Source organism: Sitophilus oryzae, unplaced genomic scaffold, assembly GCF_002938485.1.
Source record: "Sitophilus oryzae breed Bouriz unplaced genomic scaffold, Soryzae_2.0 scaffold_1801_pilon_pilon, whole genome shotgun sequence".
NCBI lineage: Eukaryota > Metazoa > Arthropoda > Insecta > Coleoptera > Curculionidae > Sitophilus > Sitophilus oryzae.
The window spans coordinates 1846974-1919062 of NW_022146504.1; the positions used below are offsets into that span (position 1 = coordinate 1846974).

General features: G+C 34.0%; 1 protein-coding gene across 1 annotated transcript; it reads right to left on the bottom strand.

Moving 5' to 3' along the window:
- Positions 1–287: 287 nt before the first annotated feature.
- LOC115882962 (gustatory receptor 5a for trehalose-like) lies at positions 288–51095 on the bottom strand. Its single transcript, XM_030901231.1, has 6 exons — positions 51060–51095; positions 50692–50817; positions 49346–49453; positions 41133–41450; positions 20067–20156; positions 288–399 (listed from the first exon to the last, which is right to left on the bottom strand). Exons 1-6 carry the CDS (start codon positions 51093–51095, stop codon positions 328–330), a joined length of 750 nt encoding a protein of 249 aa, XP_030757091.1. The 3' UTR covers positions 288–327.
- Between the last annotated feature and the right edge of the window lie 20994 nt (positions 51096–72089).

Genomic DNA, 72089 nt, shown 5'->3' on the forward strand with positions numbered 1-72089 from the left:
AGGTAATAATAATACAAAACTAAATACCTAATATCTATTTATAGACACAAAAATCTAATTTATTATATATTATAGGTTTTTTTTCAATATAGAAATTAATAATCTACGGACTGTATTTATAATTCATTTCACTAAACATGACTAGTTTGCTAACAAATATATCTACATATAAATATATTATATATTTTACATGTAAATATATCTCAAATAACTCGAGTATTGCTGGTTAAATTATAAAAATAAACATATTTAAATAATGTAGAGATAATAATTATGTTTGACCCTATTCTGAATTAGAAATTTAATAACTGTAAATTTCTGGAATCGTTATATTGAGCTATACCTTTGCTGATACATCTGTATAATTACGAGTTCGTAAGCCATAATTGCTGTTGCCATCTGAAACATAAATTAAATGTTATTAAAAATATGTCATATATTTGATATTTTTTGTAAAATTAATTATGAACACACAAAATTTTAATAAAAATATTTAACGTTGATAGGTATATTTCTAAGCCTGCGGTTACAGTGGACGCGGGTCCGTGCGTTTTTTATACGTGCGAGCTCTGACGAAATTTACTCGCACGACTATTTTATTATAGTGGTTACATTAGATGCGCGTTCATGGTGTCCTGTGTGTCGAGTTTGTCAAATCAAGCGCCACTACTTTGATGCTTTGTGACGACATAATGTTAAAATATCTACTCATGAAAAGAAGAAAATGTTGGGTAAATGATTTATATGCAAGAAGAGGAGAAGAAAATAAATATATAAAACATTTAGCGAATTAAGACAGCACCCGGTCAAATTTTTTGAATATTTTAAAATGTCTCCATCAACATTAATATATCCCAAATAAAATTAAACCTGGTATTCAAAAATATTCAAATATTTCTAGAATGTATTGGGATCAAAGAAACAAAATTTGAACCGCTCGGACGTGCACGTATTAAAAAAACAAACCAGTTTGTTTTCATCCGACCAACGGAAATTGACGTACGTGCACAGACGCGCAAACTCCGATGCAATGTAATCGCCTGCGTAGATACCATTTGATTGATTTTTGCTGCGTGCACGCCCGAGAACGCACGACCAAAAAAACGCACGGACACGCATCCAATGTAACCACGGGCTAAGAAGTTATGGTCTCTCCAACCAAGGTATATATGACAATGAGAGTTGTATCTGTCATTATAAGGCACACATAAAGAATATTTTTTGTCAATTTTTCAATGTCGAAACCTTTAAAGACTTGTTGGACCAACTTTATATCTACATGCCGGGTGCGTCTCAAAAGTGGCTCACAACTATAACTTTTTTTTAAAAAACGAGAATCTAGTTATTTTTATCTGGAAAAAATAAAAAAGTTATAGGAGTGAAGTAGTCATTGAGGTAGACAGCCACTTCCGGTCCAGATACTGATGGAGTGTGACGTAAATCAGGTAAGAACGGTTAAAATATGCTAATAAACAATAATAAACAGGTTTAAACAAGAAAAAACAGGTTTAAAATAGAAATAAACAGGTTGAACAAAAAACGAACAAGTCTGTTGTTTCAAAGCGGTTAAAACCTTGCGGTTCTATTTATTCTTGTTTATTAGCGTATTTTAACCGTTCTTACCTGATTTACGTCACACTCCATCTGTATCTGGACCGGAAGTGGCTGTCTAACTCAAGTGCCGCAATGACTACTGATTGAGCCGCCTTTGAGACGCACCCGGTATATTCCCATTTAAAACCACACAATGACAAATAAAATAGTTCTGAAAAAATTACATTTGCAATTTTTTCAAGGCAATAAAATACTTTTAACAAATACTTTTTCAATCACGCCAACCAATTTTGCCCTTTTATTTACAACTTTTCTGGCATTAGACCAAGACTTCAAGTTTGAAGTTTTTAGCTCCCTGTTAGTGTGATATACTCGAAAGATTTTAGATAGTGTCCCAATATTCCGTGCACATAGAAAACGGGAAATGTTGACCGTATTCGTGGAAATTCTATTTCAGAAAGTTGGCAACACTGTATAGCTCCATCTCAAAAATTTAGCTTCAATTTCTGTGCCTGACTAGACTAGTCATATAGTCTTTAAATATATTTGTAATATAATATAAAAATACCATACTTAACATGGAATAAATGAACCCCGGCGTCCAATATAAAAATCTACATGTTGCCAGTCTTAAACCAGCTTTTCTTTTACTTTTTTTTATGTAAATGTCAGCTACCGCAGTCAATTTAATTTCCCGAAAAGTAAATAATGGGACTGAGCCTATGCACTTGCTTTATTTATTCAGTGTTCGCAAACTTTCTTGTGTAAACAAAATGAAAGTAATGTTTTACCTGCATAATTCGATCGTAAAATGCCCAATTTACAGTTAGCGTCATTTTTCTTACGTTTATGGTTAAGTCCCATTACACTTCGGATGGGAGCGTGAATTTATTATTCGCTCTATATTTACTTTTTTTTCGATGTGTTTATTATACTAAATTAAAAAGTCTATAATATGTACCTTGAAGCTATAAAATTTAATTGAAATATATTTTTTTAACCGAATGAAATTGTCCGAGAAAAAATAAATTAAAAGCTCCAAATTTATAGGTGCTTGATAAGGCCAACATTTTTGGATACAGCATTATTTTTATATTAAATATGTTCTGATGAGTTGTTCATATTATGTTTAAAAATATTTCGGGGCTACATAACTAACAATAAAAAAATATAAATATTATTGTAACGTAATTGATTTTGTAGCTGTATTTTATTATATTAACAACAGTTATCAATGAAAGAAACTATATTAAGAATAAAACATAAATCAAAATTTATTCTTAACATTTAGTAGTCTGTATTAAGGGGTGTTTAGACTCAGATAATTTGCGCAATTATAGATACTAATAAATTATAAAGTGTAAACAGAAAAACTCTCGTTCTCCTTGCATCACCGTGTATATAATATGTTTTTTTTATTAGGAAATTACCCAGTAGGAAATTTACTATATTTACAATCTGATCTAATATAGATCAAAAAGCAATTTTTTTCCTAACCTAAATTACTAATATTTGAATAACTTATACTATGGACTTACTCACTAGGGTTCCTTATTTTCTACTATTAACTTAATTACACTAATATTATCGCGTATACAAGCACTATTTGCCTTTTCACTAACACATATTAACTAGTTCCAAGGGTTTGATCCCTTCTGATGTGGGTTGTGTAATGTGTTGTCGAGTAGCTGGATGGCCTCAACGTTAACGTAGTGGTGAATTCGATCTTCGTGTCTCTTGACGAATGAGGTAATAGTTTGGGTAACTGTGTCCACTTCCGAGTCCCTGTGGAGGTCACTGTTTCGGATATACCAGGGGGCGTTGACCACGCTCCTTAATACTAGTTCTGAAAGTAGATGATCTAGTTTGATGCCAAATTCTTCTGAATCTTCTTTTTTTTTTGAACGAATCTTCTTTGACTTTCTCCACAATGAACACATGTTGATATAGCATTTTTTGGTTTTTCACATTTTATTGTTAGATGCTTTCCAGTACATCTTACGCATCGTGATTCTATAGCACAATATTTTTGCGTGTGTCCATATGCTTGGCATTTTTTGCAATGTAGCACAAGCCTGCATTTTCTTAGTTGCAAAATTTACACTCTTACTACTAATATAGCCCTCATATTATAAATTTCAATACTCTCGTCATGCCTGAAGGAAATCATAAACATGTTTATAGGTTCTTTATTTTTATGTTTTAATTTAGGAGTACCATCTATGATTTTGTAGCCACGTTGCTTCATTTCCTGAACTATTCTTTGTGGTTCGATATCATGGTGCAGTTTGGTAACCATAACTCTAATTGGTCTATTCTGCTTATTTTCATAAGAGTGCCAAGTGTACCCTTTTTCATTTAAGGTTGCTGTGAGCATTTTATAATTTGACTCATCCTGTAAATTAATTTTAATATTTTTATCATGAATTACTTTAATCAGGACCCCAGGACGCTGGCTCACGAGAGCATGTAATTCATTAAAATGATCAATGTTGTCTACTCTGATAGGCGGAGGTGCAGGAATTTTTTGGGCTTATCTATGTTAGGGTTGCTAGTTTGTTGCTGTGGGGATATCATAATTATATGGTATAGTGATGTAGTATGAATAAAGGTTGATTCTCACTATACCTTCCGTTTCCATACGCTCCATTAGTGGTGACGTCGTGTTGCGGAAGGTCACTGTCGCAAAATCTAAACAAAGCGTTAATTAACCCACTATTAACAGAGCTATTAATCCGTTTTTTTTCTCGGGTAATTGTATTTTTCCAAGTATTCCATTTAATTTTGAACCGTACCAGCGCACTTTATAGTTAATAAATTCTATAATACTATGGAAATTCGTGTTCTTTATTGTTTTGACATAACCTCATACTACTTATCCCTATATGTATCCTTTTATGTAATTATACGTATAGTAAACGCGCTTATATACTTACTCAGAAAGACACAAATATTCTTTGAACAGAGTAATATAATAAAAAATTAAGAAAAATTAGATTATCCCATTATATTCTTGCTTTGTTTAGATTTTGCGACACTGACCTTCCGCTACATGACGTCACACTAATGGAGCGTATTCCATATCTGTTCCATATCCCTTCCGTATTTTTGATTGTATTCACGCTATACTTATGCTTCCGTTCCGTATCATTATTGTACAATTTATATTTTATATCATAACGAAAGTTTTATTTTAAAAATTTGTATCTTTTGAAAAAGGTAATAGATTTAATGAAGAGGCGAAAAAATAAATAAATATCAGCAAAATGTTCACAGAGCTGATACAAAAATAAGAACTTGACATCCCTGTTTCCAATACGCTTCAGTCCTTCCGCCACAAAATGTATGGTAGGAAAGGATATGAATGGAAGGGAAACAGAACAGATAGTGTGCATTGTTTATATACATAGTTTATATTTACATGATATAATATTTTATGTAAACGGAAGGGAAACGGAATGTGGCTGATACGGAAGGTATAGTGAGAATCAACCTTTACTCATTATTTTACTAAAAAATTAAATAGCATATATATGTCAGTGACGAATTATATATTATTATACATATTCCACTACTTGTACGACGTAAAATAATTTATTTTTTTGGTTAAGTCAGAACATTATAAGCAACTTCTGATAACTACAAATAAGAGCCCGACATATTCCAGAATTATGTAATATTTTTGTCTCTGATAGATTTTTTTATTTTTCATTATTTGAGTGTAATATTTCAAATGTCCAGAACACCTACAGAGAATAACATTCATTAATTAGTATCATTGATTGAAATAAAAAACTCTCTGTGCCTTCAATAACCGCTAGTATATTATTTCAGTTTAATATTAGCGCAATTCATAGGTAATAATTAATATACTTTTTGTTGTTTTTGTTTAAGAATCGATGAAAAACAACTGGGATTATTTCTCGACTTCTTATTTTTAAGAGAAATTGTTGTAGGATGGAGGATGTAGAATGAATGGGGGGGAGGTCATTACGGCGACCTTAAAGACCTAATGTGTCCCCCTTTTTTGAGTTATAACTCACCATACAGTCTATAAACTCATCATGCATGGTGATTTTCTTGTTGTACGGGGGACAGGGTATTTCCCATCCTCCTCTGACAACAGATGTTCTTTCTCTGAGGAGTGGACAACAACCTCCTCCGAGAGTACAGACACACCGTGCCCTTTACAGTCGAGGAGCTTGCCTTTGGCTGAGGTACCCGTGAGGTGGAGGCTGAAGGATCTGTCTCCATTTTCTCCACCTCTTCAACTTGTTCTCTCCTTAGACCTGATACCGGTGTTGTCTCTTTTGCTCTATTGTCTCCTTGAATTTGAGGTCAATTCCTACTGTGAGGACTCGCCAACTCGACATCCTTACATTGGACGTCTTTCTATCCTGCTTTTTTCTCTCCTTGCCGGAGCAGAGATGAGAGGTTCTCGCTCCCTTTGGTAAAAATGCTCCAGGTTGTTTCTTGGTTCCTTTACTCTCCCCTTTTTCGAGGAGCGTTTTCGCTTTTGCTTCCTCTAACAAATCCTTCGTGGAGCAGTCGGAGGTATCTCCAAAATCCTGCTCCGCTAAGATCTATTCTCAGCGGGTCGTCTGGCCCTCCTGGTTCACCCAGGCCGAGTAGAGGAAACGGTAGCTTGTCTAGCTTTTTGGGACTAGAGGTAGGCTTCCGACCCTTTCTAGAAGAGGTAGTAGCTGGTGTGCCACTTGTGGAGGATGGAACTTGCACTATTAATGGTCCCACTATTGCTAAGGTGTTTTCCTCCAGCTCACCACAAGGGTTAATCAATTAATAAGATAGTCTTCTAGCTAGCCACGCATCCCCTTGACTGAATCGTTTTTGGTGAGGTTGTCTCCTCTTGCTCCGGGCGATTAAGCCCCACACCCTCTACCCGTGAGACACAACAACAGACAGTAGAGGGTGCCTGGTATGATGGACAGTGTAGTCCCATCCAGCATCGTTATGCGTCTTGGAGGAATTCCCTAGCTGCGGCACTACAGCCAGAAACAAGACGAGATGATCCTTTGACCCAGCCAAAGTTGGGAGATTCCCCGCCAACGGCAAGGTCTCGCATCTCCTACGGGAAGTTTAGAAGTCATAGGTAGCGGATAATGTAATATTTCGTCTCACAGGGTACTGATTTGTTTGTTATTTGCTATGGGAGAAACTACTAGTCTACATAAATTGTGGGACTTTCTTGTGTGTAGTGTGTGACTTATTGTTGTGGCTTTCACCATACATTATAACGGCAAAGCATCTTGGCCCCCCGTTAATTACTTTATCAACTGTCACTCTATATTCTAATTAACTATTTACTATAAGAATTATTAATCTATAAATATTCACACACAGCTCATCTTATCATACAATTAATTAATCATGTTATTATAGATATCTGCAGAAATAGAAATGGACACTGTGCCCAAAAAGATTTGTGTTTAACATTTAGTTTTAATTTGAATTTGAATATTTTTAGCGTTAAGTCAAAGATAGAGATATACCGGGTGCGTCTCAAAAATGGTTCACTCCTGTAACTTTTTTATTTTTCCAAACAAAAAAACGAGATTTGGTATGTTATTATATGACATTAATTAGGATTGATTGACGTATTCAATTATTTTCGGTCACTTCCTGGTTCACCGGAAATGACTACAACTTTTGATTTTTAAACGACACCCGTAGTATTTTTTTTATTCATTTGATCGAAAATGACATTCTGAATAGAATGGTATAGCCTCGGATATAGCATATTATGTCAACTTTTGACATTTTCAATTAAAAACATAGCATTTTAAATTTTAATTTAGACTGCCATGACCATAAATGTAACAATAATTTGACTCGAAATACCAAGTGTGTGGTACCAAATGATTCGTAAAATAATTATTTTTCTAAATATGCTAATGGGCCACCCTCCTTCCATTTGAATAAATTGAGATATGAATAAAAGTACGATTTGGGCATCTTTTAACCGGCCAGGATAAGACACGAAAAACATTAGACGATCAAATCTATTTTTCCAAGGTTCGTTTATTAAAAATTAGTGTTTTTAAAACAGCCATATGGCACTCTAGATTAAAATTTAAAATACGATTGTTTTTTAAGCTAGAATGTCAAAAGTTGACATATGATATATCATGTCATTCTATTCAGAGTGTAATTTTCTATCGAATAAAATAAAAAACGAAGGGTGTTATATAAAAATCAAAAGTTGTAGTAATTTTTGGTGAAATAGGAAGTGACCGAAAACAATTTAATACGTCAATCAATCCTTATTTATGTGATATACTAACATACCAAATATCGTTTTTTTTTATCTGAAAAAATATAAAAAAGTTATAGGGGTGAGCCACTTTTGAGACGCACCCGGTATTTTAGTATAGAACGAGTTTAAATAAGTGCAAATATTTCAGGGCTAGTGCCTAGATCTTGATAAAAAAATATATGTTCTATTTACCGCTTTTGAAATAAGTCCAAAATAACAGAGTTATTTTACTTTAAAAAATTTAAAAAATGATTTTTTGCTTAAAATTTGAGAACCACTGGATTATTTTTGAGGTTTCGTTCTTCTAAATTTAATCTAATATTTAGGTATGTTTCCATATTATCAAGATATTATGTTTTTAAACTAAATATTAAAAAAAAACGAAAAAATATAAAACGTTCAATTTTTTTCGAAAAAAACATCATATACGTCTTTTGAGGGTCAAAATATACTACCACTAAAAATATTTGCACTTACTTAAGACTCATCCTATACATTATCTTTTTTTCATTATGAGGTACCTAGTTAATTTCATTGGGTAAACAGTGCCTCTGATAAAGGCGGCATCATATTAAATTTTTGTTTAATTAATTAATTTAAGTAAAACTTAAATTAATTACTTACTTAAATTCTGTTGAGAAACTTAATTTAATTAAATATGATAAATTTAAAATGGTGACAAAAGAAAGTTCAAATTACTAGCACATTAAAATAAATTGTCAAAGTCTAATTCTTTCTAAGTTATATTCAAATTCAAATGTTACCTAAATCAATTAATAAGTTTCATCTACTGTGGAATTTCTCTGGAGCATTGTGTTTGAGCTACAAAGACACTAGATAATAATATGACATATTACAATTACCACATATACTTAGATAATCATCTTATAATTAGATAGAGATTATCATCTTATAAGTAAGAAAATATTAAAAGAGAATTAGATATATTCGTTTTGCCTTTTTTAATCAAGGGTAACAAATTCTTCTGTAACAAGTCCTAAAAAATAAGCATAATTATAACAAAATCACGACTCGAAGATAAATATTTTTTTCTGATACTTATACAGTAGTTTGTGACAAAAAATATAGAACATTTTCTCCAACAAGATTGCATCACGTCCCTGTAATTTTATTCTTTTATGGTGCATCTGTCGGAATTTTTCTACAGTAAAAACTATTTCAGTGGAATTTGATCCTCTTATAGATCGAGAATCGATTTTACCTTTTTATATTTGAACTGCATAGGCAAGTTCCTGCCATGCTAATTGCCCGATGTCTTTCTTATGGGATGAAGTTATACTGCCATAAAATTTTATTCGGAAATAAAAAAAGATTGTGCTGCATTATAACCAAAGATAAACAATAATATACTATCAAAATCAATGGAATCTTATTTTTTATGATTTTCGCAATGTAAACCAGGTTATTAATACACAAACACATTAAAATTTATATTAAATACAGGGTGGTCCGAACTGTATTCCGGAAACTTCGGCACCATATTCTACAGATAAAAATAAGTAAAAAAGTTCGTATAAATGTATGCCCTGAAATGCTTAGTTTCGGAGATACAGGATGTAGAAGTTTTATATCTATTTCAATTTTTTCCCCAAATAATTTCTGAAGTAACGCCAATGAAGAAAATTGGTTTATACGAGTTTTTTGACATGAGAAATTTGATTTTGATGTTAATATGACTCCTGCTTGCAAAGAGCGCCACATATATATTTTTTAACTGGTTTGAAAAGTAATAACTCTTCGTTCGTACCTGTATAAAACTACTGAGTAAAAAATATACAATATACATTTACGATGTTTTTTATGTAAAAAAGGTCTTTTGGTAAAAATCGGTACAACCGAGCTCAAGATATTTAATATTGGCAAAAAATAAACATGTTGAGTAGATAATTATTTGACTGGAATGAACTAAATTTTTCTTGGAACAAATCATGATAAACAGATTCTGTTGAACTTTTGGTACAAAAACATTTCAAATTCATAATATACAGGGTGTCCCACTAAGATGGATACAAGCCAATATCTTGGTTGTTTGTTGAGCAATCTTTTTCATTTTTGGCAGGAGGCTGTATGGCTATAAGACGTACATTTTGTCCAGGGTAAGAAATGCGATACCTCATAGACGTACGTTTTAATGGGGTTTGATATTTTTCGAGTCAAGAGTAAACTACCCTTAGGACAGTATTTATTTTAAATCTGATAAATTATATTGAATCCTCCTTACCCAAGATACTTAAGTTCTAATTTTTATAAATATTGATACAGGGTGTGTTATTAAAATAAGATATTTTTATTTTTATTATTATTTTATTAAGTACTTACGACACCACTGGATTAACAATTGGTTTATTATCTATATCCAATTATCAATTAATAATCGATTTAAGTTTTCAGATAGCTGCCATAATAATTAAGATACGATACAAAAAAAATATTTTCAATTTATTTTGTTTACTTTTCGTTACTACAACCATTACACGAAGATGGCTTAATGAAAATTTTCAAGATAAATGGATTGGTCGCAATAGTCCTTTTGTAGCAAGGCCCCCTAGGTCTCCAGACCTCACACGTCTGGATTTTTTTCTGTGGGGTGCTATCAAAAATAAAGTTTATAAAACCCGTCCACGAACATTAGAAGAATTGAAAACTCGAATAAGAAAAGAATGTAAACAAATTTCTAGACAAGAATTACGAAAAGTTTGCTTAAGAAATAGGAAAATTTATGAAAAATGCATTAGAAATTTATGGTGGTTTGGTCGAAGATGTTGACTTTTAGTTCGTTATAGTTTTATAAATCTTTGTTTAGAGCATATTTTTCAAAGTTAATAGTGATTGTTTTAAATATCTAACTATTTGGATTTTTTTAAATATCCCTCAATAAAAGGAATAAAAACCATATTTCAGATTCCATTGAAAACTGGGGTTTTAAATTATTTTGTAACTCATTTTATTCATTTGTATTAGCAAACTTAAAAAACAATTTTTTAAAGTGAACAAATTAAATTGAAAATATTTAGTTTTTTGTATCGTATCTTAACTATTATGGAAGCTATCTGAAAACTTAAATCGATTATTAATTAATAATTGCATACAATTGGTTATCGATAATAAACCAGTTGTTTATCCAGTGGCGTCGTAAGTACTTAAAAGAATAATAATAATAAAAATAAAAATGTCTTATTTTAATGACACACCCTGTATCAATATTTATAAAAATTAGAAGTTAAGTATCTTAGGTAAGGAGTATTCAATATAATTTATCAGATTTGAAATAAATACTGTCCTAAGGGTAGTTTACTCTTGACTAAAAATATCAAACCTAATTAAAACGTACGTCTATGAGGTATCGCATTTCTTACCCTGGGCAAAATGTACGTCTTAAATCAGTCATATAGACTCCTGCCAAAAATTAAAAAGATCGCTCAACAAACAACCAAGATATTGACTTGTATCCATCTTAGGTGGGACACCCTATATATATAAAGTATAATAACTATTTAGTCAAAATGCTTAAATTATGTCAATGATGACAGGTATTGATAATTTCGATTCCATATCTCAAGAACCATTACACGTAGCGATTATCTGCAGAAGTTTCCGGAATACAGTTAGGACCCACCCTGTATATTAAAGAATAATGAAAAACGTACAAATTTTTACTTTAAATGGGAAACACCACTACATGGTTTTATAAACTACCCGTTTATTAAAAGTTTTTAGGATCTAATAAGTACCATATGATCGAAAAAAAAACGGCGTCCAGTTGGCTGGGAAATGAACATCGATGACATTTCCCATATAAATTTACATATGAAATGACAGCGATCTTCATTCCATAGCCATCGCTGACGCCGTTTTTTCTCGATCATACGGTATTAGATTAGATTTTTTGAGATGAGTAATGGCCCGTTCTACTGCGACCTTTAGAGATCTATTTTTTTAATTAGAATACAAATATGAATCATGAGAGAAAATGTGTTTTTGATTTTGTGTAACAAATTTCATTTACAGAGTAATTCTTCTTCTTAAGCCGCGTCCAAGCTACTCGAACAAAACGTTCGCGAACATATATAATTCACACTATATACTCGTAGCAGCAGGTCGTAAACGACGGCACAGCCCATCGCATCGGTCCCGAGGACTGAGGTGCGGGGAAGAATGCGATAACCAGTTTGCTCTATAGATCTAGGATGCATTTAGGTAGTCGCTGTTTTTTCGAGTGCCCGGATTTTGAGTGCAAGCATTTTATTAAATAAATTAACCGGTAAACAGTTTAAGAACTTTTGTCGTTGAAGAATCAATATTTAGCAGGCGGAGGGTTACAGGGGTCTTTTGGTAGATTATTCGTTATAGTGTATTTTTAAGACCTGTATTTATTTTCAGCCGATTCTACCAGATGTTTCTCAAAAGGGGCTCACTTTTTTACTATTTTATTTTTATTTTATTTTTTCAGATAATACAACGGAAATGACTACAACTTTGTATTTTTAGATTGTATCCTAAATACTTTTTTACTTTATTTGATAGAAAATGACATTCTGAATAGAATGACATACCATACGTCAATTTTAGACAATTCCAATTAAATAAAAATAGCATTTTAAATTTCAATCTAAAGTGCCAAGACTGAGTTAAAACTATTAATTTGTAATCAAAGAACTTTGGAAACATATATTTTATCGTGTAATTTTTTTTCGTAAATCATGGCCTTTCATGGCCGCTTAAAAGATGCCCAAATCGTATTTTAAATGATAACTCAAATTTTTCATATGGTACGAGGCTGGCTCAGCATATTTGGAAAAAGCATTTTTACGAATAATTTGGTACCACATATTTGGTATTTGGAGTAAAATTGTCGTTACGTTTATTTATGGCCATTTTTAAATTGAAAATGTCAAAAGTTGACATATAATATATCATTCTATTTAGACTGTCATTTTCTATCATATACGGAAGAAAATACCGAGGGTACCATTTAAATCAAAAGCTGTTGTCATTTCCGGTGAAATAGGTAGTGACCGAAAATAAATGAAAACGTCGATCAATCCTGATTTATGTCCCATACTAACATACCAAATCTCGTTTTTTTATCTAAAAAATTAAAAAAGTTATAGAAGTGAACCACTTTTCAGAAACACCCGGTATATTTATTTCTAAAAATGTAATGGTAAAATTTCATTTTCGGGGTCAAACTTCCTATTAAGTAGTAATGTTTAATTTCAGAATCCCATAATAATTCCGGTTTTTAATAAAAATGATCATAAAGGTCTTTATTAACAAAAATGAAATTATATGGACGAAGTCTAGCTACATAGCTATTCACACTCAACCCACAATAAAATTAAAATTATAAAATCTTTTCTTTGTGTAAACAAATTAGTTGTAAACGTTTTTCACGATCCCAGCCAATAACTGCGTCTCCCATTGTCGAATACTCGGTAAAAAATAAAAATCACAGATGGACGCCCGAAATTAAATGAGACCCTTCCAAGTGTCCGGTACAATGTCCGCCAAAATGCACACCGTTCGCTCCTTTTGATTTACCGACACCCTTCGGAAAAAGAAGGCGCGCGCTCTAGCATAGGCAGACGCACGCTCTAGCGCACAAGCTAGCCGTTCGGCGCTCCGCGCTCCGCGCTCTTTAGTAGGCCTAGGCTAGCTGTACTTGTTGGCTTTATTCTTTATAAATCTACCTATCTCACAATTTTCACTTAGTATCTGTTCAATTATATATGTTCGCGAACATTTTGTTCGAGTAGATTGGACGCGGCTTTACAGTGCCATACTCTATATAGTGTGACCAACGGATCTGTAGCTACGGGGTATCGGCAGGGGAACGCAGTTGTAAACAAAACACGCCCAATTTCATTCATAAAATAGTCATGGGCGTACGGTGTTTTATGAAAATAATGTGTATCATAAATATAATATTCAGATTAATAATTTTTTTCAAAAAACTTTATCCTATTTGAATCGTTACTGTTGAGTTAGCAGATAAACACTAAAAGTTTTTATTAAAGCTCCCTTAAATATTTTGAATAATTTTATTATTATGTGTTGTTAATATAATTGAAGAAATAATTACAGCTGGGGGTTGGAACCTTTCGTGTTACACATCAAAATAAAACACTAAATCAGCACAATACACCAAAACACTTTTACTTTTACGCTGGACGCACGTTTCGCTAACCATGTTAACATCATCAGCAGATGATCAAGACTGAGTCTTGAGGTATATTTATTTATATATCTGTACTAACTATATTTTTTTCTATAATACATTATTTTAGATATAACTATTTCCAGCAAAAAAAATCTTGAAAATAGTTAACTTTGGAAGCGCAAACAAAACATAATTTTACACACCAGTAGATCCAATATTGCCTATTACACCAAATATGGTATCGCTCCGCCAGCACTTTTTAAAGGTTAGGTCATTGTCTACCCATGTTTTATCCAAATAGATAATACCTACTTGGCGATATATTCGAATTTTGCGTATATATTTATATCTCTCTCTGCCAGATAATGGGCCGCTCCATTAATATTTATCTATTATTTTGACATTTACGCCAAAAAATCCATTTGATTTTAATAACCCCCCTAAGCGTTTCCCTGCCAAAGGAAAATTCAATTCTTCCTGCAATTTTTGGAAAAGCTTTCTAATTGTGGGGACGACTTTGAATTCGAGATAAAATCTATTTATCAAATTCTTGACCACTTGGAAATCAAAGTCGAGCTTTTCAACAGCAGTCTCACGTGGCCGTTTCTTTCCAGGGCTGGATATCATTTTATCGGGGTTAGTTTCCAGTCTTTTTTTTATCTTCTGTGTGAATTTTTTTACAGCCGATACGCTGACTCCGGTATAAAGAGATATCCGCTTAAGTTTACGTTTACGCGGCAACTTAAGCGAAGTCTCTGTAGCTTCTTCGTCGCAAACCCTATTATGAACACAACGAAATAAATCAAATGAGTTTTCATCCACGTTTATTTACATTTATTTTAGTTTAGCTAAAATATTTAGGTAAAATGTGGTGCTTTTCATTTTAGCCAAATTTAATTTTAATATTCTAATAATTATATTATTATTATTCTACTTACCTATATAAATTAGCTATTATTTCTCTTATCCTGGCTATGTAGCGTCTTACCCTTAACAAATTTATTCATTTTAAAACACAAATATACGATCAAACTTATAATTAAAAACTACGAACGAAAAACATTATAACAAGATAACAAAACAATAAAACACAACTTAACTATTAAATATACGAAAAATATAGGAATAAAATTTAGGATAACCGGTATAAAATAACGAAAGAAAGTAATAATGATCAAAAGAATGCCACCGCCACTGGATATTTCAATAGTATTCAATATTTCCACTCTTTTCAGAAGTGACCGTGAAGTTGGGGATAAGGCTAGCGAATAGGAAAGGCGTAAAAGCCATGGCAACCGCGTGGTAACAAATCCTGTGACGTACTCTCGCCAATCATGTTCGATGAATAGGCGGCCATGCGCGGCGATGCCGGTTTGTCAATGATGTCCTTGATACATCTTCACCTTTCGTAGTAAGCAGATTATACAGAATGAAAGAAATAAGTTATTAAATAAAACATATCCAACAATATGAACTACGTTAAAATTCCTTAGTAATATACGTCAGAATATATGTTAAACACATTATATATAATAAAAATATATTAAATTTATAGTTCATGTCTGGCAATTTTGTAATTTTATAGATAAACGTGGCAATATCGATTTTTTTTTCTCGCATTCCTTCCATAGCTTCAGATCCGCTGGTCAAACAGTACATATACAGCGTCGGCTACCTCTCGCATGTACTTGTGATGTGTGTCATCAGTGTTTCACAAGTACACAGGACCTACAGTTTATCACCGAATCCGAACGGCACTATTTGAGAGGCTGTACAAGGCAAATATACTCAAGGTGGTTTGCCATTGCCTTCCTTGAGATGGCGTTTTTGGTCACTTCCTGTTTCACCGGAAATTACTACAACTTTTGATTTTTAAATAGCATCCTTGGTATATTTAAAATGACGCTTTGAATAGAGTGACAACTTTTGACATATAATTTATTTGAAATTGTAACATGCAGTTCATAACGGCGAACAATTTGTAACAATTTGACTCGAAATACCAAGTCTGATAGTCACCAATTAAACATATATATTATTCGTTTCCTGCCTGTGTACTTAATTTTAGTTTTTAGTTTTATTTACTTTATTTATTGTTTTTTTTAATTTTAGTTTTATTTTATTTATAATAATAGATTACTATACAGATATTTTTTCTAGTAATAGATTACTATAGTCTGTCCAAACAAACAGAGAAGGCTTCGAGAGATGACTGACAGAAACTACCGTATGATCGAATAAAAACGGCGTCAGCGATGGCTATGAAATGAAAATCGATGACATTTCCCATATAAATTTACATATAAAATGACAGCGATCTTCATTTCATAGCCATCGCTGACGCCGTTTTTATTCGATCATACGGTACAATTTACCTGTAAATGAAAATGACAGACACAACTGTTACTCTCGGAGATCCTACCAAATTTAATCTTTTATAAAATATTTTCGCGATTTTATGTAAACACAATTATACGATTTTATTGTCAAACATTTATACAGAGCAGAAGTAAATTAAACCTTTTTCAGCATAAATTTATTCTTTTACATTCTGTTAGAAAAGGTAGAAATCTAAGCTTTCAAAAGATGCTACTTTGATAGAAACTATATAGGTAACAAGAAATAGCCATCTTATCTGATAGACAGTCATCATTCGATGTTGGTCATCGATTCGATGTTGGTCAAAGAATCCCCAGAGAAGCTGAACAAATTATGTAAAAGATAGAACCGGAGAGAGACCAAGAGATAGAAGGTAATAAGAAAGCAAACCATCTAGCTAGAAAAAGAATGAACACTCCACTATCTGAACCAGACCGTTCTCCTTCCCAAGTGGAAACCAACTCAAAGCGGAGCACAAGAACCTGGAAGATTCCATCCCTAATCTGGATTGAAAATCCTCCAACGGACTAAGACGAAGAATCATCTTGGTTCTTGTCATCGGATTGTTACGGTGCCGGCGCGGCGCGATGATTTAATAGGACACTGTCTGCCCAATGAACACATCTGTAGATTGAAGCTAAGAAACAACGGCGAATGCGGATTCTGTGGGGAAAATGGGGAAACACCATAACACCTCATCACTGAGTGCACCGAGATGACACCCATTCGTTCCATGAACTTTAGTACGATTGATATCGGAGATAGAGAACTACCCTCTGTAAAACCGTCTCAGATATTGGCTCTTGTCAAAACCCTGAGGCTGTATGATGAATTATAACTCAAAAATGGGGGACACTATTGATCTACCACATTGATCGAAAAAAACGACGTCCTTGAAATGACAAACGATGACATTCCCCATATAATTTTATAGAGGGTGGTCCGAACTGTATTCCGGAAACTTCGGCAGCATATTCTGCATATAAAAAATAAGTAAAAAAGTTCGTGTAAATGTATGCCTTAAAATGCTTAGTTTCAGAGGTACAGGGTGTAGAAGTTTCATTTTTATTTCGATTTTTTCTAAATAATTTCTGAAGTAACCTCAATATTTGAATGAAAATTGGTGTCTGAGAGTTTTTTGACATGAGAAATTTGATTTTGATGTCAATATCACTCCTACTAGTAGAGGGCGCCACCTACATATGTTTTAACTGGTTTGAAGAGTAATAACTTTTCGTTCGTACCTGCATAAAACTAATGAGTAAAAAAATATACATTTTCGACGTGTTTTACGTGAGAAAGGTGTCTTGGTAAAAATCGCTACGAGTAATGGTTTTCGAGATATTTGGAATCGAAATTATCAATACCTGTCATCATTTTTGACCGTACCTGTATAAAACTACCGAGCGAAAAAATATACATCTCAGTGACTTTCTACGTAAAAAATATCTCTTTGTAAAAATCGCTACGAGCAACCGTTCTCAAGATATTTAGAACGGAAATAGTCAATACATGTCATTATTGACGAAAAATAAACAAAAGTTGAGTTGATAGTTATTTCATTGAAATAATAAATTTGGGAAATTTTTATTTTTTTTTTAATTAATTATAATTTTTTCTGCAAAAAAAGATAAAACAGTTTCTGTTGAACTTTTGGCACATAAACATTTCAAATTTATGATTTCGGTCTAATAACTATTTAGTCAACATGTTTAATTTATGTAATAATGACAGGTATTGATAATTTCGATTCCAAATATCTCGAAAACCAATACCCGTAGCGATTTTTAACAAGAGACCTTTTTCACGTAGAAAATGTCGTAAATGTATATTTTTTTACACAGTAGTTTTATACAGGTACGGACGAAAAGTTATTACTCTTCAAACCAATTAAAAAATATGTAGGTGGCGCCCTCTACTAGTAGTAGTCATATTGACATCAAAATCAAATTTCTCATATCAAAAAACTCCCAGACACCAATTTACGTCTAAATATTGACGTTACTTCAGAAATTATTTGGAAAAAATTGAAATAAAAATGAAATTTCTACACCCTGTATCTCCGAAACTAAGCATTTTAGGACATACATTTATACGAACTTTTTTACTTATTTTTATCTGCACAATATGCTGCCGAAGTTTCCGGATACAGGGTGGCGCACCTCATTCGCCTCGGTTGATTATACGAAAACGGAAAAATGTAGAAACAAAATATTTTATCGGTATATGTGGGGAGGCAATGTGCACAGTTTAAAATTATTTTGAAGTGTACAGGGTGTTTCAGAACTAAGATCCATACCAAAGTTATATTTTTTCTTATGGAACACCCGGTATTTTATTTCATTTTTGGATTCTTGGGCTCAAAAAAAGGTATTTATTATAAGGGTTAAATATGTTTAAAATCTTTGGTTTTTGAGTGGCAGAAATGGTATGGAATCGAGAAAAAACCTGAAGACTGGGACTGGAAACTGGGCAGCAATGGGCTTTTTCCACTGACCATGACAAAACAAGCACCACCACAACTTATTGAAATTCATTTCATGCACTTGTAGAATAGGATGCGGCGCAGCATGTGGTTGCAGGAAAGCTGGGTTGAAGTGTTCCGTTGTATGTGGCTTCTGCAGTGGTCGGTCAGTCATGCAAAAATGTCCCGGAGGTTCACATCGACATTGAGGACGAAGATGACCAAGACTTAACAATGGAAGAGCAATATATTCCCATGAGCACCGATTACGATGACTCCGAAGACAATACTCAAAACGTTATTAATAACCGACCCGGACCATCGAAGTAAAGAAAACGCTAATAAATCGCCACAATACCTTATTTTCAGCTTTTTTTATGTTGTGCGTTATATTTCAGTGAGACATATGAAGGTTATTTTTATTAATATTTATAGTTATTAATATTTTTTTCGCTCCGTGGCACTGTGGTACTACCTCACCAGCCGCTGCTCTTTATACCTATGTAAAAAATAGCGAGAATTTCGGAAAAATTACAAAATTAGCGAGTTTTTCTATTTTTTTGGAAAATATATTCAACTTTTCGTCACTGTACCTTCTATCCAAGATGGCGGCTCGAGCGGTCCCACCCCAAGGTCGAAAACTTTTTTCCAAACCTTAACAACATATAAAAAATTTACTACTACACCACCTTTTGTATGGCAAAAAACACCACACTGACTGGACTATAAAGACTATTTCTAAAAGTCGTCTATTTCAAAACCATAGAGTTAAAATAAAATAATTAATTTTAAGTCTTTGTTCAAAACAGAAACCTACCTACATCGTGGTAAGAAATTATTATCGATCGTTATTTCAAAAGCCACTATAACACCTTTTCTCGATAATATTGTATTTTATAAAACGATATTCAAAAGTATCAGAAACTGTAAGTACATAAAACAGAAGAACATAATTGTTGAACAATAATTGTGTCAAAAGATTCATATTCATAATAACCGAGTCAACAAATATGCCAGACTGAAATCACAAAGTTAAATCAATTTTCGTGTCTTTTAGTACTATTTAAGTCCTACTAGGTGTAATAATTTTCTAGAAACAGATTTAATTTGTTTAAAGTTGTACAAAAACTCACTAAATAAATTATTTTCAAGCGTCTACTTTCCTCCATTTCAGCGTTTCAACAAGACAAATTAAATATTGATTTAGCTCTTACCTTCAACATCAGACTCTGGGTTATAGCGAAAAAATTCATGCCTGTTAACACCATCTGATGTTTTGACGCGTGTGTTATAAATCTCTCTATCTGAAACACGAAAAAAAAAAGCAGTTACAGGTTTAGAACTGACTGGAAGGGAAAAGTTAAATATATTACTATTCGCTTCGTCGACACTATCGTTATCGATGAATCTTTAAAATAAATTGAGTCGATTTGTAACGAGAATAAATCATTTCATATATCGCTAAGAAAATTGAACGCGTAGGTATAATTGACATATAAGGAAAATAGGTAGGCAGTTTGATATCCAAGATGTAATAAATCTATATACTTCGCTTAGTGACATTTAAGAATTGGAAATAAATAATCTAAATACAAAACAGTTTAATTTATTAAGATGTCAATGGACTTTTGAAGATAAATTTCAAATAGAAATTCAATGGAGCGACAAATCAGACTAACAAGCAATTAATTTCAGCCGAAAAAATATTTATATATCTGTATAGCGGATATAAATGGTTTGCTAACATTTAGGTATTAAAAGAAAATTAATTTTATTAATTTTTGTTAAATATACATTCATCAAGTTGAGTTTTTTTATTCTGTCTCTTCCAAAAAGACTTTTGGGTATTTCGCCACTAGAAGAAAAATCCACAAAATAAAATAATTATTTTTTTGCGCTGATATTTTTAATACCGTAAGAAGACCGCTGTTATTTTGTATGTAAAATTATATGGGGAACGTAAACGATGTTCATTTCCAAGCCAACGATAAGGTAGAATAATTAAAATTATTTTATTAATACTACATAACATTTTGTCTATGTTGTGGAATTTGCGTTGATGAAACAAATTTATCAGCGGTATTTTACTAATAAAACTAAATTTACTAAAAAAACAGAAAGAACAAGAAAAAAACTGTTCAAAATAAAAAAAATTAAATACAACTATGCGAGAACATTTTAGTATTATTTAGATGATACGTCTATATAAACTGTTGGACGTTCAAGCATTATTAAAATAGGGGTGTGTGAAGTTCAACCTCAAAATTAACAATTATTAATACCTGATAACCATTTTTTACTTAATGAGGTAACACTAAAAAGCTTCAAACTTTTCTATATAGTTATTTTGTTTGTTTTTAAATTGGTTTATAGAAATGAAAGAAGCGATGGCTTTACATTACTAACCTCTACAGATACCTGCGCAATACATTGATTTATATTTAGAATGGATTAAAAAAGCCCCTTTTGTTTTTCGTTTAGAGGCTATCGGTTCTTTCAGCATATTTTTTGCGTTGTTAAAACCTACTCTGTGCCCTGTGACCCATGAGTGCTGACAAATCTTAGATTTTCAAAATTCGCCCTCTTTAAATAATATTTATATTTCTTCAAAAAAATCTTCCGGGTATTAAAAAAAGTATTGGTTTCCGTTAGATCAACGCAGCGGTGTTTACAAAAAAAAAATATTTTATTTTGTAGATTTTCTTACAGCGGCGTAATACCCAGAAGAATTTTTTTGAAAAAATAAATCCGCCACAAATATATAAACATTATGTTTAATCCTTTTTTTTTGTAATTTGAAGATTACCATATTTATATAGCAAATTAGGTAGAGACCTCATATAGGATATACCTAGCATAGTTTTGATTTCTGAACTTATCTTATATTTTTAAGATTTTTTTAAAAGCCGAAAAATGCATATCCTTTTATTTATTTAATAGTACCTACGAAACTAACAAAATATATTTAACAATACCGGGTGCCTTTCAAAAGTGGCTTACCCCTATAACTTCTTTTATTTTCTCAGAAAAAAACAAGACTTGGTATGTGTACAGCAGATGACACAAATTAAGACTAATTGACGTTTCAATTGTTTTTGGTCAGTTCCTGCTTCACCGAAAATGACTTCAAGTTTTGATTTTTAAACGGCACCCTCGGTATATTTTTACTTTATTTGATAGAAAATGACACTGTGAATAGAATGCTATAGGTATCATGTCAACTTTTGACATTTTCGCTTTAAAACACATGGTATTTAAAATTTCAATCTAGAGTGCCATGGCCTCTTAAAAATACTAATTTTTAATCAAGAAGCATTGGAAAAATTGGTTTGATCATCTAATGTTTTTCGTGTCTTGTCCTGGTCGGTTAAAATATGCCCAAATCGTATTTTTTATCATATCTCAATTTTTACAAATGGAACAAGTGTGGCTCAGTAGCATATTTGGAAAAAGCATTTTTATACAAATAATTTGGTACCACACACTTGGTATTTCGAGCCAAATTGTCGTTATAAACCGCATGTTACAATTTCAAATAAACCATATGCAAAAATGTCAAAAGTTGACATATAATATGTCATTCCATTCAGAGTGTCATTTTCTATCGAATAAAGTAAACATTTAAAAATCAAAAGTTGTAGTTATTTCCGGTGAAACATGACCAAAAGGTGACCAAAAACAATTGAATATACGTCAATTAATCCTAATTTATGTGATGCATTCACATACGAAATCTCGTGTTTTTGTATGTCTGTATCTAAAACAGTTATAGGAGCGAGCCACTTTTCAGACGCACCCGGTATATTTCTTAATATACCGGGTGCGTCTGAAAATTATTATAAATTACATTATCTTTAATGTAAAATGATCAGAAATTAAGCCAAAAATGCAATTAATTATATACAGGGTATTCCATTTGAAAAATCATTCCGATCCACTCACACTTCTTTGTGTCACCTTGTAGAAGTCAAAATAATTTTTGTGAAATACATTCTAGAAAACATATACTTTAGATTTGCACTTAAACGAAATTCTTAAGTTTTTATTATACTCGTAGAAGCTACACATGCCTAACGCAGTATTGCAGTATATGTGAATTTAAGAATTTCAGTTAGCTAAGAATGTCTGTCAAATTTTGCTGGTATAAGTTTTATGTGTTATATATAGTACGAGAGCTAGCAACGTCGGAAAAAAAAGTATTTTAAGACGTCTGGCTCTTTGATATATCTTTTACTATGCTTTCTAGAACAGCATGCGGCCCGTCTGGCTGCCGGTAAACGTTGCGTTCCCTACTGCGCATTGAAAGATCCTATATTTTTATTAGTCCTTTAAATTCTAGTATTGAATATAAATCGAACATGTCTCCATAGCGCAGTGCGTAGAGTTTCCGACCACGAACCGATGATTCAGAGTTCGAATCCGGGTCAGGGCAAACACTTTTTTATTTTATTTTCGTTTATATTCTGATAGTAAAGTATTAAATATTTGTTTTTTTTTATTACCAGAATTATTTAATATTTTTTTTATTTGTATCAGAATATAAACGAAATTAAAATAAAAAAGTCTTTGCCCTAACCCGGATTCGAACTCTGAATCATCGGTTCGTGGTCGAAAACTCTACGCACTGCGCTATGGAGACATGTTCGATTTATATTATAATACTAGAATTTATAGGACTAAATTAATAAAAAAAATATAGGATCTTCCTATGAGCAGTAGTGAACGTAACGGGTATCAGCAGCCAGACGGGCCGCATGCTCTTCCAGAGAGCATAGTAAAAGATATATCAAAGAGCCAGACGTCTTAAAATACTTTCTCGAAAACGTTGCTAGCTCTTAGACTAATATGTTACTAATTTAATCTATAATCTATTCTTAACATTTAATAATGTGATAATGTCACCCAACTTGTTTAAAAACCTAACATTATGATATCAATCAACGTCCACAAGCGCAAGAAAATCCTTGATATAGATTTCAGATGCTTGAAGCTATTTTCTCGATTTAGCACAAACGTTTATTTTTGTAATTCATAGCAAAATGATAAATAAATTAAATAATATTACTGCAGTAAATGTCGTATTATGTTAATTACGCTAACTAGTAGGTATATTTTTTCAATCTTGTTGAAATTTAATTGACGTTTAAGTTTTACTCCTCATGGGGTATTAATTTTGAAAAAAACTATGGGTTAAAAACAAAAAATAAAGACTTTAATTCTACAATCCGTCCCGTAAGACGAGTGTACATTTCGACTGACGTCATCCAAAAATGGCAAAAAATAGTTTACTCTATTACTTTTTCGAATTAAAATTATAGACAAAAAAATTGTAGATTATATGGGAGGGGGGTCACAGGTGCCATGAGAACATGTCCAACAGCAGCAATGGAGGTCATTCTAGACCTAACACCACTGCACATTGTCGTCGGTAGTTATGCCAATGCGACAATGATTAGAATGGTTACTGACGGAAACAGTACTGGGAGAATTTTCAGGTCAGGGGCTTGGGACACCATCAAAAAGAAAATTCCATTTCTCCAATTCCCAGTGGATGACATACCAAGAATTTACAACTTTGAGAAAGACCTCACTGTAGTATTGAGTAATAAAAAGGATTGGAAGAAAGAAACGCTTACTCAGCATATAAAAGACCATACCATCACGTGGTATACTGATGCTTCCAAAACCAAAGCAGGGACAGGGATAGGAGTATTTGGGCCGAAAACTGAATACTCCGAACCAATGGGCACCTACCCCAGTATCCTTCAAGTAGAAATTTGCGCTATCGAAAGATGCGTACAATTTATCTTAGATAGGAACTATCGAAAACAGGAAATTGCCATCCTATCCGATAGTCAAGCAGCACTTAACGCGATCAACTCAGTAACCATCAATTCGAAGTTGGTCAAAGAATGCCTAGAGAAGCTCAACAAATTAGGCAAAGAAAATAAAGTCCTCCTACTCTGGGTGCCTGCTCACCAAGGGATAGAAGGCAATGAAAAAGCAAATGATCTAGCTAGAAAAGGAGCGAACACTCCACTAACTGGACCAGAACCGTTCTGTTTTCCAAACGGGAACCAACTGAAAGCGGAACTGAATAATCTGGAAGACTCCATCCGTAACTTGGAATGGGTGTCCTCCAACGGTCTAAGATACTCGAAAAAGTTCCTTAGAACTTATGACCGAGGAGAAAAATCAAAGGCTTTCATTGATTTAAGTAAAAACAATCTTCGGATTGTCACGGGGTTTCTAACAAGACACTGTCTCCTCAACGAACACCTCAGTAGGCTGAAACTGACAAACAACGGCGAATGCAGATTTTGTCGGGAAAATGGGGAAACACCAGAACACCTTATCACTGAGTGAGCCGAGACGACGACCATTCGTGCCATGAACCTTGGTACGTCTGATGTCGAGGATGGAGAGCTGGCCTCTGTGGAGCCGTCTCAGATACTGGCTTTTCTTAAAGCCCTGAGACTGTATGATGAGTTATATCTCGTTATAACTCAAGAAAGGGGAACACACAATAGATCTATAAGGTCGCGGTGATTAATCCCCTCCTAAACATTCTACATTCATGGGAGGGGGGGATGTTAATCACCGCGAGCTTGTAGATATATTTTGTCCCCTTTCTTGAGTTATAACGAGTTGTAATTCATCATGCAGTCTTACGGCTTTGACCAAAGCCAGTATCTGAGACAGTTTTACAAAAGTTAGTTCTCCATCTCCGATATCTGGGACCGACGGGCTAACTTTAAAAATGTTTTCAAATCTGCCAGAAAGCACTCTGAATCACCTAACTACTTTAATAAACATGTCATTCTAAAATGGTATTTTTCCAAAATGTCTTAAGACGGTAATAATCATTCCTCTGCATAAAGGAGGCGACAAAGATCAAGCTTCTAACTATCGCCCAATTGCACCCCTTCCAACGCTATCTAATATCATAGAAAGGTTGGTTAAAAGAAGGCTGGTATCTTTTCTGTTTAAGTACAAAATACTTACTGAACATCAATTTGGATTTCTAAGCAACAAGTCCACAAATGACGCTATGTTTTCCTCCTTAATAAAGTTTACTCCAACCTAAATAACCATCATTCTACAACAACAATTTTCTGCGATTTTTCTATGGCGTTTGACTATGTAAATCATAAGATCCTAATTAATAAACTGCAGCACTATGGGTTCAGGGGAACATCTCTCGAATGGTTTAAGTCGTATCTGAGCAACAGAAGTCAACTTGTGAGGGTGGATACCACGTTGTCTTCCAGCAATCCAATAGAATGTGGAGTACCACAAGTGTACTAGGACCTATTTTGTTTCTTCTTTTTATTAGCGATATTACTAACGTAAACATCAGTGGTAAAATATGTCTTTTTGCGGACGACACTTCACTTGGAGTAACAAGGACGTCACGGCACTTCATAAGATTATATTAAATGAATTAACCACCAAATTCTTGGTGCGATTCGAACCTCCTCAGTCTCAATATTTCTAAAACTTCGTCGCTTGTAGAAAAATGGTATTACTGATCGCAGCCTACTCGCAGCGATCAAGTTGCGACCGCTTGATTTATTTTTTTTATCATTTGATTTAATGCGACGCGACAGTGCGTGTCAACTCTTAGTATAATATATTTTTTTAAATAATGGTTTCTCTTTTAATAATTTACTGACCAGTAGTAAATACATATTTTAATTTAAGAATATACAAAATTAAAGAAGTCAATGAAATGGACAAAAATAAATAAAATTTTAAAATTAAAACGTAAAATCACTAATGACAACTATAAAAATGTAAAGTTTGTACATAGTTACGTAGATTAATAGTAGACATAAAATAACTTACTTTATTTTGCAGTAAAATATGTATACAAAAGACATATGGATCTATTTTTATTGTTTATCTGTGGCTGAAATAAATAAAAATAGTTTTGTGGTAATTTTCTTGGCAAACAAAGATATCCATTCATCACTCTCAGGTGCACAATAACATGGTTTATAATACAGTTAACAATAGATATCATTTGCGTAGTTTTGGGTTTATTATGTTGTTACTTTATTTTCCCTTTTCAATATCGCGTTTTGAGATCTATATTTAGATTTCATAATCGCTTCATAATTAAAAAAGGCTTTCCTTAAAAATAGTATATTGTTTTATTAGGAGTAAAAATTATACTTTTTGTAGCAAGGCTGTACGTTTGACAGACGAGCGTCAGGGAACAGACGAGACACAAAAAGTCGTTTTTACTCCGAATAGAGCATGCTATTTTTTTCAAACGCTACAAATAATTTTTTAAACAATTTCAAACGTTCCAAATAATACAGGGTGTCCCAGAAATAAGTGCAAGTATTTTAAGGGGTGAAAAAAAATACAAAAAATTTTTCAAAATATTTCGAATTTTCAAAAAAAATTTTTCGCGAAAAAAACCTCATAGGCGTGTTTCTGGGGTTGAACTATACTACCAGTTAAAATACTTGCACTTATTTCTGGGACACCCTGTATAAAAAGATTTAAAAGTCACACCTTATATCGAGAACCTATGATTACGCTTGTTTTGAATTTCACACTTTATATCAGTTTAATAATCAGATAATATATTTTCGTACTTTTATGCTTAGGCGTTAAAGTGCTTTACTTTTATACCTAGGCTTTAAAATGTCTTTTTTATATTCTTAATCACGTCGCAAAAAATAATACTTTTGTGACGTTTGAAAAAAATATATTTTCTCAATGTATATGTTGCGGTCCGATGTCCGGTTAATGTCGACATTAACAGGTTAATGTTTGGGTTTGGTTATGTTTTGGTTGTTTTGTTTTGTGTTATTCTCGAGATTAACCGAATATCGGACCTTAACCGTAACATATACAAAAAATATAATACTTATCTTAACAGCAAAACTACCCCCCAGCATAGCATAATTTTAAATTCAGGTACCCAGCAGTTTTGAATACAACACGTCCAAATAACAGGAGCGTATATACCGAAGGGTTAATGAGGTTAATTACCCTTCACAGAAACAAATTTATAAACAAGATTAAAATGTGATATAAAATAAAATTGATTGGGTTTTTTAATTTTCTTTCGTGCCGATTGCTGATTGAATTGGAGCCATAAATGGCTCAAAACAAAATAAGTAATTTACCAACAGATATTCAGGCTGAGACGACAAGCGCCATATCCAAATTACTTCCATTTAAATCCCGAATAACTTATGAAAAGGAATACAAAAAATTTCAAAAATGGAAGCAATTAAAAAACGTGCGAGAAGAAAGATCAAATGAAAAAATACTTATAGCATATTTTCTGAAAAATTAAACAAAAAGCAGGCCGTCCAGTTTATGGTCGTACTATTCAATACTAAAAATTACAATACCTTTTTTTTCCAACCCTGGTTTCTTACCAAACGGAAATACTACGGACTTTGAAATACATACATACATACCGCCGTTACTCGCTGACGAGTATTCGACACACATAAAGAAGATGGTCACGTATGGCGTTTTCTTTCATGAGCTTTTCTGTGACTGGAAAGCCCGATACGTGATGTTATCTGCCTACCGCACTCCGGACATTCAAAAATCTCATTGCTTTGTTGCCTCTTTACTTTTTGGTTGTCGCTGTTAACTGAGTTTACAACTCTTCTCCATTTAGTTCTATTGTGAGCTGCTTTTTCCCACTCATTCAGCATTTTAATCCCCTTTAAGTTTTCGTGGAAAGTGTCCTTGTACCTTTTCAGTTGTCCACCCGGCCTCCTCTTACCGTCTACAAGCTCACCGTAAAGCTTTTGGTATGCGGTTTTCATGCATTCTGCATACGTGACCAGCCCATCTTAAGCGGGATTTTGTGACCATGACTTCAATACTCTCGCAGTTAGCCTTTTCAAGGACCGATATGTTTGAGACATGATGGAACCACCGGATTCTTAAGAGTTGTCTAAGGTGTCTCTGTTGCAACTTGTTTAATGCGTTTATGTGTCGGCGGTACGGCACCCAGGTTTCACTCCCATATAACATGGTGGGGATTATAATTGCTCGGTACACTGCAAGTTTTGTTTATGTACTCAAGTCATGATTGTAGAAAACCCTGTCTTTTAATTTCCAGAATGCTCTTGAGGCGCTACTAATCCTGTGCTGAATTTCAGAGTGAATATTGGCCTTTTCCGAAATCAAACTACCAAGGTAATTAAATTTCAATTCAATTTTTATAGCAGTGTTGTGATCTTCCGGGGGAGTGCACATGATTTTAGTTTTGTCGATGTGTATCTTAAGGCCCAAAGCCTCGTATGCCCAGATATATGTGTTCAACATTTCTTGTAATTGTTGTACCGTGTTTGCAACTAGAGCACAGTCGTCAGCGTATTGAAGTTCTGTGATAAATTTTGTACGTGTTTTTGCCCTGAGTCTTTTTATGTTGAACAGACCGCCGTCGTATCTGTATCTAATGCCCAATCCTCTCTCCTGCAGTTTGCTGTCCACTATAATGGAGAGCGCTGCCATGAATATGTTGAATAGGAGAGGCGCTAAGACACATCCCTGCCTAACTCCTGTATTTGTTAGGAATGGATCGCCCAGTGATCCATGATGTGACACTCTTGACTTGTTGTTGTTATGGAGGCTTTTACACACTGTAAGAAATTTGTTGGGTACTCCGAACTTTTTCATAATTGCCCAAAGCGCATCTCTGTTCACAGAGTCGAAGGCTTTCGTTAGATCGATGAATGCAAATGCAACATAAAGTTTAGACTGCTGATCTTTTACTTTTTCCTGTAGTTGACGGATCGAAAATATGGAATCGACGGTGCCGCGGTTGGTACGAAAACCCGTTTGCGATTCTGGAAGGATTTTTTCTATATATGGGTGCAGGCGGTTTGACATTATTTTTGCAAAAATTTTTTCGCCGATAGCAAATAGCGAAATTCCCCTATAATTGCCGCAGTCTGATGCACTTCCTTTGTCCTTAAATATATTCACTATATTCGCGTTGCGAAAGTCCTCAGGTACCTCTCCGCTTTCCCATACGACATCGAAGAGAGCCTTAAGATGACCAATAAGTTCTTTACTTGCACACTTATAGATTTCCACCGGAATCGCGTCACAGCCAGCTGATTTGTTGTTTTTAAGCTGTTTTATGGAGATCTTTATTTCCTGTTCTGTTATTGGGATGTCTAATACATCGAGGCTGTTATACTGAGGTGTTGTGTTTAGTGCTTCCATATTGGGGTTGTTTTCTTGGTTAAGGATATGGCTGTAATGTTCTTTCCAGCGATTTCTGATTTGTTCTTCTTCTTTTAGAAGTTCGCCATTTTGTGCCATGATTGGGCAGCTTACGTTCTTAGTTGGACCGTATACTTCTTTTACAGCCTCGTAGAATTTACGATAATCGTGATGCGTGGCGTACACTTGAATCTGATTCGCTTTTTGTGACGACCAGTTATCCTTTACTTGGCGCAGTTCTCTTCGAAGCGTCGTGTTGTTGGCTGCTTTAAAGTTGTCTACCTGTCTTGGATTATGTGGATTTGCAGTGACTACTTGATGTGCTCTATGCTTTTGTTCCAACAAAGCTTGTATATGCGGTTGATTTTCGTTAAACCAGTCTGGTTGTTTCTTTTTGTTCGACTTTCCCAGTACTGCTTCGCTGGTTTTATGAATCGCATCTCTTAATTGTGTCCAGCCTTGTTCAGCATCCAATATTGAGATTGAAGTTATCGGTGAAAGTAATTCTTTGATGGCTTCCCGGAGGGCGTCGGCGGTATTGTTGTTCTCTAGACCCCGTACGTTCAATCTGGTCATGTTGTTTTGCTTTTTACAGTGTGGATGCTTGGGTTTTAACTGGACTTTGAAATGGGATGGGATTCACTCTCAACGAAAAGGTGTTTCATAGTTTCTTCCCATCCATGCAGAGATGACAAAAAAGTAGTGTACTCTGATACACAACGGATAGTTTCTTATGTATATTTTGTCCTAAACCTCGCAGGTCGGAACCTACTGTATACAACTATATAACTTGCTTCATATTTATATGCCAAAAATAGTTGCTTATGTACATTTTAGTTGTTCAGAAGAAGTTAAAATAAGTGGAAAAATCATATAAGAAAAAAAGATCATAAAAAATATAAGTATATATAACTACTTTTATATCTACTTAATATATATATATATATATATATATATATATATATATATATATATATATATATATATATATATATATATATATATATATATATATATATATATATATATATATATATATATATATATATATATATATATATATTTACAAATATTGTCCAATATTGACGTTGCTTCAGAAATTATTTGGAAAAAATCGAAATAAAACTGAAACTTTTACACCCTGTATCTCCGAAACTAAACATTTTAGGACATACATTTATACGAACTTTTTTACTTATTTTTATCTGCAGAATATGCTGCCGAAGTTTCCGGAATACAATTCGGACCACCCTGTATATATATTTTACCTACAACCGTTAAGTTATGATGTTTTTACATCACTATTTTTTTAGTATTTCAGTTACGTTATGAAATTCATAACACAACTAGTGGTGTTATGAATCTATAAAACAACTAGTTTTTATAATAGTGAAAAACAACTACAAACCTCTAAATATATTAATTTTTGATACAAATTCTTACTACTAATTATTATAAATATTAATAACACATTTTTTACACTTCTTTAAAACAATTCCTGCTGCTGCTGATGATGACGATGATAATAGTGAAGGTCTAACTGAAATAGGTTGGGCTGTTGATCGGTTTGGCTCGCACTCGGGCTGGCATGCTTCCTCAGTGATTCTTGATCCCCAAAATGTGCTGCGCAATTAACAATTCCCCACAATTATAATTAAAAAATGTGACAAATGTCATAGTTAAAGGTGTTAAAGGTGGGCGACTAATAAACGAAAATTGAAACAGCATTTTCTTATTTTTCGGTTGTAGATAAAATGTTGTACATGACACGTGAGTTTAAACATGATTACAACACTCGTGTGATTAGAACTTCTAATCGTTCACACTCGTTGTTGTAATCATGTTCATAAACACACTTGTACTGTAAATAAATATTATTTTAAAATACGTCCATACTGTAATATATTTTTGGGAAACTTATAAAAAAACAAATTAAGAGCTTGATGAATACGAATATACAAGGTGTTCGATTAAAAAAAACTTTCCTCATTATTTTAGATTTTAGATAGAAACTAACTAAACACTGAATTATACATAAATGATTTAATATTAAGCTTCGTTCAGAACCTCGCAATTAGTGGAATAAATTAGTGGTTTCAATTAGCGTAGAAGTTTGTTCCTGTAATTTGTAAGAACGTTAAAATTAGTGGTAGGAATTTTCAATTAGTGGAAAAAGTTAACAAACTTTTAAATTTTCCACTAATTATAAGACAAAATTTGGTTAATATCAAGACAAAATTTGGTTAGACATCAAAAGTTTATTGGTTTATAAGCTAAATATTAGGCTTTATGGGTACAACTGACTAGTGGAAACTGTTGCTAGGATATTCTATTAATTTAATTGTGTTTTTTAGATCATTGTGAATGATCGTAAACAAAAAAGTATAAAGTGTAATTAAAACCACTAATTTATTCCACTAATTGCGAGGTTATGAATGAAGATTTAAAGAATAACTGCAATATTTTCAATACCGTCTGGTAGCATGAAAACTAAGAGGGTTATGACAATTTTGTTTGCTAAGTATGAAAAAACCGTAAGGTGTAAGGTTCTCTCAATAAAATAGAACTTTATATGCATCAAAATGCGTCACCTTGTACATATTTAATATAACTTATTCATTCTGCTTTTCACACTATTCAATATGATGTAAAAACGACTTTAGCCTTTTTTGTATTCTACGAAAAGTCATCTCGCGATCGACGTAGAGTTCAATAGATAAAAGCGGATTGGCCGAACATTTTCCAACACTTGCTTGAACTAAATCCAAATACGGGTAAGAGATTTATGCGGGTTTTTATGGTGTTGCCCGGGAAAATGGGAAAAGGGATTTCGGTCTGTTAAAGCCGGAAGTTTGGGGTCGATTTCGGGATAATTGAAGCCTAAGAGGCTCGAGTCAGATAAAAATCTGTCCATTCGAAATTAGTCTGTTATTTTACTGTGATAGATACAGGGTGATTCAGCGAGAGCGTAATGTAAATTATATCATTTTTTTTTTTGTTTTCTGAATTATAAAAAAGTGATAATTAGAATAGTTCTTCAGATCACAAAAAAATACGTGTTTTCAATGTTAAAACATTTTTAGTAGCGCTATAGCTTATGAAGTTGGAATACTAAAAATTGGTAGGACAGTTTACAGTTTGACAGAGACGAAGTAAGATATACCGGGTGCGTCTCAAAAGTGGCTTACCCCTATAAAATTTTTATTTTTTGAGACGAAATAACGAGATTTAGTGCGTTAGTATATGACATAAATCTGGCTTGATAGTCATATTCAATTGTTTTCGGTCACTTCCGGTTTCACCGAAAATGACTACAACTTTTGATTTTTAAATGACACCCTCGGTATTTTTTTACTTTATTCGATAGAAAAAGTCGATAGAAAATGGCGATAGACGCGCGACCAGTGTAAAAGTAAAAGTGTTTTGGAGTATTGTGGTGATTTAGTGTAATTTTATTTTGCTGTGTAACACCAAAAGTTCCAACCCTCAACTATAAGAAAATGCCACTCTGAATAGAATGACATGTCATATGTCAACTTTTGACATTTTCGCATATGGTTTATTCGAAATTGTAAACTTCTTTTAATGATACATACTTCTTCTTTACAGAGTGTAGACGACCTCTCTTATGGACCTATAATGTAGCTTATAAGTGTCTCATAAGTATACCGGGTGCGTCTCAAAAGTGACTCACCCCTATAATTTTTTTTTAATTTTTAAGAAAAAAAAACGAGATTTGGTATGTTTCTATATGACATAAATTAGTATTGATTAACTTGATATTGTTTTCGGTCACTTCCTTTTTCACCGGAAATCCTGTTTCACCGAAAAAAAACTTTTGATTTTTGAATGGTTAGGTATCGGTATTTGTTTACTTTATTCGATATAAAATGACACCCTGAATAGAATGGCATATCATATGTCAGCTTTTGACTCGCTTGAAAGAAAATTGTATTTTAAATTTCAATCTAGAGTGCCATGGCTGTGTTAAAAACACAAATTTTTAATCAAGGAGCCTTGGAAAAATAGATTTGATGTCGATACTGTTTTTTGTGTCTTGTCCTGGACAGGTAAAAGATATACAAATCGTATTTTTAATCACATCTCAATTTTTTTAAATGGAACGAAAGTGGTTCATTAGCATATTTGGAAAAAGCCTTTTTTTTAGAATATAGGTTGATTATCACTATATCTTCCATATCAGCTCCCTTCCATTTGCCTTCCGTTTACATAAAATATTACGATGTACTTAAACAGCCGTTATACGTTAGCCTACTAAAATGCCGTTAATAGATATTGTGACGTCGTTCATGTCAGCGGAAGGTAATGCCTGGCCTTAAGCATTCTGCAAGAGCACCTGTGGGTCAGTGGCTGAGGCTATCGCTTCGTAAGCGAATGGTCCGTGGTTCAAATCTCACGCCGACCAAGACTTTTTTATATTTTTTTTGCTTATAGCGTGATCTTATTGCATTGGCTGTGGCATTGGTTTCACTCTTTTTAGTTATTTGGCGGGTTGGTTAGCGTGGTTATTTGGAGGGTGTTAATTTATTGGTTAGTTGGTTATTTGGTGGGGTTGGTTGATTTTTACTAATTTATATTTGTTTTTTATATTTTTTATCAGTGTCGAGGTTAGTCGCGTTGGTTAAGTTGGTTATTTGGCGGGGTGGATAGCGTTGGATAGTCCTTATGAAATTCCTATATTTCATAAATGTCATACTTATTAACGGCATTTTAGTAAGCTACCGTTTAACGGCAATTTACGTACAGCCAAAATATTATATCATGTAAATTAATAGGACAAATGCACACTATCTGTTCCCTTTCCCTTCCGTTCCATATCCTTTCCTTCCATACATTTTTTACGGACTGAAGCGTATAGGAAACAGCGTTGTCAAGTTCTTACATTTGTACCAGTTCTGTTAACATTTTACTGATATTTATTTATTCATTCACCTGTTAATTAAATCTATTGCCTTTTTCAATAGATACAAATTTTTAAAATAAAACTTTCGTAATCATATAAATTGTACAATAAAAAGTATGGAACTGATACGGCACGAAAGCGTAAGTACAGCGTATATACAATAAAAATATGGAACGGATGTGGAATGGATATGGAATGGAAACGGAAGGTATAATGAGAATCAACCTTAATTTGGTACCACGCACTTGGTATTTCGAGTCAAATTGTCGTTATCAACAGCATATTACAATTTCAAATAAACTATTTGCGAAAATGTCAAAAGTTGACATATATGTCATTCTATTCAGAGTGTCATTTTCTATCGAATAAAGTAAAAAAAAGCTAAAGACTAAAGTAGTGTTTCTGACTAGATGTATTTAAATATTTTAAATCGGTTTTTCAATGTGGATATATATTCTTGATGTTTAGGAAAATATAGCGAAGTATTAATAAAGTTACATTCACTCCAGTGTTTAACCATTTTTTGGGTGTAGTGTTTTTGACCAAAGTTAAATATATAATGAAGAAATAGAATGATAACACCACATAGTTCTTCAAATAAAAATAGTGTACTATATCTAGAATTTTATACCAAATTCAATTGTCTACTGGAAACTGGTGCAATTTAAAAAACTTAAATCTGTATATACAACAAAATATTTTTAGTATATGCCCCATTATACCTATGCAACATCTGTATAAAACTTTTTTTCATATCTTCGACAACAACGACGATATTTGACTTCCTCGCACTAATGGGCTACCCTGTTTATTGTATTTGATCCTTTAACTATTCATATCACGTTTGTAAAAAACGATTGTATTTGTTAATTGTATAATAATATTATTGCCGTATTAGTAAAAGGTTCTTTTGGCAGGATATCGTCGACGTGGTCTGGCGCAATATCGCCCCTCTGCTGTTGTTCGTGGAAACTAAAAATAATTTTAATCGCGCGCGAAGCTAATGCCTGACACGTGCCCAGGAAACACCAAATCGCCTTTTATCAAGCGATTTAATCAACAGATCCAGTTAACTAAACGTCACATAATTCCGTTTACTTGAATATTCAAAGAAAATTACGAAGACGTCGTTAGAATTAACTTAATCTGGTCTATTCTGTCTAACTTACGCACTAACAATTCTGTCTATTTATAAACCTATTCCTGTGTATGCTTTAATATTCAAAAAGAGGTAAAAGTAGTTATAGATTTTTCGAAATTAGAAAAAATACACAGCTAAAGGCAAGAAAATATTATTTATTAATATACACTAAAGCTGTAAGAATTTTGTTCATTTCATATATTTGAGCGGGCCGAAAAACGCTCTTTACCATCTTTTGACGGGAGATGCACTAATATCTCACCGACACTTTACGACATCGTCTATTGATATAGAAGAAGTTTTGCTTGCCGTATCGGTGAGAACCAGCCCCTGGACAGCCCACCGGATGAAGGGTAGGCCCAGAAACCGGTTGTGGGAGTGGAGCTTGGTTCCCCCCTTTACGACAAGCAAAACAATTTTCTTTTTACTTTTTATTTTTTTTTAATTTTTTCTCTACTTTCGATTTTTCGAAATTAGAAAAAATACACAGCTAAAGGCAAGAAAATATTATTTATTAATATACACTAAAGCTGTAGAATTTTGTTCATTTCATATATTTGAGCGGGCCGAAAAACGCTCTTTACTATCTTTTGACGGGAGATGCACTAATACCTCACCGACACTTTACGACATCGTCTGTTGATATAGAAGAAGTTTTGCTTGCCGTATCGGTGAGAACCAGCCCCTGGACAGCCCACCTAATGAAGGGTAGGTCCAGAAACCGGTTGTGGGAGTGGAGCTTGGTTCCCCCCTTTACGACAAGCAAAACAATTTTCTTTTTACTTTTTATTTTTTTTTTATTTTTTCTCTACTTTCGATTTTTCGAAATTAGAAAAAATACACAGCTAAAGGCAAGAAAATATTATTTATTAATATACACTAAAGCTGTAAGAATTTTGTTCATTTCATATATTTGAGCGGGCCGAAAAACGCTCTTTACCATCTTTTGACGGGAGATGCACTAATATCTCACCGACACTTTACGACATCGTCTGTTGATATAGAAGAAGTTTTGCTTGCCGTATCGGTGAGAACCATGGTACAAAGAATACAAGGTATGATCGATAGCGGCTCCAATTTCGTTCAGTTCGCGCATACCACCTGTGACGTCACTAGGAAAATAATGAATAAATAAAAAATAAAGAAAGTTGACAGGAGATCTGCATTTTTTGGGGTTATGGTTAAGAATTGTTTATTTTTAAGGCTTTTTAGTTCGTTTAATTTAATAATTACTAAAACCAGCAGTTCCAAAAATATATTTAAAAATAATAATTATCTATTAACACGGATTTGGACGATACGTAAGAATACTAAATTTATTTCTATATTCGGTATAAAATTGTTTATTAGGTTTTTAGTTTGTGATGTTCATGGTAAATAATTTTCATTTTCATTGCCTCTGAATTCACATGAGGACAGAGTTGAGGATATCTATGGAAAAGTAACCACAAGAGGAATTGTTACATCATTTAAAAAATGTTGGGAAGTTTATTGTTTCCCATCGAGAAGTAGAAAATGCCAATGCAGATGAACGTATTGTAATTGTGATAGAAGTAATTCTAAGGGTGAAGTTTATTATAATTAGTGGAAGTAATACCAAGGGTGAAGTTTATTATAATTAGTGACTTCTGCTTCTTTTTATATGTAGAAGTTTCTGGTTTTGAGAATAAATCGGTTGAACGACACCCAAAATTTAAAGGAAGTATTTGCATACCCAGAATATGCCCATCAAGGATTATATAGCTCAAATTTCCTTTAATGGTAGGCAATTATTCAATGCAAATTAACTTTTTAAGTGACTGAAATATTAAATAGTTTACAATATGGTATATCACTAAAAATATATTACTTTTAGGTACAATTAGGGCCCGATACATTTCAAAAAGTAGAATATTATTTTATATTAAATGAGGTATTGTACTAACAATCAATTTATATTAATAACGGAGATTAAAAAATAACAGAATAAATAGTTCTTTTTTTTTATACTACAAAAATAAACTATAGAATACAACAGTATTTAAAAAAATAAATAAAAGTTATGTCCCGGCCGAGATTCGAACTCCGGTCTCTCGTTTCCTAGCCCGACTCCTTACGCACTGCTCCACAGTAACTTGCTTGTCGATAAATCAATGACGGTATATAAACAAAAAACAGGTTTATAACAATATCTTGACGATTTGAACTGGCGCGCGGAGCGTGCTGACCAATAGCGCCTGTTATCACCTGTGACGTAGCGACCAACCTGCGCAATATCATACCTTGTATTCTTTGTACCATGGGTGAGAACCAGCCCCTGGACAGCCCACCTGATGAAGGGTAGGCCCAGAAACCGGTTGTGGGAGTGGAGCTTGGTTCCCCCCTTTACGACAAGCAAAACAATTTTCTTTTTACTTTTTATTTTTTTTAATTTTTTTTCATTTATTATATATATATATATATATATATATATATATATATATATATATATATATATATATATATATATATATATATATATATATATATATATATATATATATATATATATATATATATATATATATAATAAATATTAATTAATAATTTATATATATATATATATATATATATATATATATATATATATATATATATATATATATATATATATATATATATATATATATATATATATCATTGACATAAATGAAACATGTTGACTAAATAGTTATTAGACTGAAATCATAAATTTGAAATGTTTTTGTGCCAAAAGTTCAACAGAAACTGTTTTATCATCATTTTTTGCAGAAAAATTGATGATTAATTTAAAAAAATAAAAATTTCCCTCGAAATTTCCCAAATTTATTATTTCAGTGAAATAACTATCTACTCAACGTGTTTATTTTTCGTCAATAATGACATGTATTGGCTATTTCGATTCTAAATATCTTAAGAACGGTTGCTTGTAGCGATTTTTACAAGGAGATATTTTTTACGTAAAAAGTTACAAAGATGTATATTTTTTCGCTCGGTAGTTTTATACAGGTATGGACAAAAAGTTATTACGCTTCAAAACAGTTAAAACACATGTAGTTGGCGCCCTCTACTAGTAGGAGTCATATTGACATCATAATCAAATTTTTCATGTCAAAAAACTCCCAGGCACCAATTTTCATCCAAATATTGACTTTACTTCAGAAATTATTTGGAAAAAATCGAAATAAAAATGAAACTTCTACACCCTGTATCTCTGAGAGTAAGCATTTTAGGACATATATTTATACGAACTTTTTTACTTATTTTTATCTACAGAATACTATCTATACTATAAATATTTTCTTTTAACCAAAAATTTTAGAAAACAAAAATGAATTAATTATAAATATATAAACAATTATTATTTGCGTCAACAGAACTGATCTCCTTGCTGCACTTAAGGGACATAAAAGACCATTACTACCACTCTCCCATTCAAAATATTCAAATAAGGTTGCGATGAGTTTTTCGCAACGGGCTGTTGAACTGCTCGGCATCTTATACAGGGTGGGTCAAATTGAACGCTTTTAAAGGGAAACACCCTTTTCTACAGGGGATAGACGAAAACTAATATCGGTGTCTGGAGCTCAATTTTTATTAAAAACATGTTTGTGAAAACCGTACATCAATATCTGTTGCCGCTTAGGAGTTACGGGGTATTAGGTTAGATTGTAACTTTTAACTTTGACTAGGTTAACGATTTCCGCGAGAAATGTTCATAAACGGTCCCATCTGTCCAACAGAAGACGGTCGACATGTCGGCAAGTCGAACACCTGTAGCAAAATCTCATGTCTTGGTTTGCTATTTATTTTTATTAATATTAGATATATGTAGAAAGGTATATGTATATACATATATGTAGCAGGTATATGTGGAAAGGTAATGTGCATAATTTATTTTTTTTTTTGAAATGTACAGGGTGTGTCAGAACTAAGATCCACACCAAAGTTATATTTTCTCTTATGAAACATCCGGTATTTTATTTTATTTTTGGATGCTTGGACATAAAATAAGGCATTTATTACAGGGTTTAATATGTTTAAAGGCTTTGGTTTTTGAGATATATTTAAATATGTATGCTATAATAAAAAAAATTTCAACACCTTGTACATTACTTAGTTAATTGTGCTGACTTTCAAGCCAGAGAAATAAACTTTACTAAAAAAATTTATTGCTTCCTTAAATGTGTACAGGGGTATCAAAAATTGCTGGTCTATTATAAATATTTATTTTACATAAAAACTTTGTTATTTCAAATACAACACTAAGTATTTTTTTAATAAGTCGAAGCAGATTTAAATGCTCTTTCAAACTATATTAGGATTTCCTATACCTCTCTGACTCAGATTTTGAATAAAAAGCGATTTTTCACTAAAATTGTAATCAAGATGGCTGGTGTCGCCAAAGCATTTAAACATATTAAACCCTTATAATAAATGCCTTATTTTATGCCCAATAATCCAAAAATAAAATAAAATACCGGGTGTTTCTTAAGAAAAAATATAACTTTGGTGTGTATCTTAGTTCTGACACACCCTGTACATTTGGAAATAATTCTAAATTATGGACATTGCCTCTCTACATATACCTATAAAAAAAATTGGGTCTACATCTTCCCGTTTTCATATAGTCAACCGAGGCGAATGAGGTGCGCCACCCTGTATTTTACTGTTTTATTGATAAATTTTGCTCTTGTTTGTTATTTACGTATTTTGCGGAATTAGATTTTGTAATTACATACTCCAAAAATTCCTTAATTTAAGTTCGCCATTTTAACCCCATCGCACTTCACCTTCAAGTTTTTTGATAAGCTTTTTCCTTATTTTTATTCAAAGAAAATTGCAAAATTTTCAATATTAGCCTGCACAGTAAAAATTAGGAGAGCTTTGACAAGGAGAAGAAATTATAATGGAAACTTATTAGAAGACGAACATTTTCAGAATAAATAAAAAAAGAAGGTAACAGTAAATAACATTATAAATTACATTAAAGAAACTTACCTCTATGTTGTAAATGCAACTGTCCACTGAATGCAACATTTTAATTATTTCCATTACTTGAATAATAAATACTCCACCATAATAGCATACGCTACTCAATCGAATTATAATCAAACTGAACGACAAGAGCAAATACACCAATTCCCATCCTTCAGCCCTTCCAGTCAACATGTAATAAACTTGTATTAGAATGTAGTAGAGATTCGCAGAAAAAGATATTAGAAGTAGTGCTGAAAGTTTCTTCTTTATTATTAAAAACAAGTGTGTTAGCTTAGCATATTGTTCTCTGGCATGCCTCCATACGTATATATTTGCCTCCTGCAATAAAATATTGTTTTACAAGAAAGGTGTTGAAAGTATCATCCCCATTGTTTTTTGTAATTAATAAAATAATGAAATATTAATTTCCTGTAATTTTAAAGATATTAGAATTCGGGATTTTAAATACAATGTCGATCCATTGTCTCCAATTAGTATTTAAGGTATATCTTTAATGATATTTGATGTTAGTATTTAACTCGGTATTTAATGACGTGTACACACCAAAAAAGCATTGGCAAAAACGATTCCAAACTTTAATAAAAACTTGTAAATGTTTGTTAAACTTTTGTTTGCAAACTAATTTGAACAAGTTTATCGATTTCCCGACTGAATTTTTGAGTCATGTTGCATTCTGTGTATTGTGAAAAGTAGAAAAATGCTCTTTCTTAAAATGAAAAACAAAGTTTCGGTTGTTTTTTCGGTTAACCGTGAAAATGTGCATTTATAGGCCAGTCAAATAAGATGTATTAGAGGGGTAACTTGGAAAAAAGTGCTGGAAAGCTAATTATTGAATTGATTGGTTCATTTGACGGGAAAGAGCCGCTCGACTCAGAAGGCCCAAAAGATGGTAAAATTCTTGGACTTTTTTCGATTCTCGCCTATAGTTCCGAAACGGTGCGTTCTAGTGAATATTTCGCTGTTAGGCAAAATAAAGAGAATTAAATTATCTGGTAGATTTATTCAATTCGTTTCAGTAGTATAGTTAAATTCAAAGTTGAAGAATGGTGATATTTAGCTAATTTGATCAAAAATGCATTAAACGGACATTCAGTCGTCCGTCAAATGGAATACGTCGTTCTAAATTTAAAAAAATACAATGAAAGTTATAGAGCATCAAATTGCGGGTTTAACGTATATATGTTAACATGAAAATATTCCGGAAATTACCACAGTGCCCAAGAAAGGTATATCCCCATTCCTTGCACCTCTGTATGAAATTACTTAAAAGTGGTATTATCGATAGATATTAATTGAGACATAGTGTTTCCATTCTGTTGAAAACCTGGCCTTCAAGGTTTTTTCCTTCAATTATTGGTGCTGAACTGGGAGATGACAAAGATATGGGCTTTCTTGTATTTGACTCGTAAGTGATCTGGTTGCGAAAGCGGCGAGAAGCCTCCGGACTTGTGGTAATTGCTACTAAACGATATTGTTCAAAAACATGGGTTATAAAATTAAAAAAAAAACTGGTATCAAAAATCTATAGTAACAGATGACCGCCAACTTATCTTCTGAAGGATTCTGGTGGCTTGACGACGATGTTTCTAGCGAAGTAGCATCGGCCACAAATCCGGTGGCTTTTCGCCAGTTCCGCCACCAGATCGCTGACAACTTACAAGACTAACACGACAAAGCACGTTTTTATCATCTCTCAGTTACGTTACAATTATTCCATACAGCGTTGGACGGAATGCGAGGTAGGTACCTCTCTTGGGCATTGAAGAGCATAAATATGGCAAGTTTGGGAATATTTTCATTTTGATATTTTCTCTTTTCTTTTCAATACTTGATAAAATTTAAAGTTAAACCTTCAATTTGACCCTTTATAACTTTAGTTGCATTTTTTCTAATTACCTAGAATGATTTCCATGTTTTCCATGTGATGAACAATTCAATGTCACTTTAATGCATTTTCAGCAAAGTGGATAAATTCACCATCCAACTTTTGATTTTCATCCGTACTACAGAACCGAATTGAATAAATGAGGAGCAGACTTTTTTAAAAAACGTCTATGCCTCTGTGGCGGATTCATCTCTCCAAAAAAAAAGTCCTGTGGGTATTTCGCCACTATAATATATTAGGCAAATCTGTTTATTAGTAAGCCACTGCTGACAATTATTAGTTTCAGTTGGATTAACGCAGCAGTGTTTACAAAAAATAACTATTTTATTTCATAGATTGTCTTACAGTGGCGAAATACCTATGGGACTTTTTGGATGAGACTTTCTAGATGCATTTTGTCCATTTTTTTAGAATTTTGGCAGGCAAAGAAAAAATGCTACGCTTTTTGAAAGAACCTTACCGAAAAACTGGTATACTTGAAAAATGGATAAAAAATCATAAAAATAGTACCTATATGTGAAAAATCTAGTTTTGATGATATCTGAAAAAATTGAAAAAAAAAACTGTTGACTGTCCTTTAGACGTAAAATTTATTTTTATGTTTCTGCTACCACGGTCCGTATCCCCAAATACATGGTCCCCAAGCGTAATCCCATTCATTATTTTAAGTAGTATTATTTCGAGGTTGGTCAAAGAATGCCTAGAGAAGCTCAACAAGTTGGGCAAAGAAAATAAAGTCCTCCTACGCTGGGTGCCTGCTCACCAAGGGATAGAAGGCAATGAAAAAGCAAATGATCTAGCTGGGAAAGGAGAAAACACTCCACTAACTGAACCAGAACCGTTCTGTTTTCCAAGCGGAAACCAACTGAAAGCGGAACTGAAGAATCTGGAAGACTCCAACCGTAACTTGGAATGGGTGTCCTCCAACGGTCTAAGACACTCGAAAAAGTTCCTCAGAACTTACGACCGAGAAAAATCAAAGGTTTTCCTTGATTTAAGTAAAAACAATCTTCGGATTGTCACGGGGTTTCTAACATGACACTGTCTCCTCAACGAATACCTCAGTAGGCTGAAGCTGAGAAACAACGGCGAATGCAGATTCTGTGCGGAATATGGGGAAACACCTGAACACCTCACCACTGAGTGCGCCGAGAGGACGACCATTCGTGCCATGAACTTTGGTACGGCTGATCTCAAGGATGGGAAGCTAGCCTCTGTGGAGCCGTCTCAGATACTGGCTTTTGTTAAAGCCTTGAGACTGTATGATGAGTTATAACTCGTTATAACTCAAGAAAGGGAACACACAATAGATCTTTAAGGTCGCGGTGATTAACTCCCCTCCTAAACATTGTAACGTTTTTAGTTCGTTACATGTCTTTTTTATATATGATATATATGATGTCTGGCGTATCGTCATCGGACTCCATATCGTTCAGGCCTGATAATTTATTTTGCACGCTTGGCGTAATTTTTACGTTCCCTAGTCGCCAACCCTGTTATCGTTTGACACAACCCTGTTATCGCTCTGAGGAGGCGCTGTCAACATCGCTTCTGTCAACTCTCTCCGTGCTTAACCTCACTTTGTTTTGCCGCTCTGTTGTATCCCGGCTTTTAGAAATGGTAATAATTTAAATCTTGCTGCAAAATCTGAATCAGCTGCCATTTCGAAGCAACAGGTAAAGATGAGGTATTATCTTTATTAGATTCGTTATTATCAGTATCTTAGTGAAGCTTTTGGTAGGGAGGACCATGTCATGTTGTTCGTAGACCCACGCAGTGCTAAAGAAAGAACGACTCTGACCAGTTCAGCTGTAAAAGGGATGATGGACCTGTACAAACATACGAATCTAATTATTATAGGGGCATGTCAAAGTATGACATCATATAAACAAAAACAGGCTGTCTATGAGTATAACCTCCTTATTAAAAAGAGCATACATGCTGTGGAACGTGGTGGAATTTTTGTATCGCTTGATCAGTTTACACCAGATGACATGTTTTCTTTACGGAGGCAGCAAGCAGACTACATGATTAAAAAGAATTTGGCAAATTTTATATATAAAGAATATCTAGAGCATACTGAGGAAATGCCACAGGCCAAATTATCCTTCGAAGAACGACTGAAGAAGCTTCTGGGAGGTAAACAGGATAATTGGCGTCCTAAAATTACAACTTTTCCGGAGACATTTCCGCTGCCGTCTGATGCCTTAAGGGGGACCAACTCTGCCTGCAGTTCATTTAGATAGCCCACTACCAACCGACATACAACAAAAAATTTTCGGAAACGCTACCCCAGAATAGAACTACAAACCAATTAAGTAACCTGAACCTACACATTTACTACCAAAATGTACGTGGCTTACGAACTAAAACCGATGTACTCTATACTAGTATAATCGCCGATGATTATGATGTTGTCCTGTTAACTGAAACGTGGTTGACTGATGGTTTTCGTGACTCAGAACTCTTTGATGACCGGTATATAGTAATGCGCAGAGATCGAGAGAACGGCAATTCAGATAGAAGAGGTGGAGGGGTTTTAATTGCTACCAATAAAAATATCCGCACTCAACTGATTAGTTCACAAAGTTTTGGTGCCAGTGATTTTCTTTTTAATACTATGTAAGTTCAATAACTATGTATTTACGTGTGCTGTCTATATGCCCCGCCAAATTCCGATATCGCAACTTACACTTCTATTTTTGATTATCTGGATTCCATATTGAAAGATGGTGATCCTATATTATTATTAGCGGGCGATTCAATCTACCTTTTTTTCCTGCTGTTATGTGTGACATAAGTTCGTCCCTGATGCATTTCTTATGTTTTAATAATTTAGTTCAAGTGAATAGTGTTTATAACTTTCTCGGTCGTAGGTTAGATCTAGTGATAAGTAATATAAATAATTTAGTCGTACAAAAATGTGTATCTTCATTGATTGTGGAGGACAATTATCATCCATCATTACCATTGATTTTAGTGTCAAAACAACTGATGTTAAAAAGATAAATTCTGTCTATACATATGACTATAGTAAAGGCAACTACTTGCTATTGCATAGTATGATGAGGGATGTTAATTGGGACTCCCTCTTAAACATATCTAATCCTAATGATTGTATGTCTGAATTATATTGTAAACTTTATAATGTTCTCGATAAAACAATTCCAAAGAAAATATCCTCTAAAAGCTTCCACAAACGAAAATTTCCGCATTGGTTTTCTAAAGATCTTATAAAAAAGATAAATATTAAAAACAAAATGCACAGAAGAAATAAATTTTCTATTGAATTCCGAGATCTCAGGACCAGTATTAAAGCTCAAACAAAGGTTGAATTTCGGGAATATCATAAAAACATTGAACACAATGCGTCACTCGATCCGAGTGGGTTTTGGAAGTTTATAAAGTCTAAATCGCAGGGCAACGGGGTACCTGAACATATTATTCACAACGATACATCCTACGAGGGAAGTCTGGATATTGCTAACGCTTTTGCAAACTACTTTAAAGGAGTTTATGAACCGTCTGAAATCGATGTCTATTCGGATTTCGGTGATTTCTGGGGCAATTTTGACTTCGTTGAAATAACAAATGACATGACTCTAGCAGCTATAAAGAAATTAAAATCGAAAAAGTCCGTTAGCACTGACAATATCCCTTCTTATATTTTTAAAGGATGTGCCGAAATACTAGCAAAGCCTTTGACTCATTTATTCAATTGCGCTCTTAATACGGGAGTATTTCCCGATACATTAAAAAAATCAATAGTGGTTCCAATTTACAAAAAAGGCGGAATTGATAAAATTCAAAATTACAGACCTATTAATCTACTTAGTCCACTTGCTAAAGTTTTTGAAATCATACTGCATGAGAATTTGCAACTTTTAATCAATGAACACATTGTGAAAGAACAGCATGGATTCCTTAAAGATAGATCAACTATTTCTAATTTAAGCGTTTTCACAAATTCAGCATCCCTTGCGATTGATAATAAGCAGCAATTAGATGTCATCTATACCGATGCTGAAAAAGCATTCGACAAAGTAAGCCACAAACTACTACTTAACAAACTTATACATTTTGGTTTTTTCCAAAAAAGGCTTTCGAGCTGCTCAAAAGCTATCTGACAGATCGGACCTGTACTGTTAGAATAGGCAACGAAACATCGGACGCATTTACTGTCACTCAGGAGTTCCACAAGGGAGCAACATTTCGCCATTGCTGTTTATTCTTTTTGTGAATGATCTTCCGGAATGCATAATGCACTCCGAGTGTCTTTTGTTTGCGGACGATTTCAAGATTTACAAAAATGTTGCCTCCGAGAGTGACTGTATTGATCTTCAGAGTGATTTGACAAATGTTATGACTTGGTTTACAAACAATAAAATGTTTCTTAACATCGAAAAATGTTCATTTGTGAGCTTTACACGTAAATCAACCAGGATAAATTTTGAATATCGTATACATAGTGAAACTCTGACTGAAAGTAGGGCTATCAAAGATCTGGGTATAACGTTTGAATCTAACTTAAGGTTTAATCTACACTATCGAAACATGGTTAATAAAGCATATCAAATGCTGGGTTTTCTCATTAGAAACTCTAAGCATTTCAAACAAATTAGTACGTTGTCTAAACTGTACAATTGCTTAGTCAGGCCTCACTTAGAATATGCATCAATTATATGGACTCCTACAGCGGAATGCAATCGCGATCTGATTGAGAAAATCCAAAAAAAATTTCTAAGATATCTATATTTTAAACAAAATGGTGTTTATCCAGTTTTCCCTCTGCTGGTATCATATAAAAACATGTTAAGCTCATTCAACTTCCAGGATCTACACGCCCGAAGAATCGTACAATGTTTAATAATATTATATAACATAATAAATAATTATAAACTCAATAATTCAGATCTAATAAATAATATCAAATTTCATGTCCCAAAAATCAGCCTACGTCGCACAACAAATTCAAATAAAACATTTAATATATATACGGTCAGTTCTTATATGTGCCACATCCTGGACGAATGTAATGCAGTGTTAAGTCAGTTTAATATAGATATTTTCCATGCAAATGTAAAAGAAATAAATAAGATCCTAAATCATACCTCCTTCACCACAGTGAAATGATATTATACCTGCACATTTTTGTTTTTTTTTACTTTGATTATTTTAGTTTCAATTCAACAATTTTTTTTTATATTTATTGCATTCATTGTATGTACAGTAGTTTTAGTTTTGTTAAGTTAATTTATTTAGATTTAAGTCCCTTACCTGTAACAACTATTCTTTTGGTGTTTGTAAGGAGTAGTTTAAAATAAAAAATAAAAAAAAATAAAATTATTATTGAATATTTTTAGGGCAGAGTTTTGGATTGACCCACCTTAACTCGTATTTGTATTTTGCTGGCACATTGGTGTTCTTTTGCTTTTGTCCTCCAAAATGTTACATTGAAGAAAGGACAGTTTCTTTGTTTATTATTGAGCCCTCGGAAGTATTTCGAGGTAGGTTTATTTTGTTTATCAGACCTTGTTTTTGTTTTAAACAAGAGTTTCGTATTTTTAGGGTCCAAGGTACGGATTATTTACAAGGTACGGGCATTATCCAAGGTCCTAGTAGTATTCAAGGTACGGGTAGTGTTCCCCTGTACCGTTGTCTTATGGACGTACATTATCTTATGGACGTACATTGTCTTATGGACGGACTGTGTCCAAGGTACGGGTAGTGTTCCCCTGTACCGTTATCTTATGGACGGACTGTGTCCAAGGTTATAGTCCTCTCTATATTAGAACTCTACAATGTCATGTACCAGCAAAGAACATCATGAATAAATATAGTCATTAGTTTTAAGTAATATACAACTGTGTTTTCTTTCTCTGTACATGCCTGGCGCCCAATATCTGTATTTTTTTGTTTATTGTTATTGATTAGTTTTCTCTCTAGTGAAATACCTTACCCACGACTGCTCTCCGATGAAAAGCTGCCGTTCGCAGTGGTAATGTTTATAAAAAAACGCTACAACATTCTACATTCTACAAGTAATATTATTAAAAAAATCGAGAAGTGGTACTAAAAAAAATTCTCCATTTGGCAATGACAAACAAACAGCAGTAGGTATGTCCACAGCACACAAGGACATACTTCTACGTTTGTTTGTTTACCGCTAATGGACATACAGCACATAGAAAGTCTAAGGTATTTAGTTTGCAATGTCGATCAGATATCGAAGACCAGTTCGAGAGCTAGTGATTGGTTTCACGCGAACAAATTAGTGTTAAATACAGAAAAAAACAAGCAAATAATATTATCTATGAGAGACACTCACGTTGCAAGGGAACAGGTAAAATTCCTCGGGGTTTGTCTGGATCCGAGGCTTCATCGGGGCGGGCATGTTGACGGGGTTTGTGAGAGACTGTGCAGCGGCCTTTTCCTTCTGCGAAATTTAGCTAATAATGTGTCGCAAAACACAATGAATTTCACATGCCATCCAAGTATGAGGTCACTCAGCTGACACCCACAGGGTTTTTAGATTACAGAGGAGGGCCGTAAGACTGCTGGCCGGTCTTGGGTACAGAGAGGAATGTCAGACCGCTTTCCGGGTTCTGGGAATTTTGACATTGCCATCTTTTATTTATCGCAACCTACTAGATTTAAGGAATAACATAGACTCATGCACAACTCACAGCGAAGTTCATGACCATAATACACGAGAATAATATTGTAACAGACTACTGGCGTCTAAGAAGGTGTCAGGATGGTCCGGGGTAGTGGTCTGTCAAATTTTGTAATAAACTGCATGAATGTTTTATGAATTTATCAAACAAGGATTTCAAAATTAAATTGAGGACATTTAATTGAAAATGCATTCTACTCGCAAGACGAGTATCTTCCTTTCAATTTATCTGGCTAAGATATCTTTTAATGAGATCGTGCTTTGTGAATGTTAATGTGTATTTTTTTAATGTGTATTACATATTTATTTAATTTTACTTTGTAACCTGCAAAGCTTGATAACATTGACGATTGTAAACCTTAATGGTAATTTAACATGAATAAAGAATTTTGGTTATTGAATGTCACCTTTAGTAAACATCTTAAAAAATGGAAAAATGCATTTAGTAAGTCTGCTTCTAAATGTATACTCATTCGATAGAGAGTCTAGTTCTCTTTAGATTACGTAATACGAAAATATACGCTTGAACGCAACGTTTCGGAACTATAGGCGAAAATCTGAAAAAAGTACAAGAATTTTACCTTTTTGGGCCTCCTGGGTCGAGCGGCGGTCGACCAACCGTGCAAACCTAGGAAACTTCTATTTCACGTCCAATAAACCAATCAAATCAATAATTAGGTGTCCAACACTTTTTCCCAAGTGATCTCTCTAATTTGATTCGCTTAAAGATTGATTGGGCTATAAGAAAAAGAAACATAAAATGTGGATATCTAAATCAAATTTTTAAAAACGAGAGCTTTTTTTTAAACTTTACCAATAAACGGAGTTCGTTAAAACATACTCAAACTTTTTGAAGTACAGACATCTAGCGGAATCCTGGCAAACATTTGCAAAGGCTTGCCCGTGTCTTCGTTTACCTGCATCGCGCAAAATGTATAAAACCGACAATAAACTTTTATAAGAATTTTGCCAAATTAAAAATACCTGTTAAAAATTACCTTCATCTGTACTAAATGTTTGACTCTCTCATTTAATTGGTTCAATTTATAAGAAAACGATATCGATACAGCAACTATAAACACATCTGTATAAGACCACATAAAAGTCCTTTGCCAGTTCAAAATCTGAAAGCAAAAGTAAAAATTTAGAGTTGTTATATCAAAAATAAACGTAATGAAATGCTATCAAAATTTTATTTAAAATAACAAAGGAAATCTTATATTTACTTAAAAAGGTTTGTTAACCTTAGTCAATTGATACGAAATCGTTAAAGATATTTTAGAAAAATAGTAAAATAGCTTTATCAAGTGCAACTTTATATTCTCTAATGCTTCCATATATCAAGGATATTGGGCGAGCTTCTTACATATCCTGTTAGGTTCAAGCGTTCTTTACTAGCCATAATTTTCTTTTATTTTTCAGTTTTACCGAAAGTTTTCATAATTTACATATCTATGTCAATGTAAAATAACATGGTTTGGAGAACTTAAAATATTTATTTGTTCGCATAAGAAAAAGCCGAAATTAACCGAATTTTATGAACGAGATATTCTAAAATTTCAATAACAATATATAATTGAATTCCTAATCACTACATTTGAAGCAATGCAATAATTGTGTATTCATAAAAACTTATTAAGGAGTTCATTAAATCATTTTCATCTGAAAAAATAAATACTATTTTCTATTGCAATTTAGATACATACAGACAGATGCGTAGTTGCATAGTTGCATAGTAGATGCATACCCTCATATGCCGCGGAGGCTCCAAGAGAACGACAGTTTGTATTGAAATAAAATGTTGTAAGCGTATGTAGGTAAATTCAGAGTACTTTTAAAAATATAGAGCGTTCTACAGGGTATCCCCAAAAAAAGTTACATATCAAAGTTGTGTTTTTTGTAATGGAACACCCTAGGGTGTCCTAGAATAGAAATAAGTGCAAGTATTTTAACTGGTAGTATAGTTCAACCCCAGAAACACGCCTATCAGTTTTTTTTTTGCGAAAAAATTTTTTTAAAAATTCGAAATTTTTTGAAAAAAGTTTAGGAAATTTTTTTAGTTTTTAGTTAAAAACATAATTTCTTGATAATATGGCAACATAGGTATTAGATTAAATTTGCAAGAAAGAAAATCCAGAAAAGATCCAGTGGTTCTCAAAATTTTAGCAAAAAATATTTTTTTTTGGAAATTTTCAAAGTAAAATAATTTGGACTTATTTGAAAAACGATAAAGAGAAAATATGTTTCTTTTATCGAGATCTACCACCCCTTAAAATATTTGCACTTATTTCTGGGACACCCTGTATATTAAATGATTTTTGGCTTCTGGGAGAAAAATAAAGGTGAGTTTTATAAGAGAATATGACTAAAATGTAAGGTTTTTGACATATTTAACATTTTCTAGAAATAAAGAACAATTTTTAAATTACAATAAAAGCTACCTAAATTGGAATTTACCCGGTATAGCCTAATATGTAATTTAAATCAACTATTGTACTTAAAAACAAATTAAAACTTGATACAAGTTATACAGGGTGAGACAAAATTAATATTGAACATTGGTCACCTTTAAAAGCATGGTACTCTTTTATTTTAAATAGAACACCCAGTATATTATTCCGATATTCAATGGAGAATTCATGTCACTTCCAAATACTATATATAATACTAAGGTTGCTTACCCCCCAAACAAAGATTTTCCTAGATATTTTCATTTACATGATTTGATCTGAGTAGATCTCTATTATTTGATAAAATCTAGGTGGTTGTGATATGGTTTATTATATGGTAACATTACTTAAACATAGATGTCTAATTAGTCCAACATTAACAACTGCTTTTCATTTTGTGTCAGTTAAAACAAAAAAAAATTCTCAGAAATTTACCGAAAATGCAAACTTATCCTACATCAGAAAGAATCGAAATGATTCTGTTAGTAACACTGCATTCACCAATTAATAGAATACTTAAATGCTCCTAATTTTATCTAGTCTGGGCTTTTTTATGGGAATATGTTAAAGACAGCGTTTACAAAACTCGACCAACTATAGTCGACAACATGAGAGAAACTATTGTAGCTGCTTTTCAAGGTAGAACTCAACATAAATATACCTTTTAAAATGAAAAGATACTTTTGAAAAGACAATCATTTTATGCAGTTAACAGGAAAGGAAGCATTTTGAGCATTTGATTTCATCTAGCTAATTTTTGTCACATAATTATAGGTTTATATCTAGTTTTAATACTGTAATAATTAAAATATTGTTGCGAGCCGGTGTGGACTCGACCTAACCTCACAATATGGCCCGCCCTCGGATGACCTTAACATCGCATAGACACCGCAATGATTCATTCGTTCGAGAAGAATCGAGACCCACTAGAATGGACTCGTACATACGAGAACATTCGAAAACCTTCTCTATGCGCCTAACGATTTTGGACTATTCTAGATTTCTTTTACCTGTCGGTATAAAAGCCGGCGGCAGTGGCCTAGAGAGGGCAGTTATAAATATACAGTTGACGCGCTAAAATTCAAAATAAATTCTTAGTTATAAATCGTTTGTAAATAGTTCTATAAGTCTTTTATCGTTATTGTTTTTGTTAATTAGTGTTAAATAAATAGTGTTTAAATAAATTGTGACTTTCTATCCACACGGAACCGACGAAAAACGTAACAATTGGTGTCAAGTGTGGCGTGTGTGATAGACAAGAAAAATAAAAAGACTGACCATGGCTCTGAAAAAATTGTTGAAAGACTTGAAAGTGTCCGAACTGAAATGTATATTGGAAGAGAGAGAGTGCGAGACAGATGGAAAGAAAAGCATTTTGCAAGCTAGACTGAGAGACGTTTTGGTGGAGGAAGGTGAGGATCCTGACACATTTTGCTTTGAGTTGGAAGGTGACCTTGACTCGTGCCTACACAAATTAGACGACAACTTGAACAATTTGAATAGTAAAATGATTAACTTGGAAGAGAGTTTGAATGATAAAATGACAGAGAATTCTCAAAAAATTAGACGACAACTTGAACAATTTGAATAGTAAAATAATTGACTTGGAAGTTAATTTAGAAGAGAAAATCAGTGATAAAATTATGGAAAATTCCCAGGATTTAATCAATACATTAGAAGATAAGATCATCGAAAATTCTAAAGATATACAGGCCAGCTTAAATAATAAAATACTTAATTTAGAAGAAAAGATAACAGAAATCCAGGAATCTTCCAGGGAATTAGAAGAAAAGATTATAGATAATTCTACAGAACTGCAAGACAAAATAACACAAATTGAGAACGATGTAAATAAAAAAATCGAAATTTTAAAACAAGAAATAGAAAAGGCCAATTCACCAAAATGTCAAGAAACATCGGAGGCACCGAAACTAGTCGAAAATAAGTATATCTCAAAGTCAGTTATTAAGCCTCCACAGTTTGACGGAAAGACCGCTTGGGCCAATTATTTTTGCCAGTTTGAGGCCGTTGCGAGAGCGAACGGATGGACAATCGCTGAAAAGGCTACCGCTTTGACTGTCGCACTGCGAGGAGATGCGACTGATATTCTGCAGACATTGTCACCATCGGAACAGGGAGATTATCAGCAATTGGTACGACATTTAGAAATGAGGTACGGCCAAGCTCATTTGGAACATGTCATTCCCAGCTAAAAAATCGCATTCAAAAGTCAAATGAGTCTCTGCAGGAGTTTGAAGCCGACGTAGCCCGCCTCGTTCGCCTTGCGTACCCTGCTACGCCAGAGAATGTTATGGAGCGGTTGGCAGTACAGGCATTCTCCGACGACTTACGTGACAACGAGACAAGACAAGCACTTCTCCTAGCCCACCCAACGCACTTGGTGGATGCTTTAGCACGTGCCCTAGAATTTGAGGCCGCGAAACAAAGTTCTCGGTCTTTAGGAAGAGTACGGGCCATCGACGAATGTTCTGACGAATCCGTGGAAGGGATTATTCGGAAGATAATGGACCAGTACATGGGCAAGAAGGGACCGATCGTTGCTGGAACTGCGGACAGGTAGGACACGTGCGAAGCCGTTGTAAGGAGAAGAACGAAGAACCGGCTCCGTCGAGGTCGGAAAACTACTAAGGGTCGAAATGAAGGGGCACACGTCGACCTGTACCCAACATGCCCCAACGAAAACTGCTCAAGTCGCCTCGCTACAACACAAATTCAACAGCATTTTTGTGGATGGTTTTGTTGATGGAGAGTTCCGGACCATGCTGTTGGACACAGGTGCGACGAAAACTATCATCAGACCGGACATTCTTAAAACATCGAAGAAGGTTAAAACAACACAATGGCGACTACGTACTGCTACGGGGGGCTCCGCTGCTGTCCATGGAGAGGTAGATCTTAATTTTGTTATCGGAAGCACCTGTTTTAATCATCGAGTGTTAGTAGCAGACATCGAAGATGAACTTATTCTCGGAATGGACATCATGACCACTAGAGGTTTTGAGCTAAACCTCAAACAAGGAATTTTGAAAATAAATGAAGAAGAAGTGGTTCTGCATCGAAAATGTGAGGAGACGCTTCGCGTGGTGGTAGCAGAAGATGTTTCGATCCCTGAGCGCTGTGAGATATTTTTGGATGGTTGCCTAGAAGGTAAAATGAATAATGGGAGTATTATTCTGTTGGAGCCAAGGAACCATGACAGCGAAATAGGACGAGGGATCGCTGTTGGAAAAGCCCTGCTACGAGCGAAGAAAACTGTACCGGTGAGAGTAATGAACACGAATTATTATTCTGTATCCTTGAAGAAGGGAACCCTCTTAGGGTACTGTTGTTCGGTCTCCTCAGTCGTTCGAAGCGTGGAAGCCTCCAAAGTTTCGACTTCAAAAATTCCGGACAAAATGGTGAAGGAGTTAGTAAACGTTAAGGGATTATCTCCCGAAAATAGTAGAAAATTGAGAAACCTGATAATCAAGTATCAAGATGTGTTTGATAAAGGAGAAGCAGGACAGAGAGGTCGTACCAATTTAGTACAACATAAAATTGATACAGGAGATGCGCGACCAATCAAACAAAATCCGAGAAGACTTCCGCTCGCCAAACGTGAAGAAGCTGATAAAATCCTTCGAGAAATGAAAGAAGAAGATGTCATCGAACCATCTAACAGCCCGTGGACATCGCCGGTAGTACTAGTAAAGAAGAAAGACGGTACCACCAGATTCTGTGTTGATTATCGGCAGCTCAATAATGTTACCAAGAAGGATAGTTATCCCCTGCCGAGGATAGACGATACTCTAGACACGCTGGCGGGGTTAACGATATTCTCTACGTTAGATCTGAAAAGTGGATATTGGCAAGTCGACATGGCGCCGAAAGATAGAGAGAAGACAGCGTTCTCGGTGGGCTCCGGACTGTGGCAATTTACCGTCATGCCTTTTGGATTGTGCAACGCGCCAGCTACCTTTGAGAGACTAATGGAGTCTGTGTTAAAGGGACTATCCTGGACTACCTGTTTAGTGTACCTGGATGACATCATAGTGGTGGGGAAATCCTTTGACCATCATCTGAAGAATTTGGAAGAAGTTTTCAAGCGACTAGGGAGTTCTGGTTTGAAACTTAGCCCCAAGAAATGTCATCTGTGTCAAGAAAAGGTACACTACTTGGGCCATGTAGTCTCCTCCCAAGGAGTTGCGGTAGATCCAAGAAGACCAAGACAGTGGGAAGAGTGGCCGATACCTAAAGATAAACATGAACTACGAAGCTTTTTGGGACTATGCACATACTATCGACGCTATGTACAGGGTTTCGCCACCATCGCAAAACCATTGACCAGACTTACCGAAGGCGAGAGGCGTTTCTCTTGGGACTCAGATTCTGACGAGGCATTCCGAAAATTGAAGAAGGCCCTGACTAGTGCGCCCATACTTAGCTACCCTCTTGGCAACGGAAACTTTATATTGGATACCGACGCTAGCAATGTTGCATTAGGCGCTGTTCTGTCTCAGATCCAGGATGGTCAAGAAAAAGTCATTGGTTATTTTAGTAAGACCTTGTCAAAACCGGAAAGGAACTACTGTGTAACCAGACGAGAATTACTAGCAGTAGTTAAAGCAGTGGAACACTTCTACAAGTATCTCTATGGAAGAAAGTTCTTGTTAAGAACAGACCATGCTGCTTTGAAATGGCTGTTGCAGTTTAAGAATCCTGAAGGGCAGGTAGCTAGATGGATTGAACGATTACAAGAATTTGACTTCGACACAGAACATCGAGCTGGGGCAATCCATCGAAATGCCGACGCACTTTCCAGAAGACCTTGCGCTAAGGACTGTAAGCATTGTTCCCGAGCAGAAGAGAAAGAAGTGAAACTCCTAAGAACAACTGTGGTTAATGATAGTTGGCAACCCGAAGATCTTGCAAATGACCAAACCAGTGACCCAGAATTAGGTTTAGTAATTAACTGGAAAAACACAGGCCAAAGACCAACGTGGGAAGAAGTTTGCAGATATTCGCCGAACGTAAAGTCGTACTGGGCCCAGTGGAATTCCTTGGTAATAGATAACGGACTACTTCGCCGTGTGATCGAGAGACCGGAGGGACAAGAAGAGAGAAGGCAGATCGTCATTCCAAAGAAGAGGGTCCCAGAAGTCTTGGAGGAAGTTCACAATGGAACCAGCGGAGGACATCTTGGTGTTACCAAGACACTTGGCAAGCTGCGTGAACGGTTCTACTGGGTGAACTGCAAAGAAGATGTGAGGGCCTGGTGTAAGAAATGTGACATTTGCGCAGCCATTAATGGGCCACAAAAGCGTGGTAAAGCCCCTATGCGCCAGTACAATGTTGGTAGTCCCTTCGAACGAATAGCGATCGACGTGGCTGGTCCTTTCCGGAGACGAACGATGGCAACAAATACATTGTGGTAGTAATGGATTACTTCAGCAAATGGGTCGAGGCCTACGCGTTGCCAAATCAAGAAGCGTCCACGATTGCTGATGCCCTTGTTAAAGAATGGATCTGCAGGTTTGGTGTTCCCATGGAGCTTCATTCAGATCAGGGAAGAAACTTTGAGTCCAATCTGTTCCAAGGCGTCTGTGAAGTCCTGAACATCCGCAAGACCAGGACGACTGCTCTACATCCACAATCCGATGGGATGGTTGAACGCATGAACAGAACTATCAACCGTTATCTGGCCAAAGTAGTCTCTGACCACCAAAGAGACTGGGACAAATTTCTTCACCTGTTCCTGTTGGCCTACCGTTCATCCGTCCAAGAATCTACAGGGCAAACTCCAGCCAGCATCGTTATGGGACGGGAAGTGCGCCTACCCTGTGATCTGAAATTTGGTTGCCGACCGGGAGAAGAAGTCGCCGGAGAAGATTATGTCCACACACTACGTCAAAGGATGGACGACATTCATCAGAGAGTCCGCCTAAATATTCAAAGTGCTAGTGACCGAATGAAGGAACACTACGACATTCAAGCTGAGCATGGAGGATACCAACCAGGGAAGTTGGTGTGGCTATATAACCCGCAGAGACGTCGTGGGTTATCTCCGAAGCTACAATCCTCGTGGGAAGGGCCATACGAAGTCATGGATAGAATTAATGACGTCGTATACCGTATCAGAAAATTGCCAAAAGGAAAACCGAGGGTAGTCCATTTCAACCGTTTGAGCCCCTACCAAGGCGAAATAGAAGATCGTGCTGGGACCGTGAGAACCTGCAGCTTTGATCCCCCTGATTCGGAGATGTCCTTTGACGATTTCATGGCCCGATACAACAGCAGTGAGAAGGCTCGCTATGGTGTAACCAAAGAAGATCAACGAGACCTCTTTTCCGTGCCTCCTGATTATTCGCTCGCTCATTGTGTGGCTCGAGATTTGCGGATGTCCAGAGGAATCGCTGCGACGTTCAATGAGAAGTTTGGGCGTGTCGGAGAACTACGCCGACAGGATCCAGAGGTTGGAAGCGTCTTGAGGCTAACCGACAATGAACATGGTCAAGCAAGGCACATTTTCTACCTAGTCACCAAGGAATGGTCCCCGAGTAAGCCGACTTATCTCAATCTATGGAAGACCCTGATTGAACTGAGAGAAGCCCTGCTAAACAACAATATTACACGATTAGCCATTCCGAAGCTGACGTGTGGACTCGATGGTTTGAGTTGGCGTACAATCCGGAACATGATTGAAGTCTTGTTCAGATTTACGGGAATCGAGATCCTCGTTTGCTGCTAAAACCCAAAGCTGAGATCGGGAGAGAAAACTGTAGACTGCCATTTCTACCAGACTTCTCAATGTACCAGGGGCCAGCTTTGCAAATACCTTCATTCACCGTGTACATCTCGGGACGAGCATGTACCTAAGAAGGAAGCAGTGTTGCGGACCCGTGTGGACTCGACCTAACCTAACTATATGTTCCGCCCTCAGATGACCTTAACATCGCATTAAAGAATAGACACCGTAATGATTCATTCGTTCGAGAAGAATCGAGTCCCACTGGAATGGACTAGTACATACGAGAACATTCGAAAACCTTCTCTATGCGCCTAACGATCTTTGGACTATTCTAGATTTCTTTTACCTGTCGGTATAAAAGCCGGCGGCAGTGGCCTAGAGAGGGCAGTTATAAATATACAGTTGACGCGCTAAAATTCAAAATAAATTCTTAGTTATAAATCGTTTGTAAATAGTTCTATAAGTCGTTTATCGTTATTAGTTTTGTTAATTAGTGTTAAATAAATAGTGTTTAAATAAATTGTGACTTTCTATCCACACGGAACCGACGAAAAACGTAACAATATGTTTTAAACGAGTATCTTTTTTATTACCGTTGATTATTTTACTCCACAATCTTTTTTTTTGTTAAATTAACAAAAGGTATATCACACAGCCACCTAGATTCTTTCAAATAATAAAGATCTACTAATGTAAAATCATAAAAATTAAAATATATAGGAAAATCTTTGTCTGAGGGGTAGGCAACCTTAATAATATTTTGAAGATATATAAAATTCCCATTGAACACCGGAAAAATATACTGGATGTTCCATTTAAAATAAAGGAGGAACTTGCTTTTAAAAGTGACTTTTAAAAGTTCCATATTAATTTTGTCTCACCCTGTATAACTTTCGGGTGAAATTTCAATCTGGTTTAACATACAGTGATTACTGTAATTAAATATCAGGTTATACAAGGTCAACTACAATTTAGGTAGCTGTTATCAAAATTTAAAATTTACTCTTCATTTTCAGAAAATGTGAAATATCCTTAGATTTTAGGTATATGCTTCTTTAATAAAATTCACTTTTATTTTTTTCCTAGAATCCGAAAATCAATTAATATAAAGGGCGTTCCATTAGAAAAAACACAACTTTGATGTGTAACTTTTTTGGGAAACTCTGTATAATTCTATATATTTTTATAAAATGCTTTCAGTTAGCCTACATATGCTGCCAAAATTTCATTTCGATAAAACTACGGTTCTCCTTGGAGCTTCCGCGGCGAATGAGAGGCGCCACCCTGTACAATGATTGAGTAATTTTTGTTTTAATCTACGTTTTTTAGATAAATTTAGTTCTTTCAGACACATAAATAATTAAGAATAATTACCTGCCCGATAATGCCTTTCCATAATTCATAATGAGTAATTGAAAATATGTCCCAATAGCAAGTGTTTTTTAGGTAGTCTTCTAAAATGTCGTTGATGGTGTCATAAATTTTAAACGACTTTTTGAGCTTATTGTAGGTTAAAATATTATGTTCTGCTAAAATTTTACAAATACAATTCAGTTTTTATTGTTATTTTTTGCCAATCAATGGTATATGTATATTCTTTAAGTTAAAGAATATACCTACTAGAAAAAAAAAGAATTTTCTAGACATACTATTTGTGTTCCGTTTCAAGAGTTTAAAGTTGATATTTTTTAAAATATTATTGAGTATGTATGATGTTAAAGGAAAACTTTAATTTCTTTATATTACATATATTTTTATTTATTCTCCCTACAAAAAGCCTATATTCTATATAGTAAAAAAGTAGTTAGCATATTTATGTGCTATGTAAGATGTAGTGTATTATTGCTGCATGGGATAAAATAATTTAAGATGTCGAGCATTATGAATGGCAGGCATCAATCTGATCGATATTTGGAGGACAACTTCAAATAACTACAGCACGTATGCCCCATTAGATCCCTTGTAAATTCTCCCCTGGAAGACGTACATCGTCTAAACTCCTTTTTAAATAATGTCTATTAACTTCTAAAAAAACTCTTCTTATAGTGTCATGCCCTGTATAGAGTGTAGACGACCTCTTGCTTGTACGCGTGAGTCACTAGGGTATCATTACATTTTTACTGGGGTTTACCACTGCTTCACTTGGTATATGGTGTCGTCCATTGCACCTCAGATCTATTTTGCCGGTAAATGAGATGGTAAATCTGGCAGACTGCATAGGTTTTCCTTTTAGAAATGAATATTTCCCTCTCTGCATATTTAATTTTTTATTTAAAGACTTAAGTTTCAATTACAATAGTCAGTGATGAGTATGCAATGAAGATCGCTGTCGTTTTATATGTAAAATTATATGGGAAATGTCATCAATGTTCGTTTCCAAGTCAACTGGAAACCGTTTTTGTTTCGATCATACAGTACTACTATTAATTATTGAGTCAAACTTATTTCTATCTAACGAAAAACAAACTTTTCTTTTTTTTTACATGGGCCACTTTCCTTCTCACTATTTTTATAAGTATTTTTACAATCAATGTGACCAATTTTAATAATTTTAGCATTTCCAGCTTCAATTTAAGTTCCATCCGTCTCATATTCGACATCTATTGCCTTCATAACAAGAGAACGTAAGAGGTAATGCAGCGGTGGTGTCCGAATGCACACATTCTTCTTCTCCTCAATGAGTCGATATTATCATCCTCAATTTTTAAATCAAGTAAGCAGTTTTGTGTTGCTGACACCAGCGGCTTGGTCGTATTCTGTTTCAAATTATAAATGATATTGGTCGTATTCGTGTTAACTATTTATTACTAGGTACTAGGGGAATCCCCTCTAGCACTTTAGTTGGGTCTAAGGAACATCTCACTGTCTTGTCCCTGGCTGTAGTGTCGTGGCCAGGAAATTGTACCAAGACGTATAACGATGCCGGATGGGACTACTCTGTCCCTCATACCAGGCACTCTCTACTGTTTGTAGTCATGTATCACGGGCAGATGGTGTGATGGATCTTGGCTTAACCGCCCAGACCAACAGGAGACAATCTCATGAAAAACCTAAATTCGGCGATAGCGGGACCAGATCAAAGGGATACGTGGCTAGATAGAAAACTAGCCTCTACTGGTTTCAATCTTGGAACACCAGAGGGTAACCTATTGTATTCTCGTCTCCCTTACTTCTACGTACGGGGCTCTGTAGAAGTTGGCCGCTAAGGACATCGAGTTAGCGAGTTATCAACTCGAGGGCTGTTATTAGGTCCTCACAGTAATAATTTACCTCAAATACAAGGGGGCAATAGGGAAAGGGATATATTATATTCTCTATTATAGATCCGGGACAACATTCGTATCAAGTCTAAGGAGAGACCAAGTTAAAGAGGTGGAGAAAATGGAGGCAGATTGTCCAATCTCAAGGGTACCTCAGCAGGAGACAAGCTCCTCGACTACAACCCTCTTAGGAGGTAGATGTCCACTCCTCGGAGGATGAGCAGCTGTTGTAGCCGTTGTCAGAGGAGAATGGGAAATACCCTGTCCCCTTACAACTGGAAGATCCCCATGTATGATGAATTGTTGATTGTATTATGAGTTATAACTGAAGAAAATGGAACAATTGTAACAGATTATTTCCTTTCTATTATTATTTTTATTATTAACAGATTATTTCCTATGTCCTTTACATTCAAGTCGATGTTTTCGGTTATTAGTTTCGGGAGAGGGTCTTTTAGCAGGAAGTAATAAAATAAACATCTTTCAAACGTGACTATTTTTAAATTCCCAAACTTATAGAAGGGCAAAGCAAATAAACTGTAGAACTTAGAAGTAAACAGAAAATTGTAAAGATAGACCGTAGATAAAAACGCTGGGACATTGTAAAACCAATAACAACCCTTGATAACATGTAACTATCGCCGGATGTTTGTAAAGGATCTGGGAACTTTAGGAAAGCACGTATCTAGACATAAACGAGAATTAAATACGTAAAATGGTCATAGTACTGCCATCTAACAACAGGAGGTCGAACCAATTTGGTTTGAAGGGCGGTGTCAAGCTGACCAATCAAGCAAAGAACAGTACCTTTAGGGATGATCCTATTGGCGAAGTACCGAATGCACCACCCTTCAACCCTGTAATGTTGGAACCTCGGGGCTGTTTTTAGGCAGAAAAGTTCGTTCGGTTTAAGTTTTTAAAAGACACGGTTCTCTCTCGGGTTCGCGAAATTCGGTAAGGTTCACGATGTGACCCCCTGTAGTTTTTAAGTCTAGTGTCTACTAATAGTATTTTTTTTATGTCCTTTTGTCAAATGTTTTTAATTTTCTTCTCTAAAATTATTTTAATGTGTTGTAGTAAGATTTAGTAATGAAGATTCAATTGATTATTTAATTATCAGATTTTTCAACAAAGCAGACACCAGACAATTTTCTTGTATTTTTCCATCTCTTTTCCATTTTTAGTAATAACAAGTAATTTCGATCATATATATATATTTTTTTTATTTGTTCTTTATTTTCTTTTTAATATTAAATTTAAATGTTTTCTAAAAACTCGGCCGTTTTAATTCTATAGTAAAAAATAACCAAGAGTGTTTTAAAAGTATATAAATAAGATCCTTATGAACGGGCAGAATATCTCCAGAGCAGTCCCGAAAAGTCTCGAGAAATGAGCTACATATTTACAGACAGAGGTCGGGCCGCAATTAAGGTAAGTTATAATAGATTTAAGAGACTAACAGCACTAAGACAAAGCATTAAACATACGCTCCAAAGAGTCGGTGTACTTTTTATCCAAGTTTGCCTTCCGCTCAACTTAATTGTTTTTTATAATTATAAAATAGTCACGCTACCCATAGACAAGTGATTAATCCGAAAAGATTTGTCACTTAAAATTTGGTGGCAGCTCAGGGGATACAAAAATAATTAATTTGTAGGACCTAGATTATTCCTTTTGATTATATTTTTGATTTAAAATTTGGTTATAGCTAAGGGAATCTTGGAAAACTAATTTGTAGTACGTAATTCTTGTTTTTGGTTTTATTTTGTTTTAACTTGAGAAGAAAAGGCTAAATTTATTTTTCTCGATTTTTTTAACTTATTTTTGTGACTTTAACAGTATTAGTTGAATATTAATAGTTATCCTATTAAGGTGATAATTGTAATAAGTTGAATGGATATTTTTATAATCCATTTGAAATTTATTTTCTGGTATATTTGTTAATGGATCTTAGTGATAAAAATGTTATAATTCTATTATTTTTGATGTTTTGTCTTGGTTTATTGTATTTTGTTTTATATATAGCTGCGGCACAAGATATTTTGAGTTTTTTTAACAAAAATTTAAATTATGGATTTAAAGTAATTTCGTTCATGATATTTGATTTTATTACAGACTTAGGAAATGCATTCTTTATTTTTATATATTTTTTTTGTTTCAACGATAAGAGTAATTACGTAGAAAATTTAAATAATTTTGGTTTTGTTGATTTTAATTTTTTTTTCTCTTAAAGAATAATTGCAAGAATAGTTTTTGTTTAAAGTAGAATTTGCGTTAAATCAGAATATTTAATTCTTGAGAATAGTATTTTGTTTTAAGAAAAAATCATGAAGATTAAATAGATATGTTTTTTATCTTTATTTTTTTAAGTTAGGGAAACTTGAATGTTATTAGTAAATAGATTGCGGGAAAGTAATTAACGGGAATTAAAGCGTAAATATCATGGCAAGGAAATCGCACAGCCAGTCTCTAGAAGCAAAATCTGTTAGCTATCCTTCTCATAGCAATCAACGAAGTACATAGTTTTTATAGTAACTAAAACTGCATGGATTTTTTTTTTGTAATTAGCGTGAAAGATTAAACCGAACTCTTTCGACATGCTAAAAAGTATTCCCATGTCGTCATTTAGAATTAAGTATTGTCGTAAACCCTTATTGTTTTATTCAGAAGTAAAGTGAATACGTATGTTTTTCCTATAGCTAATTTATAGGTAATATTTTAATTTGGATATATTTTTTTTATGCTATTACGTTTCGGGAAAGGCCGACAAGTTTTATTACGGTTGTAAGAACTGAGACAGTAAATGGTATAACTTGGCTAGACAAGGTTTTAAAGCATTTTTTTTGTGTTGCATTTTTTTATGTTTATGATAGGGTTTGGGACAATCTTAATTCTCCCGTATACTTAATTTATTATTCATCTTTTGTATTTATTTCATTTATTTTGCAACTTACCTACAAGTAAGATTTGTTTTCAATTAAGAAAAATTAAATAAGGAATCCAACGGCTATATCAGTATGATTGTATATTTATACCCTAAGGTTTTTTCATCATCAAGAGTAGATACCTGAGCGACGGAGGTATTACCGGTCAGTTTTTATGACACTGGTCGTAGGTTATTGGGAGAAACGAGAAACTACGAGGGTGTTTTAAAAAGTAGTCGTCGAAAATAAGAGAATGGATTTTTCGACAATGATTTAGATAGGGTACTGGGTTATGCATGTAAGGTTGTGGAAAAGGCGATGTAATTCACTAGCAGCAAATTGGTCTATCGGGTTCGGATCAACGGATCCTAAAAACTATATACAGGACGTTGAATCTGGTCTAGGGACGTACTAAAGGTGGCCTAGACATGCTCCGAAAAGCACGGATAAACAGAAGGAAGTTATTGCACGAAAGGAAGAGATTTTAGTGCAAGGAAGATAGAGGATAGAGTGTGGACATATCAGATGTACGCCTAATTTATTTACGGATTTGTCATTCACGACAATGAGTGCTGAACCTGCGTTCGCTGATAAGGAGGTCAGTGATGGTGTAAGAAACTATCGACCAGAGCGTGCTGAGAATTCGGAGGGAGGAACCCTTGAATTGCTGTCTGGGATAAAAGACAGTGGCAGTAGCAGGTGGGGGAAAGGAGAATCGCCCACAGCTAGTAGCACTGGATCCACTCTGGTCGGCGATTTTACGCAAGTTAGGGGAAGCAAGGTATCTTTATACATAACGGCTCTACACAGAGAAGGCGGAAACGCTCATGGACGCCATAGGACGGAAAATTCGAACCCTCAATTCGAAGATTGCAATTGACAGAACATGTATGCGAATAACCCTTGGAATAAAAAACAATAGACTAGAAAGTACTCGTGAGTTTAACGCCTAAGTTTTAGCGCAGACCGGAGGATCAAGGCTTGGTTGCATGCAACCCTGACTGGTTAAATTCATGAAGAAATCAATAATATTGTAATTACCTGGTTATGATTGTAGTGTATCTGTATACACCCGGGTCCCTGCACACACTATAGTCTTAACCACTGAACCACTTTGCCGTCAACATTTCTACAGTTAACGGCTACAATAGAAAACCTATCATAATCCATCAAAAATCACAATAGATAACCGTTATTTGCATACTGAATGGACAGCCACACAACAGACAATATTAAAATCCACATTTTTCATACTTCGGTACCTGTAAAGAATTAGGCTCGAGCGTTATGACCATTTCTCCTTCAAGGTCGGATAGGTAATCCTCAGGAGGAGTACACTCAAGTTCAGATGGGGTACACTCAAGCTCATCTGAGGTACATTCAAAGGTTGAATGTGGGCATCTGGATATGGCGGAGCAGGAGATGGTAAAGAAATTTCTCCAGGAATATGAGGACATATTCGCCCAAGAGGGTAGACCGCTAAAAGCTAAGGCAGAGTGATTGCATAGACACAGGAGTTGGACTCCAGGGAAAAAGGAAAACTCCAGGGTTATGTAGAGATATATAGGTATATATCTGCCCAGGATATAAACCGCTAAAAGCCAACAGGCATGTGAGACATCGGAGAAGTTTAGAAACCTTACATGTGGGAAAAATCATACACCAGATACTTTTGAAGATCGAACATCTTATAAGAAGAAAAATATACTGATAGAGAAAGGGTTAGTATAATTTAACAGAGGAATTCTAAAAGGATAAAACAAAAGAAAGGTTCAGAGTAATAATTTGCATAATTTGTTTTAAAGGTACACTGAAAGAACACAATGATTTTACAATCTGATAATTTTTACGTTTTTATATGTTGGTATTTGATCATTTTTTTGTATACAATTTTTTATTTCAGGAAGAGTAATAGTTTTTATGTCTTAATTGAGTGGTGATTTATTGTTTAGAGAGATGAAAGAAAATAGGGTTAAAGGTTATTTTCGGGTATTTTATTTTGAAGACTAATTTTTTTTATGAGGTATTAAAAATTTTTATCTTAAATATAGGCTTTGAAGGTTTATAGATTTTTTGTATTAACTTAAAGAGTTTCATTGTTTATTCTATTTTACCTAAATTTACTTACTTATTACATTTCCTTTTCATTAAATTTTAGTAAATTTATTTTGAGATTTAAATAATGGTTTTTCAGATAATATCCTATGTTTTACAATTTTTTTATTGATATATAATTGCCAAAAACTTTTTTCATTTAAATGCTATTTACCTTTTATGGCTAGTATACAGGGTGTTTTGTTAGATGGACCGTTACCTGGGTCTAGAAAAAATGTTTTGTAAGTTATAACAGTAACCTAATGGATAATTTGTTTTTCTTTCAGCGTTTCAGATAATTACTTTGCCTATGAGCATTTTTCCTGCAATATTTTTTTTATTTAATTTAATAAGTCTTTATCTATTTATCAATATTTCTTGTTTTATAACTCTTTATCTAAATTTTACTGAATTTAATTAATAAGTCACAGATATAATTTTTTTAAAAGAGCTTTAACTTATGAGGTTTTCATAATAATTTTTTTTATTACTAACGTAACACTTCGATTTGATTTGGAATTTATTTTATTAATTGAATTCTTTTGATAAAAACTTTGTTTTATTGTTATTATTATTTTTTTTTTGTCATAATAGACAGAGTGTTATTATTCTATACTACGCAATAGAGACAGGAATAAAAGTGATGTTTTAAGTTTTAGGATTTCAGAATTTTAATTAAGGGCAAGTTGTTCAAAATATGGAAAATTAGCTAACCCTGGAGCTCGATGATGATAATATATCAGCAGTAAAACAGTTAACGATAGATGTAAGATGTATGTACAGGTGTACAGAGGTTTAGAAAGGAGAATACCGGGGACGATAAAAACGTAGAGCAAGCAGAAGATGTATTAGGGTATAAAAATAAGTCGATACCTATGGCCATAGATTTCATGCATTATGCTATTGGTAGTTTCTTCAGCTATAGTTCGGAGCGTTTTAAAGTTTTTTATGTTACAGTAAATTTTAAGTTTTATGGATTCCTTATTCTGCCAGCGGTCTACCTCACGACCATAGACTTAGTTTATAAGATTAATACCATTAAGCGACGAAGAAGAGGGATATCTTGCGGGACTTGTAAGATCGCAACAGATGGGTAGAGGATATCGTGAATACTACAGTGTGATGTTCACTGAACGGTTAACCATGTCAGGAGTATTTGTCACGCAGTATCTTCAAAATCATAGTGGTATTAACCTAGAAGATCAATTTGAATTACAGTTACCAGAATGTTAGACATATTCAACAACCAATTATTGATTTAATTTATCAACTGATTTAGTCGATCAATTCGTTTAGTCTCTTATCTTAGCTATAAATTAGTTAGACTTGGCTAATAGAATAGGCATCCAACTAGAAGTAGGCGTGGTGTCTAATGCCACCTATTAATCGGATAGTTGAACTAAAACTACATACGTATACCCGAATTTAGTAATTCGAACAGACAACATAAAGACACGTTATAATGAAGAAGTCAGTAATCATTCGTAGTTTAAAGTATTGGACAGTTGGTATAGTAACATTTTTAACCAAGTTTAATAATTTGAATGGGATCAGTTAAAAGCATGTGAAGATAGAGAAGACTCAGATATCATTCTTTTAGTTAAAATATGTCTAACCTAAACTGTTAGAGAGTGGAAACATCTGGCTATCCTGCAACTAAATCCTGCAGCTCAAAAAGTATCAGAACAGTCAGAAATAATCGACAACGTAATACGGATGTAAGCAACATAGAAGCGACCCTTATAACTTCTCTGATTGAAAGCCTCACTGTCCAGAATGGACTTGATGCATAGTGAGAGATTACAAACGAGGCACGGAGGACCGAGCAGAGGCAGTTTAACCTCTATAGGCATGCGTTCGTTCGTGTGACCTATGCCACTTTCCACTCAAGACATGTGTACCTACTTTTCATAATTCAGTTTGCCAATAAACGTCATCAGATGACATCAGTGAGAAGGGTAACAAGATGGATTCCTTCATGCAGAACCCACATCCAGATTTATTACAACGCCGAAGCGGAATTTTGGTTAATCTCCGAGTAGCAGCGCAGTTCCAGCGAATTCTTATGGTTAATCTGAATGAGATATCCACATAGTATTCATGGAAACATCCACATTATTCGGTTCCATCTACAGAAGAAATTAAACATCGATCAAGAACTGTGAGAACGGGAGTGGAGTGTTTCATCGATCGAGTAGTATGATCGGGTTGCGCGAAAGCAAATTGTTCGCCGCAGATATATTTTTAGTATTAAGTGTAATTTTTAATAGTTAGTATTAGATTAGCTTAACGTAAGCAGGAATCATATCGTGAACCTATTGTTTCATTTGTGTTGACCATATTATCTTATTTAATTTTATTTGCGTCATATTTCTTATATTGTTTCTTTTCAGATTTAGTTTATTTTTTTTAATTTTTTTTTTATTTTTTGGAAACAATAGCTTCCCTCTTAAGGGGAGGGCAAATTGTAACAGATTATTTCCTTTATATTATTATTTATATTATTAACAGATTATTTCCTATGTCCTTTACATTCAAGTCGATGTTTTCGGTTATTAGTTTCGGGAGAGGGTCTTTTAGCAGGAAGTAATAAAATAAACATCTTTCAAACGTGACTATTTTTAAATTCCCAAACTTATAGAAGGGCAAAGCAAATAAACTGTAGAACTTAGAAGTAAACAGAAAATTGTAAAGATAGACCGTAGATAAAAACGCTGGGACATTGTAAAACCAATAACAACCCTTGATAACATGTAACTATCGCCGGATGTTTGTAAAGGATCTGGGAACTTTAGGAAAGCCCGTATCTAGACATAAACGAGAATTAAATACGTAAAATGGTCATAGTACTGCCATCTAACAACGGGAGGTCGAACCAATTTGGTTTGAAGGGCGGTGTCAAGCTGACCAATCAAGCAAAGAACAGTACCTTTAGGGATGATCCTATTGGCGAAGTACCGAATGCACCACCCTTCAACCCTGTAATGTTGGAACCTCGGGGCTGTTTTAGGCAGAAAAGTTAGTTCGGTTTAAGTTTTTAAAAGACACGGTTCTCTCTCGGGTTCGCGAAATTCGGTAAGGTTCACGATGTGACCCCTGTAGTTTTTAAGTCTAGTGTCTACTAATAGTATTTTTTATGTCCTTTTTGTCAAATGTTTTTAATTTTCTTCTCTAAAATTATTTTAATGTGTTGTAGTAAGATTTAGTAATGAAGATTCAATTGATTATTTAATTATCAGATTTTTCAACAAAGCAGACACCAGACAATTTTCTTGTATTTTTCCATCTCTTTTCCATTTTTAGTAATAACAAGTAATTTCGATCATATATATTTTTTTTTATTTGTTCTTTATTTTCTTTTTAATATTAAATTTAAATGTTTTCTAAAAACTCGGCCGTTTTAATTCTATAGTAAAAAATAACCAAGAGTGTTTTAAAAGTATATAAATAAGATCCTTATGAACGGGCAGAATATCTCCAGAGCAGTCCCGAAAAGTCTCGAGAAATGAGCTACATATTTACAGACAGAGGTCGGGCCGCAATTAAGGTAAGTTATAATAGATTTAAGAGACTAACAGCACTAAGACAAAGCATTAAACATACGCTCCAAAGAGTCGGTGTACTTTTTATCCAAGTTTGCCTTCCGCTCAACTTAATTGTTTTTTATAATTATAAAATAGTCACGCTACCCATAGACAAGTGATTAATCCGAAAAGATTTGTCACACAATAATAGATATTTAAGGTCGTGGTGATTAACCCGCCTTCCACTCAATCTACATTCTACATTTTATATACAACCTCCTTCTTTGAATGCAATGTTTTTTCCGGTTTGAGCTGTCAAAAGTAGTTCTCTTTCTGAAAGGTGGATTCTGTGGAAACCTGCCCTCTGTGGGTTCCCTCTGCGGGTGTTCAACTAGAGAGTGCCGACTAATTTCTCATTATTATTTGATGTTCTTAGGTTAATCAGTGGAGTCATGTAGGAGGAATACAATGTTGAATGAAAGACATATTTTCTGTAACCTAATAAATAATATGTCTAAAATATTGATATATAATACCCTTGTTTATATATTCTTAAAGTTGGTCAACCTCTCGACAAAATGTACTGCCTCTGGTGAACAAATCATGAAGCTTTAAAGGAATGAAACATGTGATTAGGGGCGGAGTCAAAAATATCGATTATTTGCGGTATTTCCCTCAGAGTAATGTAATAATATAGCTCGGATTTTTTGGAACTATAATAGGGCTCAGCTGATTAAGAAAATTAAACAAAACTATTATTTCATTGTTGATTTTCGATTATTTTTGCTGTTATTTTAAGGATTCTAAACCGTATTAACCAGGGTTGGCATGATTTAAATCATGATTTAAATCGTGATTTAAATCAAGTGATTTTTTAAATTTTAATAATGTGATTTAAATAAAAAAAAATTTATTGAAACTATTATAAATCAAAAAATAACTGTAAAAGTTATAAAAATGTATCCTAAAAAACTATAAAAAATATTTCTATAACAGATATAACAGATAATAAATCGACAAAAATTTTAAATGTTATAAAACTATATAAAAATATCTATTCATCAATAATTGTTAGACCGATTTTTGAACTAATTTCGTGTGAATCCATTAGACCGCTAAACGCAGGGATTTATTTTAAAATTTATGTATAAGTAACAAAAATTCGCTGTTCGAATTCATATCATTCGCAAAATCTAGTGCAGAACTAGGTTCTTCTAATACATATAGAAACTATATCTTCATTCCCGAGAATCTATAATCGTCAGAAAATATGTTGTTTTATATTTTTTTTTGAAACGGTTGTATGTTACCAAATTCCTACCGACATTTTGATCTGCAGTTAAGTACTTTACACTTTGACATTAGATAATACATACTAATTTCATTCTTGACTTAA

Coding starts and splice junctions, on each gene's coding strand:
- LOC115882962 (XM_030901231.1), bottom strand. CDS start 51,095: ATGGCTAGTAAAGAACGCTTGAACCTAACAGGATAT. Junction 50,818..51,059: donor GCTTGAACCTAACAGGATAT/GTAAGAAGCTCG, acceptor TTTTGCTTTCAG/ATTTTGAACTGGCAAAGGAC. Junction 41,451..49,345: donor TTTACCTGTTCCCTTGCAAC/GTGAGTGTCTCT, acceptor ATTTTATTGCAG/GAGGCAAATATATACGTATG.